The following is a 71,015-nucleotide window of genomic DNA, read 5'->3' as shown; positions in this document are numbered from 1 at the left end:
AGGATGCTCTGCATGAAAATTAAATAACTTACCAAGAGTCAAATAATGGAGGTTTACTGGTACCTACAAATATGTAGCAATGCTGAAAGAGGCAAGCCTGCTGTGTGTCACCAACTGGCACAAAATTGAGTAAAATGAGTTCATTTGTGACCAATGATTGTCTGAGATAGAAGTGGTGGAGAGTTAACTATTTGGCGATGGTGCCATTAAACTAGACCTGCTTCAAAACTTCCTGCAGAAAGTTTCATTTCCCTACCTGCTTTACTTCAGCTTCCACCACTGGATAAATATTTTCTCCCAAGTTAGTTACTTTCACACTCATAGACTTCCAGCTACCTACCTTTTCGTTCTTCATTTGCCATAATACCTCTGTTAGCATTGTCTTGCTTAATCGTTCCCTCCTCTGCATCGTACTCCGCAAAATGTTCCCATATCCCATCCAGGTTGTTTCCCCAAACAGCCTCAATCTTCACTCCCTCAAGTCCAAAAGATGCAGAGTTGAAGGCACCTGACTCAAAACTAGCTTAACCATCTATCGCCAAACCTGGCCAGGCGTCACATTCTTCTGCCAAGACTGCTTACTGTCTCGTCATCCTGCAAAGCCATGTTAACATGTTGCTCCATTTCTCCACTACCAATCACCTCCTTAAAGCTTTCATCCCTACCCCTCTCCCTCACCTCTAAAATCAAGTGTAAGGAGCTCATGAGCTTTCTCTTCACAAAGTTAAAAACCATTGGTTAATAGGATGGCCGCTGCCAGAGGCCACTAATACTGGACAGCATTGTGATGCGCAGAGGGTGAAGTCATTATGTACAGGGATGACATTATTGCGTACACTGTGTCATTATCACATTCGGAGATTCAGTGCGGCTCCAATGTGGGTGGGTGGTGGGAATAAAGTATGAAAAAACAGTTTTCTGCATCCCTGTCACTTTGAGACTGTGGCAGATGGGGAAAGGAACAAGCAAGGGCTCCTGCCGGTGCTTCACTGAGGTAGGTATACTAAGGCACACAATACTGGATATGAAGCCGTCTGATACTGGACAGTGGCCAGACCAGCTAAAAACTGACTGCCCAGTGCAAAACTGGACGTCTGGCCACCATATTGACAGTCAGCACAACCTTTCTATCTCTCCAGACAACAAAATAGCTTTTAACTTCTACATTTTCCTTCTCAGTCTGATGAAATCTTTGTCCTACAGCATTCTGTTTAAAATCTTGAATGTTTTGGCAGGCTTAGTTGGACCTGGCATGTTTCTCTACCTATTTGTCTTTACCTTCCTCTGTCCTGAACTAGAAGGAAAGGTCATCTTGCTGAGCACCTGGGACAAGAGATTTCACCATACAAAGGGCGTGGTGTTTGTTAATTGTCAGACAAGCCATTGAATTATTTATTGTTTACAGCTTTTGGAGAAAACAGACTCCATTAGTATATTTATCATTTTATCTAAGTAGCATCTTACTGTAAAGTTTGTGTGAATACACTTCTCTGCTTTGAAAACCGAACATTGAAAGTGTCTTTTCTTCCAAATATCAAAAAATCCTGAATATGCCATCCTTTTGTTCCCTCACCCCTTTCCACCACAGAGGAGTGCACTTCAGGTTATCTGTACCCACATCACTCTCCACCATTGTTGGGAGAGAGCTATTAGATTTTCTATTTGAAAAAAATTCCATTGAAGATTTGCTATTTTGGGAGGTAGTGTAACTGGAGGTTCCCTAGGCACCAAGAAGCACTTGAGTGACCAGGGCTTCTAAATGAGCCTGTGATTTCTTGCTTGCTAACTGTTGATGGCCTCTTTCCCTGCCTGAGTCAGTCAGAATGCCTGACCTAAACGTTTTTCTCCCCGCTGTCACACTGTGACCTCGGGAGTCCTTAATTCAACTGTCCCTGTTCTCTTCCTCATCTTCATGCTGCCTCTTTGTGGCATCATTTGCAGACATAGTTAGTGATCAACACTGTGTCCTTGGCTGAATTGTTGCTCCCGACTGCCATGTTTGGTTTCAAGCCATTTCACCAATAACCTTAAGTCTGTGTGCTCTGGCTACTGAACTTTCTAGTGCTTGTGAAAGGTCCGAGGAATACTCTGGTACAAAATTTCAACACTCGGAGTCCAGAATCAAGATTCAAGTGGTTCCTTTGTTACGCATGCAGGGAGCAAACGCTGGGCAATCCAGGTACTTCTCCCCTGAGGTTGAAATGAGCAGAGTTTATATATCGTTTACTATCAGTTACAACTTAATGGTATTTGTTAGACAAAGGTCACAGCACAATGCCCCCCCGCCCCCGGTGGGCTGATAATTGTGTACCTGTACAGTAATTACAGTGCAGAGACTGAGCATTGTCTTTTTTGAAGATAGCTATCAGACAGTGCGAAATGGCCTTTCCCATTTCTTGATTGAGTCATCTATCCCGTGTCCCCGCCCGTGTGTCTCCATTTCCTAATTGCAAATTTACAGCTGAGCCCTTTGTACAAGTTTGTAGCTTTCATGTAAGGCTGCGACTGTTTGTGTATGCTTTGATTGCTTTGATGCCTTAGCTGCTGGTCCTAGCTAGCACTTTAAAATAAATCCAAATTTTCTGCATCTTCACTTGAAACAAGTTTACCTTTATTTACTCTAACAAAACCATTCATGATTTTGAACACTTCCATCAAACCTCTACTTAACATTCTCAACAATCCCAGCTTCTCTGGTCTCTCTGTATGACTAACATCCCTCATCCCTGGTACCATTCTGGTAAATTGCTTCTGCATTCTTCCTAAAGTGCTGCTCAAAATTGAACATAATATTCCAGCTGAGTCCAAGCAAGTGTTTTGTTTCTAAAGGTTTAATAATAACATCCTTACTTTTGTTCTCTATGGGCCGTAACTTCTAAGCTCCAGGGCAGTGTAACTGGGGGGTACCCCAAAGAAGTTCCCAGGTAAGGTTTGTGCAGCAATTGCCTGGGAAGTGCAAACTTCCAGTGGCCAATTGCCCTGCATTGGGAACTATCGAAAAATGCGATTTAAATCGCAACTTCAGATGGTTCCAACTGTCCTACACCAATAGTTACCCAGAAAAAGTTAGAAGAATTAAAACCACTTCCAGCTTCTGGGTAACTATTGCACAAACCCACACTGACCCACCATGGGAATCCCCCCCACACTTCTGAACCCCCAGGGGACTCACCCCACACACCGACTAACCCACCTCCCCCAGGGATTTCCTCTCCCCAGACCGTCCACCGCCCGAATTATCTGGCTGTAAAAAAAGGGGTGTGACCCCCTTGCCCCTGACTCAGCAGCGCTTGAATGAAGGCCTCAGGAGCATGCTGCCCTGCATAGTTCTTGGCCAGCCTGAGTCGGAAGGCCGGGCAAGACAGAATCAAAAAGATTACAAAGTAAGAAAGTTGGGGCGAAGTGGCAATCCTACTCTGATTGCCACTCCATGGAAGGTCAGGCCCTGTACCTCTGGAAAGCAAGGCATCCAATATGTATATTTTTTAAAACACAATTCTCAACTTGCCCTGCCATTTTCAACGATACATTGTCAGGTCTCTTTGTTCCCACACCTGCTTTAAAATTGTAACCCTTTGCTCACATTGCCTGTCCTCATACTTCCTATCAAAATGCATCATTTCACACCTCTTTGAATTAAATTTCATATGTCATGTGTCTGTCCATTTCACCAGTCCTCTTGAAGCCTGTTACTATCCATTTACCGTTTAATACATTACCATTAGTTATTGTACGAGGTACAGTGTTTCTATACATTTATTTGGATCTAGTATCTTAACTGTTCATTCACACTACCCATTTTGTGCCAATCCCCCAACTAACACGGCCAAAAATGAGTTACTCGATTAAGCACCTTATTGGGATTTTGTTGTTACATGACTTTCAGCCAGGTGAAGAAGGAGACCAGAAGACAATATTTACTCAGTTTTAGATTTATTCACAAAGTGAGACATTACAAATGTCTTCTTGTTCATCCTTCGAGGCGAAGATGACCATGGTCATCATCTGGAATATTTGGTAGGGTTCCAGTGGGTACATAGGTGACTGCTAAGGCCAAACTGTGTCTGGAAGGTTCTGATGCAAATAGGACAGGATACCACAGACGATTAAGCTTTGGATGAGATGCTGGCTCGGAATTCCCTCTCCTTGTGTTTTCTTTCTGCCTCTGATATGTGTTTGCTTTTGAAGGAGGTCACACCATTTGGTTGCCCCAGATGCAACCGAAATGGGTGACCGCCTCCCAGGAGTCAAAATCAATATTAAAATTCCCGAGCAAAGCTTTCAAAGTGTCCTTGCAACACTTCCTTTAACCACCATGAGAGCGCACCCCAGACTGAAGTTCTCCAGGAAGATTCACTTCAATAGCACAAATCAGGCATCCTGGCTACGTGGCCAGCCCAACTCAGTTGTGACTGTCTCAATATGGTGTGGATGCTTGGCATACCAACTCAGGTGAACACCTCAGTATCTGGTATTTTTCCTGCCATCTGATCTTTAGAAACTCCTGAAGGCATCTCAAGTGGGTACAGTTGAGCTTCTTTGCATGACGCTGGCACACAGTCCAAGTCTCACTTATGTCGAGCAAAATGGGCAGGACTATTGCTAGATAGATTTTCTTTTTGGAAGGCAGACTTATTCCTCTGCGTTACCAGACTGATGTTCAAAATTTGCTGAAGGCTACACTTGCTTTGGAAATTCTTTGGAAACCACCACCTGCTAGTTCCTCTCCAAGCCACTGATCCTTCACTGTCACTGGGTCAAAACCCTGAAATTCCCTCCTTAACAGCACTTGTGGGTGTCCCTACACCACATGGACTGCAGCAGTTCAAGAAGGCGGCTCATCATCACCTTTCAAGGGCAACTAGGGATGGGCAATAAATGCTGGCCTAACCAATGACGCCCACACCCCATGAATGAATTAAAAAAAGAAGCCTTGTTGTCAATATAGACAGCTCGAGAGAGAGTGTGCTGCTGAGATAAGTGAATTTATCCATTGCTGACAGGCTCTGGTCATGGACTGAAATCTTGGGCTCAAAGATAGGGTTTTCCTGGAGCAGGCTGGTACATTACTTCATGTTTCCTTGTGCTGATCATAAGGCCAAAGTTGTTACATTGAAGAACAAGTCCATGCTACATATTGCATAGACGGGAAGCTGCTCAATCTGAGATGCCTCCAGGTGAACCAAGGTTTCCAAGAACATACTTTGCGATTTCCTGTTTGACAATGAATGTGCACTGGTTGCCAGTTCAGAGCTGGACATACAATGTAGCACAAATGTATAGCTTCTAACTTTACAACCCACCACCAGTGTCAATAAGTGTCTCTTTATACCTCTGTTGAACCCTTAACCAATTAAGTTGCCCATTTGAAAGGGCACTAATGCCCCAAATTAACAAAAGAACTTCAAACAAAACTTTTAAGCTTAAAATGTAATTTCCAGTGTTGATGATGCACCCCAGTGCCCACCGGTCACAGAAAGCAACACAAGTAATTATCCAATGAGTGCCTCTCCCACCCCGTAGACACTTAACCTTAATTTTCAACCTTAATCTATACAATTAACACTTGTTGCACACAGATTGGCTGCTGTATTTCCTGTGTAACACTTACTGTAATTCAAAAATATTTCATTTGTTGTGAAGAGCTTTGAGATGTCCTGAAGACCCAAAAAGGTGCTAAATAAATATAGGTTCTTTCTAAATATGAAGACTGATTTACAAAAGTACTACTACAACAACTTGCATTTATATGATGCCTTTAATGCAGTAAAACAGGAGTATTATCAAACAAATACTGAGCCATATAAGGAAATATCAGGATAGAAACATGATTGCACAGGTAGGTTTTAAGGCATGACTTTAAGAAAGGAAGATTTAGGGTAGGAATTAGAGAGCTTGGGGCCCAAGCAGCTGAAGGCACGGCCATTAAAATCAGTGATGCATGAGAGGCCAGAAGCGCAAATATCAGGAGAGCTACAAGGCAGGAGGAGGTTTCACAGATAAGGAGGGGTGAGGCCATGGAGGGATTTGAAAACAAGCCCAAAGATTTTAATATGGATGTTGCTGGACCGGGAGTCAATGCGGGTCAGTGAGCAACATGAGATGATAACCGAAGGGGACTTGGTGCAAGTTAGGATACAGGCATTACAATTCAGATAGCCAGCCAGCCACGATAGAACTGGGACCTAGGCTTACACACACACATACTTTTATTTATAGAGACACATATTACAAGCATGCACCTCCAAAACTAACAATCACACTTTCAGTCTGCTCCTTTATAAAAGAGAACAATTGAGTTCCCAGTTAATGCCCACCTTGTGAATACACTTAAACACTCACTCCATTTGCAACTAATGAAGGACAGCAGAGATTTGGATGAGTTCAAGTTTGGGGAAACTCTTTCGAGTTATCAACAGTCACAGATTGCAACTCATTCGAGTACAATCACAGTTCTTGGTTTCCGGGAGTGGGACATGAACCCACAACCCGCTGATTCAAAGGCGAGGGTGCTATGAACTGAGCCACAGCTGACACCTCTCAAGTTTGGGGAAGGTGGCTCATTATACTTACTAACTCAAGTGGGTTCTGCATCATCTTGTGTTCAAACAGTGAGTGCTGGCCACCAGAAGTGGTTCAAAGTAGCATTCCCTGATTGTAGGGTCACCCATGTGACAAGATAAAGCATGGTAAAACTAAACACACTGTCCTAAGTATTACCTTCTGGAGCTGGAGTGTCATTGTTCCATTTTTTTCCTTTGCCAATGACAGAATGAATGTGCAATCATGTGAATTCTGCATTTCTTCACCTGACATCCACTACACGCAGATGTATTACAATTTTCATAATTAGCCATTCAGAAACTCTTCATGCCACCAAACCAGAATTAGCCAGCGTTTTTGCAGATTTCAATGGCTGGACAGACTCCCAGTTCTTGATGTCCTTATCTGACCTATGATGCTTGTTATTTTTCTCTCTCAAAAGCTTGACAAATTACACCTTATAGAGAACAGGAAAACACACAAAAAGGTGAGACACCAGATGCTATATATGGTATCTGCTGTTGTTGCTTTTGCAACTATCTTGTTCCTCAGTTCAGTCTCATGTGTGCAACTTAGAGGGTGCGTCACAAGTCCATGTATGCCTCAGGTATCTACTTGAGTTCAGTGGTATTTAGTTGCTGCTTTCGGTGGGCTGATTGCCTGCTTTCTATAGTATTTGATTCCCAATGTCCTACCTGTTAACAATGTCACATTATCTGGGAGCATAACACTGAAACTTCTTTACAATTAAAGGGGACCTCCATATACAGACTCGAAACACTAACTCTGTTTCTCTCTCCACAGATGCTGCCAGACCTGAGCTTTTCCAGCATTTTTTGTTTTTATTTCAAATTTCCAGCATCCGCAGTATTTGGCTTTCATCTCCATGTTTTAAACATGTGTACTCCTTTAATCTGCCTGAAGGCAGACTGAGTTAATATTGTTTGGTTTGATTAATGAGCTACCTTATTCCACATTAGGAAACACACAGAACACTGGGTGTGTCACTTGACAGCCATCATATTCAGTTCATCTTCTGCTGTGTACTACTGCAAAGATTTAAAAAAACACACATACACTAACAAATAGACTAATACAAACTTCCTCTGTGGTCCCTAACATCACAGGTGCTAATCTTCAGCCAATTCAATTCACTCCACGTAAAATCAAAGAACAGCTGAGTACAGTGAATACTGCAAAGGCTATGGGCCCTGACAACATCCCAGCAGTAGTGCTGAAGACTTGTGCTCCAGAGCTAAGCACGACCCAGCCAAACTGTTCCAGTACGGCTACAACACTGGCACCTACCTAGCAATGTGGAAAATTGCCCAGTATGTCCTGCCCACAAAAAGCGGGATAAACTCAATTTAGACAGCTGCTTCCCCATCAGGCTACCCTCGACCATCAGCAAAGCAATGGAAAGCTTCATTAACAGTGCTGTCAAGTGGCACTCACCAATTGCCTGCTCATCAATGCTCAATTTAGGGTCTGTGATACCTCATTACAGCCTTCATGGGCACAAGAGTTGAATTCCAGAGGTGAAGTGAGAGTGAATGCCCTTGACATCAAAGCACTGTTAAACCGAGTGTGGCATCAAGGAGCCCTAGAAAAGTTGAAGTCAATGGAAATCATTGGTTGGAGACATTCCTAGCACAAAGGAAGATGGTTGTGGTTGTTGAAGGCCAATCATCTCAGCCCCAGGGGTCATTGCAGGAATACACAGGGCCAATCATCAGCTACTTCATCAATGTCCTTCCTTGTGTCATAAGGTCAGAAGTGGGGCTGTTTGCTGATAATTATACAATGTTCAGTACCAATCACAATTCCTCAGCTAATGAAGTAGCCTATCCACATGCTGTAAGACCTGGATAATAATCAAGCATTGGCTGATAGCGGCAAGAAACATTCATGCCAATCAAGTGCCAAACAGTGGCCACCTCTAACATGAGAGAGTTTAACCATCTCCCCTTGACATTCAACAGCATTACCATCATTGGATGCCACACCATCAACATTCAGGGGTCGCCATTTACCAGAAACATAATTGGATCGGCTATATAAATTCTGTAACTACAAGAGCAAGTCAGAGGCTGATAATTCTGCAGAGTGTAACTCACCTCCTGACTCCCAAAGCTTGTCCACCATCTACAAGGCACAAGTCAAGAGTGTGATGGAATATTTTCCACTTGCTTGGATTAGTGCAGCTTTATCAATACTCAAGAAGCTCGATGCCATTGAGCACAAAGCTGTCCACTTAAATGGCACCCCATCCACTAACTTAAATATTCATTCCTTCCACCACAAGTGCACAGTGGCTGCAGTGTGGACCATCTACAAGATACACTGCAGCATTGCGCCAGTGCTCCTTTGACAGCAGCATCAAAGCCTGCTCTGCCACCTAAAGGAAGAAGTGCAGTAAGCAGATGGGAACACCACCTGCAAGTTGCCCTCCATTCTGACTTGAAACTATATCGCCATTCCTTCACTGTTGCCGGATCAGAATCCTGGAATCTGCTCCCTAAAAGCACTGTGGGTGTACCGTGGACTGCAGCAGTTCAAGAAGATGGCTCACCATCAACTTTGAAGGACAATTAGGGATGGGCAATAAATGCTGCCCTTGCCAGCGATGCCCTTATCCCATGTACAAATAAAAGCAACAGATCCATTTGGAGAGACTATTGCTTAACCTAGACCATTGGATTTGTTTGACAATCTGTCCAGTCCACAGTGCAGTGTTTATTTCTTCCTCGCAGTTGATCTATACTCTTTCATACTTCTGTAGCCTTCCTACTCTTTTACTGACTGACCTAGGCCTCAGTTGGACTTCCAGGTCTTTGGCCATCAGATTTCCCACCCAGCAGCCAGGCAGGTTGTTAATTTGTCCAGCTACCATGCAGGAAAGGGAGGAACAAAATAAAATTAAATCCTGCAAAAATAAATTTGGCAGGACCTCCACTTCCCCAGCCTTGCTGAGTTCCTCATGAGGTTTCAGTACCTTCCCTGCTGTTGATGGTGGCCCAGTCTACTTGCATTATCTCCTGTCTCATTGTATTGTAGTGTTATTCACTCGTGACATTGTCTTTGTTACCTTTAACGCACTCGTTTAACCAATAATGAACAACATTCTAAAATGATATAACTAATGAAAGAGGCCATCTAGATAAAATAATAAATGATAAATTGAAATTACAGTTCAGATAATCTGATAAAAATCATATTAATAAAGTTTAATGCAGTTATGTGTAGAAATGTGAGATAGTAAAATATTAAATGAGTAATCATAATAGACCCGAAGAAAATGTTAGAGCAATTTATTTTTAAAATGAGTTAAAAATGAGCAGTATTCCGTATACATTGAAATTCAAATTAATATATACAGTTTTTATTTATATTTAAAGCAAATTGAAGCATTGAGAAATGGTTTAAAAATCATTTAAAATCAATTGAAAAGCCATAACAAATTGTATCAATGGGCGTCAGGCCAGTCCAGGAAAGCTGATCATAGCAAAATGATGGTGTGGTTAAAAAAATATTGTCATATATAAAAATGAAGTATGTAATAAATCTTTAAGCCTACTTCCATTATCCAGGCAGGAAGGCTGTAAGATTTGTTGCATTCTGGGTCTGTGAAATCTCTGAACCTGAGTAATTCTGGGTTAGCTTTGGGAAATTCAGTTCCGATGCTCCATCTAATGACAGAAGTGGAGTTACTGGCAGACTTGGGACCATGACAGCTAATAGCAGCTCACTTAAGAATAAGAAATCCCATTGAGGTCTATCTGGAAGCATCACTGGAAATGGTGATGCCCAAAAAGGAAGCATTTACATACCAATTTTATAGCACTCACAAACACGTATTAGTATTCATGCAGCTTCCTTCAGCTGGGCTTCACCTATTAGCTCCATTCCATCATACAGCCTTTTAACTGGATTATTCAGAAGCTAAAAGATCTTCCGTTGTTTCTTTAGGAAAAAGAACATCCACGGAACCTGATTCCAGAGCTCTGCAAGCAGTTCTATCATTTGGGCTGGGTAACCGGGACTGGTGGCGGCATCAGCCTGAAATATGGGTGAGTTTGAAGGAAGAGAGACTGTCCAGGGAAACTGTGGAAGTTTCTGTACAAATCATGCCATTGAGGGACAGTTTATGAAAAGCATTCCTCCTCAGGACAGATTCCATGAGATATAGGAATATAGTTCTTGAGTTTCATTAGCATGGCAGAAAAATGTTAATCTTTCTTCAAACTGTAACATTTCTGTATTATATATTTTCATATCAATTTTAGGCTCGATGCTATGAGTGCAGACTGGGTTTCTGTTAACACCCGTTTGGAAAGATGTATTTTCTTTGTGTGAAAGTGGAAAGTGAGACAAATATACAACTTATAACTTAAAAAATAAAAGGCAAAGTTTTTAATGATCCTAATTTATGCCAGTGCCAACTTGAACAGTCTGGTTTATTGACATGGCATCATTGATGGGGATCATAGACTGCCTTCCAAAGAAGCTATGTGGCTTGTATGCGCCCTGTGCCGCTTATGATTCAAAGACTGACTGAAAGGATTAGTGTATTTGTCGATTTCCCAGGAGTTCCTTATAGCGTGATGTTGTGACAGCCATGACACATAATGGGAGTGATTTGGATCATCACGTTTGGCTGTACTGAAGTTACAGTCTTTGAGCACCATCTAGTGTTTTTGTTGTTTGATACAAGAGATTTAAAAGTGAATCAAGTGTTCGGGGCTTCTAATATATGTTGAACTTTTAGTGAATATATCCTCTCACATCTCAACACATTAGTATATTAACTATCAAAATGTATTTTCAGCAAAAGCTCAGGGATAACAGTAAAAATCAATGCCAAATTTTTATTATATAATATTTTTTAATGTTCATTCATGGGATGTGGACATCAGCATTTATTGCCCATCCTTAGTTGCCCTTGAGAAGAAGGTGGTGAGCTGCCTTCTTGAACCACTGCAGTCCATGTAGTTCAGGTACACCCACAGTACTGTTAGGAAGGAAGTTCCAGGATTTTGACCCAGCCACAGTGAAGGAATGGTGATATAGCTCCAAGTCAGGATGCTGTGTGGCTTGGAGGGAAACTTGCAGGTGATGGTGTTTCCCTGCATCTGCTGCCCTTGTCCTTCTATCCATGCCAGTATGTTACCCTCTACACCATGCGCTTTTGTTTTCCGTAATAACCTTTGATATGGCACCTCATCAAGTGCCTTCTGGAAATCCAAGTACAGTGCGTCTACAGGCCTCCCTTTATCCACAGTGAGTGTTACTCTTTCAAAAAACTCCAATAAATTGGTTAAACATGATTTTCCTTTCATAAAACCATGCTGATTCTTCCCAATTGCCTTGAGCTCTTTTAAATGCCCAGCTATAACCTCCTTAATGATCAATTCTAACAACTTCCCCATGGCAGACGACAAGCTAACTGGCCTATAGTTTCCTGTTTTCTGCCTCCCTCCCTTCTTGAATAGAGGGGTTATATTTGCTACTTTCCAGTCTAATGGATCCTTTTCAGAATCTAGCGAATTTTGGAAAATTAACACCAACATCTCTCTTAAGATCCTAGAATGTAGTCCATCAGGACCCGGAGACTTGCCAGCATGCGGTTCCATCAGTTTGCTCAATTCCATTTCCCTAATGATTTTAATTTCACTAAGTTCCTCTCTCGATTTCACCTCCTGATTTGCATCTATTACTGGAATGTTTTTTGTATCCTCTATAGTGAACACAGAAGCAAAATATTTGTCCATTTCTTCTGCCATTTCCTTATTATCTACTGTTAACCCCCCACTGTCACTCTCTAGAGGATCAACACTCATTTTACTTAATCTTTTCCTTTTTAAATATCTGTAGAAATTCTTGCTATCCGTTTCTCCATTCCTAGCTACCTTCCTCTCATACTCTAATTTCTTTCTCCTGGTAACCTTTTAGTCATACTCTGTCGTTCTTTATATTCTGACCAATCATCTGTCTTGCCACTCATCTTTGCGGAGTTGTATGCTTTTTCCCTAAGTTTGATGTTTTCTTCAACTTCTTTAGTTAACCACGGATAGTGGGTCTTTCTCTTAGAATTTTTCTTTATAATAAGAATGTACTTATCCTGAATGCCCTGAAATATCCCCTTAAATGTCTGCCACTGCTTCTCTATTGATCTATCCTCTAGCCTAGTTTCCCAGTTCGCTTCAGCTAGCTCAGCTTTCATCCCCACATAGTTGCCCTTATTTAAATTTAAGATACTAATCTTAGACCCACTCTTCTCCCTTTCAAGCTGGGTATAAAATTCAATCATGTTGTGGCCGCTGCTACCTAAGGGTGCCTTTACTCTGAGGTCATTAATTAATGCTGTTACATTACACAATACTAAGTTTAATATAACCTGCTCTCTGCTTGGTTCCAGAATGTGCTGCTCTAAGAAACTATCTCAAAAGCATTCTAAGAACTCCTCACCCAGGCTACTACTGCCAATCTGATTTTTCCAATTTATATGTAGATTAAAATCACTCATGATTATTGTCGTCCCTTTATCACAAGCACACAATATTTTCTCTTGAATACTTTGTTCTACACTGTAGCTACTGTTAAGGGGGCCTGTAGACCATTCCCACTAGTGACTTTTTTCCCCTACTATTCCTCATCCCCACCCAAACCTCTTGAACCAAGGTCATCTCTAACTATTGCACCCATGCCCTCTTTGATTAACAATGCTACCCCTCTACCTTTATCAAGCTTCCTGTTCTTCTTGAATGTCATATATCCCTCAGGACCCAATCTTTGTCATCCTGCAGCCACATCTCTGTAATTGCTATCAGATCATATTTATTTACTTCAATGTTATGTGCATTCAGATACAGAGCCTTCAGTTTTGTCTTGACTATTGATGTATTCTTAGGTTTTTTCTCTCTGTCCCTTCCTGTCATTCTCTGCCCCTCATTTCTTATGTTACTATTTTATTCTCCTGTCTTGACTGTACACCTTGAATTGCTACTTCTATCCAAGCTTGATCCCTCACCCCTCTTGTTTAGTTTAAAGCCCTCTCTACTTCCCTAGTTATGCGATTTGCAAGAACATTCGTCCCAACACAGTTCAGGTGTAAACTGTCCCAACGGTACAGGCCCCACTTTCCCCAATACTGATGCCAGTGCCCCACTAACTGGAATACACTTGTCCCATACCAGTCTTTGAACCACACATTCGTCTCTCTAATCTTATTTGCCCTATACCAATTTGCACATGGCTCAGGTAATAATCCAGTTATTATTACCTTTGAGGTTCTGCTTCTTCATTTGGTACCTAGCTCCTCACACTGACTTTGAAGAACCTCTTTCCTAGTTCTACCTACATCATTGGAACCTCCATGGACCACGACAACTGGATCCTCTCTCTCCCACTGCAAGTTCCTCTCCAGCCCTGAGCAGATGTCCCAAACCCTGGCACTGGGCAGGCAACATAGCTGTCTGGGCTCTTGCTCTTCACTGCAGAGAACAGGGTCAATCCCCCTCGTTATACTATCCTCTACTGCCACTACATTCCTTTTTGCTCCCTCCGCTTGAACGGCTTCCTGTACCACAGGCCACGGCCAGTCAGCTCATCCACCTTACAGACCTCACTTTTGTCCGCACAGGTTGTGAGCACCTCAAATCTGTTTCACAACTACAAAGTCTGAAGCTCCTCCACTACTGTCTTCTTTGTCCCACTACCTGTCTCACTGACAGTCATATCCTCCTGTCCCTCACTGCTGACCAAAACAAATGACCCTATTATGTCTTCTGGAACAACTTGCCCAGGTATTTCTCCCCCTCCCTTATGTTGCACAGTGTCTGCAGTTCGGCTTCCAGATCAATAACCCTGAACCAGAATTCCTCAAGTTGCTTACGCCTCCTGCAGTCGTATTTGTCATGGATCGCCTTGGCGTCCAAAAGCTCTCACATCCCACAGTTGCAACATAACACCTGTCCCGCCATTCTAACTTATGTTATTTAGTTAATTTACTTTAATTACTTTCTTCCTATGTATGCTACAATTTACTGTGCTTGTTGAATGCTAATAACAACTAAAGGTTACATGCTTCTCAACTACACAGGTATGTGTTTTAGATGTTTTAATTATTTTATCTTTATTGCTTTTTTTATCTTTATTGTTTTAATTTTAAAGTTTTCAAATTTTGCTTTATTATTTTTAAGTTTTTGATTTATAGATCTACCTGAACTCGCCTGCAGTAAACTGGTTTCTCACACCCTGTTCCTTAGACTGACCACTTACCGGCCAATCAACTTACAAGCTTCCTATGATGTTATAGTTGATTTTTTTCTTTGCCCTTCCCCCCACTGCTGCTTCACAGCAGCTGAAAGTGTGAAACAGTGCGCTGCTCAGCTCCGCTCCGACTGCCAGCAAGGTAGGCCTTACTCAAATCCCAAGTCTGTATTTATAGGCGCTCCTCAGCTCCCGCCTGTCTACCACAGGTCCACTCCACTCCGACTCCCAGCAAGATAGCTGTGCAAAATATCACACTGGTCCTGCACGCACTCCAGGTATTGCCACGTGTGGCTCTCCATGAGATTGGCCACTGTCTCATGGGAGGAGCTCATGTGCTGGAATCCCCAAGACATGGTCGATCTCATCTGCATCTTGGACTCCTCCACTCACATCTCTCAATGCCTCAGGGAACTCAGATGGCCACACATCTGCTGCTGCTGCTGCACCAGGTACTGAGCCTTAAACTGTGACTCCTGAGACCCTTCTTCACTGTCCTATGGAGCATCACTGTGACTGTCTTCTCCCCTCCAGGGGGACAAATGATTCTGCCTCAGACACCTCCTCCTGCACACTAGTGCTGTGCTTTACACCCAGTGCCCTGATTCTAATACCAAACATGGACCCACTGAGACGCACGTAACTGCATTGGTGCCTGGTGTGATGCTGCTTTCTCAGACATCTTTCCCACCTCCTGATTTCCAAGGCTCCTGGGTCGTGGGCGTATACCACTGAGACCTGTTTGAAACTCAAGAGAAGGTCATGAGAGGTAGGCATGGAAACCCTCAAAGTTCATCAGTAACATTCCATGATGCGAATGCAAGTGTGGCATGCATTGATACTGTACAGCAAGGTTCTAGGATGTCAGAGCTCCTTGAGGAGTACACATGCCTTGGGATGAAGTCAGGCAATGAGTAGCCAGGGGATTACTCAGTGCTTGCCTTCCTCTGTTGAGGCTATAGGGATAGGCATGATGTGAGGGTCAGTAGATTTAAGGGCTGACTGCGGTGAGCAGCCCCTGAGCTGGGCTGCTGTGTATACTAGTAGCGCAGTGCTGGGACCCGCTACATGTTCAAATGAGTGTGTGCAGCTACCTGCAGGAGAGTGCGGAGACAGGTTGGGCGAGCAGCCCCTCAGAGCTGGGTTTCTCAGGCAGCAGGGCAACAAGTTAAAGGAACATGCAATGGGTTGTGACATTACTAAGGATCCCTTAATGCTGGGCCGACTTTCACAGGGACATCAAGCTATTAGCCAGCAATGACAATAACTACTCACAGTTCAACATTTTTCAGCACTTCCAGCGCTAATGCTTCTTTCAATGGAGACCTTAGATTTCTTGCAGCACAAAGATGGATGGCAGAGGCGGACATTTTATCGGCGCTGAAATGGGTTTGACCCATCTCCACTTGCACCTCCATTTGCACCTCTCGTGCTGGCATGTGATGTGGCAGGCCTGGCACCAGTCCATCCTTGCCTCCCACCCCCACGCCCAATGAAAATCACACCAGCCAGCACTGTTGGGGTGGAGATGGGATTGCAATGTCAGGAAATTTTTCGACTCGCAATTCCTGCCTCCAAAATGAAAATCCAGCCCTGTGTGTTCAGTCAGGATTCTTTAATCTGATTGGTTAAGGAACGCACCTTTCCTTGCCCTATTCATATGGGTTCCAGATCCCCTGTAGAGGGCACTGCTATGATTTGACTCTCTAATAACGGTAACTTGCAGTACAAAAGCCTACAGTAAGCCTATGGGAAAGTGTAGGTGTAATGAATGACTTATTAATATTTGTTTGCCACTTACCGGAGAATCCAGGCCATTATCTATTAGATTTGCTACATGTACACAATCCTCATTTTGAATCTTGTGACACAAAATTGTTTCTGTAGCTGCACATGTTTACCACTAGATAGAGCTTCTTTAATGCCAAAAGCTGCAGCTATTCGTATCTATACCAACTGGTTCATTTATACACTAAGGGAAAACAACTTTATCCTGAATTTCTGTGGACAACACCACAGGTAATCCAGTAGTTCTGTATGTAAACCAACTGAACCCATCTATTGGATTTCAGCCTGGAATTCACTCCTGGGAACCTTATAATGAAGGGTTATTATCAAGCATCACATCAGATTTAGTAAGAGTGATTATTTATACACATCCACAGTAACCTGAAGCTCTCAGTAAGAATCAAACCGATAACTCACTCCCAAATATCTATCTCTAAACCATTTGAACCCCTCAAATTGATTTCAGCCCTACTGCAAAGATTTAAGCACATAATCCAGTCTGACACTCCAGTACATTACTGAGGGAGTGCTGCACTACAAGAACTGTTATCTTTTAGATGAGATGTTAAACTGAGGCTCCATTTCTCCTCTCAGCTAATTGTAAAGGATTCCATGCCACAACTTCAATGAAGAGCAGGGTGTTCCCTGGCCAATATTTATTCCTTAACTAGCATCGTGAAAACATATTAGCTGGTCATTGTCACATCGCTGTGATCAAATTGGTTGCTGTGTTTCCTGCATTACAGCCATGATTTCACTTTAAAAATATTTAATTTACTGTAAAGTTCTTTGGGATGTCCTAGATCATAAAGAATGCTATATCAGTGCAGTCCTTTCCTTGTCTATTCTATTTAAGGAGAGCTGACAATGAGTTGATAAACCGTAATTTGTGGAAAACCTTTGCAGATCTTGAATATCAGCAGAATATAAAATTGAATTATTAATCTTTCTTATTGCTGGCTATTTATTAATATACACAATTAGAATAGTTTTAAGGGTTACGTTTAGGCAGAATCCCAAGAGTAGAGTTAAGGAATAGAAAAGGAAGTTGTACAATTTTCACTGTGCACAGCATGTCTACAAACAGTGGAAATGAGATAGAGGGACAGAGCAGTAGACAGTTTAGAAAGGCATGCAAGAACAAAGATGCAATAACACTAGGTGATTTTTAACTATCTCAAATTTGCCTGTGAACTGGCTAATACATTGTCCAAGACGAAGCAGCACCGACCTTAAACATTCAATTCTCCACCACTGATGTGCAGTGGCAGCGGTGTGTGTGTTCTATAAGATGCACTGCAGCAACTTGCCAAGGCTCCTTTAACAGTACCTTCCAAACCCTTGACCTCTACCATCTAGAAGGACCTGGGATGCATGGGAACACCAGCAAGTTCACCTCCAAGCCACATACCATCCTGACTTGGAACTATGTCGGTGTTCCTTCATTGTCACTGGGTCCAAATCCTGGAACTCCCTTCCTAACAGCATCGTGGGTGTTCCTACACCATATAGACTGCAGCAGTTTAAGAAAGTGGCTCACCACCACCTTCTCAAGGAGAATTAGGGATGGGCAATAACCGATGCCCTTGTCAGCAACGCTCAATCCCAAGAACAAATTAAGGAAGTGGTCAAATTGATCAACACTGCATCCACTGATTAACCATGACTAAAAATTCTTCTTGGTCCAACATATTTCCAGTACAACCAAAAGAAGGAGCATTGTTTAGATTTAGTTCTCAGAAATTAAGTGGAGTAAATAACTGATGTGAGAGTAGGAGAGCCACAACATAATTAAGTTGAATGTAAGATTGGAACGAAATTTAAAAAAAGTCAAAGATAATCGTGTTGGACTGGAAAAGGGTAAAATTCAGTGAGATAAAGAGGGTTCTGTCCCAAATCACCTGGGCAGAAAAGCTAGTGAAAAGGGCAATGCTTCTGTGGTTGAAATCTTCAAATATGAGGTGAATGTGTTTCTATAAGGCAAAAAGAGGGGTGCATCAGAGAATAGATTTTCTTGGATAACTGGAGAGATTACAACTAAACTGAACCTAAAAGAAGATAAATGCAAAAGAATACAAATAACATATTGAATGGATGCCTTAAAAGCCATATGATTCAGCTGAGACTAACAATCTACATATTAAAAAAAACACTGCAAGGTCAAAATATTCTAAAAGCACTGCTATAAATGTAAAGGCCTAGACTTTGCAGGCAGTGCCATAGGAACAGCATTCACTGTTTACTACACTGACAGCCAACCACAAAATCTTCCGGGGCTTTTGAGCATAGATTTGCTATCAGTTGTCATGGGTATCTTATCCAGTATGACACCCTTTACAAGGGAACTGTGGTGCCTGAGCAGGGCAAGCAACAGTGAGACTCTTCAACCAGTGAGATTGAAGAATCTTCTCTGAGGCACACAGAGTCTAAATCAGAAAATATAAACTAGAAAGTATACAGTGGATTTAAATCATGTATAGGAAGCAAAATAAAGAAAACAAAAGATAGGATTAAGAGAAAGAGATAAAAGAGACAGAAAGAAAAAGTAAACAAATGTTTATTTTGCATCTCCAACGCCAATTAAATTCTGAAGGAATGGGGTTCCACGCTTGTAGAAGTAAATGTTGAGTGCCAGAGAGGTTGTTTGTGAGTAATTCTGAATTATTACACCATTAAAACTGTGCATACACCTGAATGCACCAGCCCTAATTTTTTCTGCCATGTTTAACATATGACTAGTGGGTAAGTACCACAACTTCACACCCTTTTCAATGACTTCAATGTTGAGTCTATCAGTGAGGTTCGATATAACATAATGAATACCTAATAAATATAAATAATATAATGAATGGAGATCTCAAAGGCACCTGTGTAGATACATAAAAAGTAAGATAAGGTTAACTTCTGTTATCTTAACAAAGATTTCATGAATATCAGCAAAATATGTATAAATGGCCAAACCTAAGCTGTTAAAGCCAGCCATGAAAATTCATGCAGACTTACACAATTATGGAAGATAATAGCACTTTGGAAAAAGCTACCCAATTCATCCCACTCCCTTGTTCTTTGCCCATAGACCTGCATTTTTTCTCTCTCACACCAATCAATTATCCAGTTCCCTTTTGTAAGTTTATATTGAATCTGCTTCCACTGCCCCTTTAGTCCAGATCATAGTAACTCACTATATATTTTTAAAAATCTCCTTATCACCTCTGGTTCTTTTGCCAAGTGTTTCCTCTAGTTATCAGCCTTCCTGCCAGTGGAAACAGTTTCTTCTTCTTTATCCTAACAAAACCCCTAATAATTTTGAACACCGCTGTCAAATCTTCCCTTAGCCTTCTGTACTCTAGGAGAATAACCTCAGCTTTCCTAGTTTCTCCACATAACTGAAGTCCTTCATCTCTGATATTTAGTACATCTCCTCTGCACCCTCCGAGGCTTTAACATCTTTCCTAAAGTGTGGTGCTCAAAATTGGACTCAATACTTTAGCTAAGGCTTAAAAGGTGATTCGTAAAGGTTTACCATACTTCTTTGTTTTTGTATCCTAGGGCTGAGAAATTCAGGTTTGCCCATTCTCACTGTGCTATTCCAAATGGATCCTTTCGAGGACTAACAATACAGCCATGTTTCTGAAATGTTGTAGTGAATGGGCTATTGCATGGAGGTGCTACTTGTCAGACTGCTGGTCTCTATGCTTTAAATTATACTGGGTATTGAACCAGATATGAGCTTTCTATGCAGTCTGTCTAACAATATTACAGCCTGACTTAGAACCTTGCATTAATAATTCAGATTGGCAGCTTAGAATTTTCAGTCTCACAGAGTTTCATGTTCTGTGGTGCTAAACAGAAGCATAGAGCTTCAATTAAAGAGTTTAGGAATATCTGACAGTTTTTCTAATAAAATAAAATTGCACTGTGTGGACCATAGATTGAAAGGAGAAATGGTAATCAACCTGTTTCTCCCAACAGATACCAACCAGTTTGATGATGTATTCATCACAGTGCACTGTCAGAATTCAACAGCTGTTCTGACAGATTTCAGCCTGATTTAGATACTGAACTAGCCTGACTGAGATCTGCTGTTCCTCAGTAGTCTTTAGCCATAGCCTAAGGACTATTAAACTTTAGTGACAATTATCCCATGAAATAAGTAAGTACCCTGTAAAACCAGATAAAATTATAAATTGATTTCTTGGGACTAAGATGGTAAGAATCATTTATTCTTTCTCTTTCCCTGTTAAACACTGTTGCTGACACTTGTTTTTACCAGTTCTGTCTCTGTATTAAATACTTGCTTCATTGAAGTCTAAAACCAATTTAATGTTTCTCTTTTCAGTGATGAAATCTACATTGCTCCATCAGGTGTTCAGAAGGAAAGGATCCAGGTGTGTGGTGAATTTATTGTGGTAAAGAAAAAGAAAGATTTGTTTTTATGATTTCATGATTCCAGGATGTCCAAGCCTGCTTCACAGCTAATAAAGTACTTTTGAAGTGTTGTCACGGTTGTAATGTAGGAAACCCAGCAACTAATTTTCACAATGTAAGGGTCTCATAAACAGTAAGGTGATAATGCCCACATCGTGTTTTAGTAAAAGGAGTTCTAATGAAAGGTCACTGGCCTGAAACATTAGCTCTGTTTCTCGCTCCACGGCTACTGACAGACCTACTCAGTACTTCCAGCATTTTACATTTTTATTTGATGGTTTAGTGATATTGATTGAGGGATAAATATTGACCAGAACACCAGAGAGAACACTCCTGCCCTTCTTTGACTAGTGCTGTGGGATCTTTTACATCCATCCAACATTTCATCTGAAAGACAGCAAAGGAGCCAGAAGTTGTTCAACATCCTCAATCATGTTCTTTCGGACAACAACGTCCAAGGCCAGAGTGCAGTGTAAAGTGGGTTCACCTGTACGACACCATCTGCACTCACTGCATATGGGAAAAGAGAGCAGAGGAATGCTGACTGGTTTGAGGCTTATTAGACTGAAATGGAGTCAGTTACTGCAACCAAGACAAGAGCCCTCATGCAAGTCCCCAGCAAACAAAATCTAGATGTTCTCAGAGCTGCCAGAATCAAGTCTCAGCAGACTGCTCGGCACTGCATCAATCAATACTAGATGAAACACTGCAACAGCATGCAATCTGCTGAATACAGGGATGCTAGATGGATGTATGAAGGAATCAAGAAAGTAACAGGCCCAGCAATGGCCATATCAGCCCTCTTGAAGACAAAGACTGGGATGATCATCAGTGAACCTAGCAAGCAGATGGAAAGGCGGGTGGAGCACCATCTTGAACTCTACACAATGGAGAACATTGTCATTGAAGTAGCTCTCAGCGCTATTTCAAACTTTCCTGTCGTGGAGCAGCTGGACAGTGCATTCACCGTAGCAGAGCTCAACATGGCCATTAGCCATCTTGCCAGTGGTAAAACCCCAGAAAATGATGACATTCCACCTGAAATCATCAGAAGTGGAAAACCAGCATTGCTGAAGCACCTCCATAAACTTTTGTGTCCTGCTGGAAGGAAAGATTTGTGCCTTAAGACATGTATGATGCAAATGTAGTCACCTAGTATAAAAACAAAGGGGATCACAGTGACTGCTACAATTACCGAGGCATCCCCTTGTTAAATATTGTCAGGAAGGTCTTTGCTCACATTGCTTTGACCAGATTGCAGACCCTGGCATCATGCATCTACCCTGAGTCTCAGTGTGTTTTCAGAGCTGGCAGATCGACAGTTGACATCATTTTCTCACTTCGGAAGTTACAGGGGAAGTGTTGTGATCAGCACAGACCACTTTACATTGCCTTCATGGACCTCACCAAGGCTTTTGATCATGTCAGCAGAGATGGGCTCTCCAAACTGCTGCAGAAAATAGGCTGGACTCCTGGGCATCATTTCTTCTATCCACGAGAACATGCACAGTTCCAACAGTTACAATGCAGCAACATGGGATGCTTTCAAGACCAGCAGCGGCGTAAAGCAGGGCTGCATCCTGGCATCAACGCTTAGACGTATTTTTCTCCATGCTGCTATTGTACACTTTCAGCAACTCAAATAAGGTACCTACCTGCATGCCAGAGCTGATGGCAAGCTGTTCAACTTGGCAAGATTGTGTGTCAAGACCAAAGTGCATAATGGCTTAGCCCATGAATTGCTGTTTGCTGATGATTGCTGGCATCCCATACTGAAGTTCAACAACAGCCTTTAGATCAGTTCTCTCAGGCCTGCAAGGAGTTTGGACTGACAGTCAGCGCTAGGAAGACCAAAGTTATGGGCCACGATGTAGACACTCCACCTTCCATCAACATCAACAACCTCACTCTGGGAGTCGTCGACAGCTTCACATATGTTGGATCAATAATTACCAGTAACCTGTCCATTGATACCGAAATCGGCATCAGGTTTGCCAAGGCCACAACTGTTATGTCGAAGTTGAGTGTGGACCAACAGCAAACTAACCAAAAATACTGTCTTGACGATAGGAATTGTGACTGAGTGAAATCTACCTATAACTTCAGCTAACCAAAAACATATTAAACTGTTTAAAGTGGACCTTTTTTTAAGAAAAAACACAAAAGATCCTGACCAAAGATGGCTACCACCAGTCACCTGATGTCTGGTATTGTAAGTTGACCAGTTTTCTAGAGATTTCCTATATGCATTGCACTGCAGAACCGCCCTGACATGTTGCATAGAATTTCACACCCGGGGGGTGTCAAGACCCACTTCAAAAAGGGGACTTTTGAAAGGAAGGCATTAAAAATGCAAAGTGCTGAATTTTAATCAACAGTAAAGATAATGGGAACTGCTACCCAGCCAGATACACCCAACAGATCCTCAGAACCCCCTGAGGAGGACAAAATAATCTTATCTCCTCTTGGTTGCTACCATCTTGAAATGTGTCAAAAGTTTCTAAGATGAAAGCCCAAAAATGTGATTACTTGTTCTACAACAATGACTGCAAGACATGTTAATCAAATTCCTTTCTTGGAAAATTTCTTTCTCTCTTTCTCTCGCTCTCTCTCTCTCTTGCTCTCTCTCGCTCTCTCTTCCCCCCCCCTCCCCACAAAGAAGCAAAACCCTTTCTCTTAAATGTCTAAACATCATTCACACAGATAGTGACTGTCCATCGGACAGAACTCAGGAGAGATGGATCACCGAATTAAAAGGAAGGAAATTGTCTCCCGCAAAGTGCAGTTACCTGGACTTTAGCTCCAGGATTTTAAAGGGACCTGGCTATCTTCAAACAGTTGCAAAGGACTTAATCATATTATTACTATTCTTACTTGCTCTTTCTTTGACACAAGAAAACCTGGTCTGATTGGCTCCTTATTAAAAAGTATTTACATTTAGATGGAAAAGCCATTCACAGGGAAAAAACATTTTAAAAACCTTTTGTTGCGACCAACCAGGGGGGCTGAATAAAGGAGAGCCAGTTTGTCCCTCCTCACCAAGTCATAACAATACGAAGTTCCACGTGTACCAAACTTGCATTCTCAGCACCCTTCTTTACAATGGTGAAGCATGGACAACTGATGCAAGCTATGAAAATCGGCTTTACAGCTTCCACCTCCTATGCCTCAGATGAATATTGGGCATCTCCTGGCAAGACAGAGTGCTGAACATGGAAGTACACCAGTGTGCAGGGATCCCCAACATGTTTGCTCTCTTGAGTCATCGGTGAGTCTGTTGGCTGGGCCATGTGAAACAAATGGACAATGGCTGCATCCCCAAAGACATGCTGTATGGTGAGCTTGCTATCAGCACAAAACCAACAGGTTTCCCATGTCTGTGATACAAGGACATCTGTAAGCAAGACCTCAGGTTGTGTGGGATCGGAGTCGATGCATGGGATGTCCTTGCTGCTGACTGGAGTGCCTGGAGATAATCAGTCAGGAAGGGCATGGAAAAAGCAGAGGACAAAAAAAAATGACCAAATGGCAGAAAAGAGCCCAGCGGAAGGCAAAAAAAAACCCATTCGACCTTGGGCCAACTCTATTCATCTGTGCCAGCTGTAGAGGGACTGGCACTCACAAATCAACCTCTACAGCCAGAGCAGACGATGGTCAATACTGAAGTGACACATACCCTTGGAGCAGTCCATCATCTTCCGGGATGGGCGGATGCTATTGAAAGACAGCACCTCTGGGAGTGCAGCACTCTCTCAGAACTACAATAAAGTGTCAGCCCAGATTATTTGCTCAAGTCTCTGGGGTGGAACCTAGACCTTCTGAGTCAGAGGCAAGAGTGCAACCACCTGAGCTATGGCTGGTAACACCAACCATTTACATCCTCCTGCAGTATTTCATATTTTCCATTAGGAATTCTCTTAGGTGGGAGTTTGGCAGTGGCTTTTTAAGAAGGGCCTAGTACTGGAGAGAAATCTCATGAGAGATTAAAGAGCCTTCAATTGGCAATATTACTTGGGCTCCTGTTGCTTATAATCCTCACTAATAACCCAGATATCGAAAATTCTGATGACACTAACATAGAAAGATCAGCAGAGTCAGACTTTGCAGTAAAAGGATTTAGATCACCATATAACTATGCAGAGAATATCCAAATTGGATTTAAGTGAAGCTCAGAAAGCATCTTAGGAATAATGTTTTAACCTATCACTTTCAGTGCTGGACAATATTGCACTAAAATTTTTGCAAACCGTTAAGGGTTTTGGGATGCAGTGCGAAACAAGAGTACAGACCTATAGACATTGTATCAAGACTTTCCACTAGGATTACTGTGTTCAGTTCTGGTTTCTACTGTATAACCAGTTGTGTTGATGTGAGACATGATCAGGAAAGTCTTTAATTAGGGAGGAATTTGATGATGAAAGAGAAGCAGGTGAATGCGAAAGGAGTAACAGCCAACAGCCAAGGAGGCACATCAGGTGGAGGAGACAGTGAGTAGGGGTCAGAGGCAATCTATTAAACTGGCAGAAGATAACAGTATGGTGGGTAGGAAAACTGATATACTCTAATCATCTTGGTTGGGGGAGGGGGTTGCTGGTTGGAATGTGTCATCAAATAAACTCTGTAGGATGAGGAAAAGCAACATTGTAAATTAGTAAAATATCCCTCTTACTCAATAAACTTTTACGTCAGAGGGGAGGCAGGGAACAGTGAGCCACAAAAATATTTCAGCTCAAGAGCAGCAGTAGATTTACAACAACATCCCTTGACTCAGTGGTAGCACGCTTGCTTCTGCAGGAAAGATATAACTTTGGCCTGGACATTGCAGTCAATGGCAAACGAAAAACGCCAACCATTCCTTTCTCTTAGACTTGCCCACAGACTTTCTGTAGGATTTTACATTGGAACTTCAATAACTAGAGAGCTATTTCAACACAGCACCATCTGCAGGGGATTTTGCACCTATGTGAACAAGCCAAGCAACTGTGTATCTCCTTAACCAATCGGATTGAAGAATCCTTCCTAAGTAGCAACAAACCTGAACCAAGAGGTGTCAGAATAGTGAATTCAAGTCCAATCAGATACGGAAAGTGAAATATAGAGAGAAAGAAAGATTGAATGAAGAGAGATAAAAGAGAGAGAAAGATTTTTTTTAAATGCACTTAAATATTTTTATCTTTTTAAGCCTCCAACAATAATTAAAATCTAAAGAAATGAGACTCTGCGCTAAAAGTTAATTTTCACTGCCAGAGAAGTTTTTTGGCAGTAATTAAGATTTATCATCTCATTAAAATTTGACCTTTGCTAGAATGGACAAGCCCTGACTTTTCATAGCCAGCATAGTGTGTATTTTACCATGTAAGTACTGCATCACAACTTCACACCATTCCATATATTTCAGTGTCAGATCTCTTGGCAAGATACTGTTACAGCAAAGCTTCTGGAGAAGCAGGGTAGCTCATCCAGCATCGTCCTGATTTTCACATTTAACTGCATTTGTGCGGTTGGCAGAAGTTACCATCCAATTTATACTTTAATGAATGGGGTTAGCCTCACTGTTATTTCTACTGCAAAATCCGAGCCAATGTATATCTAACCAGTGTTGTTAACAAGGTCCTTTTCTACATGAGTGTTGACATCTACAATAATCAAATGTTGAAATGTGTTTTAAAATCATTTTCTTTTTCCACTTGACATAACAGCATCTGTTAATAGCGGAATGAAAAGCTGATACTTTGAGACTGCCTGGTTAATTACATTATACTCTCATGCTGTTGACATTGTGTGGAATAAACGAGCCCCAGCTTCAAGAGCGGGTACACTTAGTCCAATCTGCCGCTGCTACAATGATTAGCCTGGATCAGCTTCGATAACTTGAAAGGCTGTCAGTTCATATCAAAATGGTATACAAAACCAGAAAATGCTGGAAATACTCAGAAGGTCTGTTGGAGAAAAAAAGCAGAGTTAACATTTCAGGCCTATGACCTTTCATCAGACTGAGAAAAGTTAGAAACCTAATAGGTTTTGAGCAATTGAAGGGGAAGCGAGGTGGTGGAAGAAGAACAAAAGAAAAGATCGGTGATTGGGTGGAAGGGAAAATGCATTTGGTGGTGCTTCCTCCGCAGAACCATAATAGGCTTCCCCTTGTTGTAACTTTCTATCCCACCAGCCTCAGCATTCACCCTCCATTTCTGCCACCTCCAACGTGATGCCATCACCAAATGTTTCTTACACTCCCCCTTCACTTCATCATTCTAAAGGGACCATTCCTTCTGCAACACCCTGGACCACTCCTCAGTCACCGCAACACCTGCTCCCTTTCCTATGGCAGTTTTCCATGCTAGCGCAGGAGAGACAGCACCTGTCCTTCTACTGCCTCCCTACTCACCATTGTAGGCCCCAAGCATTCCTTCCAAGTGAAAGCGTGACTTGCTTGCACTTCTTTCAATTTAGTATACTGTATTCGCTGCTCACGATGTGCCCTCCTCTACATTGTGGAGACCAAATGCAAACTGGGTGACCAATTTGCAGAACACCTCCGTTCAGTCACAAGCATCACCCTGATCTTTCTATCCCTTGCCATTTCAGTTCTCCCTTTCTGTCCTTGGCCTGCTACAGTGTTCCAGTGAAGCTCACACAAGCTCAAGGAACAATGCCTTATCTTTCGACAGGGGCTTACAGCTTTCTGGACTCAACATTGAGTTTAACAAAACAAAAACAGAATTACCTGGAAAAACTCAGCAGGTCTGGCAGCATCGGCGGAGAAGAAAAGAGTTGACGTTTCGAGTCCTCATGACCCTTCAGCAGAACTGAGTATAGTTAGGAGAGGGATGAAATATAAGCTGATTTAAGGTGGTTGGGGGGGGGGAGGTGGTGGAGAAGTTGAGGGGGGTGGTGGTTGTAGGGACAAGCAAGCAGTGATAGGAGCAGATAGGACCCCTCTCCTAATTATATTCAGTTCTGCTGAAGGGTCATGAGGACTCGAAACGTCAACTCTTTTCTTCTCCGCCGATGCTGCCAGACCTGCTGAGTCTTTCCAGGTAATTCTGTTTTTGTTTTGGATTTCCAGCATCCGCAGTAGTTTTTTGTTTTTATCATTGAGTTTAACAATTTGAGGCCATGATCTCAAGCTGCCCTCGTTTTGTGTTTTTTCTCTGCTGATTTGGTTTTTCGCTTGTTACTTTCTTAATCCCATTACTTTGCATTCTGGTGGTTGCTATCCTGCCATTCACACTTCATCTGGACACATCTTTTGTTTCTTTACTAAACCCATTACCGCTCTCTTTGTCTTTTGTACCATGAAACCATTTCTCATTTAATCTCTTCCGCCCTCCAACCTATCACAGACCTTCCCTTTTGTTGTGCTTTCCCCCACCACCTGCTGCCTTTCACTTGCTCAAAACCTATTAAGTTTTTAACTTTTCTAAGTTCTGATGAAACGTCATAGACCTGAAATGTTAACTTTGTTTTTCTCTCCACAGATGCTGATTATTTTCGAGCATTTTCTGATTTTATTTCAGATTTCCATCGTCTACAGTATTTTGCTTTGGTCTAAATGGTTTATGTTTGATAGCAATTCTGCACTGGGGATTGGAAATCAAAAATCCAAATTAATGGAGATTGAGTTTTTGTCTGTCTGTTATATACCCCTAAGAGTATGTTCCATTTAAAGTTCCTGGGTTCTGTAATTGAATGAACTTATAGCCTCTGACTTGCTGATACCATTTGTTGAAAAATCTAAAACTGTGGCAAGAATCAGTAACCGTAAAACACAGAATATGTATTATTGACAAGAGTTCAGCTTCTACCACGCTGATACACCAACACAGCAGGCAAGCTAGCAGTTAACACTAGATCAGAAATAATTTTCACTGTCCATCCTAAGTGATGGTGCTTTACAGTCTCTGTCCAATTCAGTGTTCCTAAATTCTGCTGACTGTCTTGCAGCCGGATGATTTATTTGTCTGTGACATAAAAGGATGTGACATCTCTGGTCCTCCATTCTCGAAGAAGCTAAAGAAAAGTCAATGCACACCTCTCTTTATGAATGCTTACACCATGCGAGGTAAGGAGTCCATGCACAGCATCTTTTAGAATACTTGCACTGTTTCTAATAGGAATGTAAGCACTACACTCTCAGTGAGAGGACATACTTTCTTTCATTTGTTACGCATGTGCCATGAGAAAGTACACGCTTGCTCTGAATTGGAGCGTACACGCTCTGAAGTGGAGTGCGCGCACTCTGAATTGGAGACCGTACACTGAATTGGAGCATACGCTCTCCGAATTTGAGTGTGCCCGCTCTGAATTGGAGCGTACATGCTCTGAATTGGAGCACGCACGCTCTGAATTGGAGCGCACACACTCTGAATTGGAGAGCACACGCTCTGAATTGGAGTGTACACCCTCTGAATTGGAGTGTACACCCTCTGAATTGGAGTGTACACCCTCTGAATTGGAGTGTACACCCTCTGAATTGGAGTGTACACCCTCTGAATTGGAGTGTACACCCTCTGAATTGGAGTGTACACCCTCTGAATTGGAGTGTACACCCTCTGAATTGGAGTGTACACCCTCTGAATTGGAGTGTACACCCTCTGAATTGGAGTGTACACCCTCTGAATTGGAGTGTACACCCTCTGAATTGGAGTGTACACCCTCTGAATTGGAGTGTACACCCTCTGAATTGGCGTGTACACCCTCTGAATTGGAGTGTACACCCTCTGAATTGGAGTGTACACCCTCTGAATTGGAGTGTACACCCTCTGAATTGGAGTGTACACCCTCTGAATTGGAGTGTACACCCTCTGAATTGGAGTGTACACCCTCTGAATTGGAGTGTACACCCTCTGAATTGGAGTGTACACCCTCTGAATTGGAGTGTACACCCTCTGAATTGGAGTGTACACCCTCTGAATTGGAGTGTACACCCTCTGAATTGGAGTGTACACCCTCTGAATTGGAGTGTACACCCTCTGAATTGGAGTGTACACCCTCTGAATTGGAGTGTACACCCTCTGAATTGGAGTGTACACCCTCTGAATTGGAGTGTACACCCTCTGAATTGGAGTGTACACCCTCTGAATTGGAGTGTACACCCTCTGAATTGGAGTGTACACCCTCTGAATTGGAGTGTACACCCTCTGAATTGGAGTGTACACCCTCTGAATTGGAGTGTACACCCTCTGAATTGGAGTGTACACCCTCTGAATTGGAGTGTACACCCTCTGAATTGGAGTGTACACCCTCTGAATTGGCGTGTACACCCTCTGAATTGGCGTGTACACCCTCTGAATTGGCGTGTACACCCTCTGAATTGGCGTGTACACCCTCTGAATTGGCGTGTACACCCTCTGAATTGGCGTGTACACCCTCTGAATTGGCGTGTACACCCTCTGAATTGGCGTGTACACCCTCTGAATTGGCGTGTACACCCTCTGAATTGGCGTGTACACCCTCTGAATTGGCGTGTACACCCTCTGAATTGGCGTGTACACCCTCTGAATTGGCGTGTACACCCTCTGAATTGGAGTGTACACGCTCTCCAATTCCGGGAGTGTACGTGCTCTGAATTTGAGTGTACACTCTCGGAATTGGAGAGCACATGTTCTGAATTGAAGTGTACACGCTCAGAATTGGAATTTACACGCTCTGAATTGGGGAGCACGCACTCTGAATTGAAGGTTACGCGCTCTGAATTGGAGAGCACATGCTCTGAAGTGGAGTGTATACTGTCTGAATTGGAACATTACCCACTCTGAATTGGACTGTACATTCTATCCTCATGTCCAATCCCATGGAGATGGAATGCCCTGGTGTAATAGCCTAAATAATTCGGTTTCTCCATCTTTTGGTGTAATTCTCCATCTTTTTTCATTCATTCATAGGATGTGGGCATCGTTGCCTAGGCCAGAATCTATTGCCCATCTCTAATTGCCCTTGAGAAGGTGGTGGTGAGCTTCCTTCTTGAGCAGCTGCAGTCCCATTTGGCGTAGGTCCATCCACAATGCCGTTAGGGATAGAGTTCCAGGGTTTTGACCCAGCGACAGTGAAGGAATGGTGATATATTTCTAAGTCAGGATGGTAAGTGGCTTGGAGGGGAACTTCCAGGTGGTGGTGTTCCCATTTGCCTACTGCTCTTGTCCTTCTAGATGGTAGTGGTCGTGGGTTTGGAAGGTGCTTTCTAAGGAACCTTGGAGAATTCCTGCAGTGCATCTTGTAGATGGTACACACTGTGCCACTGTGCATCGCTGGTGGAGGGAGTGAATGTTTGTGGATGGGGTGCCCATCAAGCGTGCTGCTTTATCCTGGATGGTGGCAAGCTCCTTGAGTGTTGTTGGAGCTACACTCATCCAGGCAAGTGGAGAGTATTCCATCACACTCCTGATTTGTGCCTTGTAGATGGTGGACAGCTTTGGGGTGTCAGAAGGTGAGTTACTCATCACAGGATTCCTAGCCTCTGACCTGCTCTTGTAGCCACAGTATTTATATGGCTAGTCCAGTTCAGATTCAAGTCAATGGTAACCCCCAGGATGTTGATAGTGGGGCATTCAGTGATGGTAATGCCATTGAATGTCAAGAGGTGATGGTTAGGTTCTCTCTTGATGGAGATAGTCATTGCCTGACACTTGTGTGGTGCAAATTTTACTTGCCACTTGTCAGCTCAAGCCTGGATATTGTCCAGGTTTGCTGCATTTGGATATGGACTGCACCAGTATCTGAGGAGTTTCAAATGATGCTGAACATTGTGCAATCGTCAGCGAGCATCCCGACTTCTGACCTTATGATGGAAGAAAGGTCATTGATGAAGCAGGTTAGGCTTAGGACACTACCCTGAGGAACTCCTGCGGTGATGTCCTGGACCTGAGATAACTGACCTCCAACAACCACAACCATCTTCCAGGGCAAGTTATGACTTCAACCAGCGGAGAGTTTTCACCCTGATTCCCATTGACTCTAGTTTTGCTAGGGATCCCTGATGCCACATTCGGTCAGATGTGGCTTTGATGTCAAGGGCAGTCACTCTCACCTCACCACAGGAGTTCAGCTCTTTTGTCCATGTTTGAACCAAGGCTGTAATGATGTCAGGAGCTGAGTGGCCCTGATGGAACCCAAACTGCATCAGTGATCAGGTTATTGCTAAGCAAGTGTCACTTGAAAGCACTGTTGATGATCCCTTTTATCACTTTACTGATGATCAAGAGTAGATTGATGGGGCGGTAACTGGCCAGATTTGATTGGTCCTGCTTTTTGTGTACAAGACATAATTGGGCAATTTTCCACATTGCTGGGTAGATGCCAGTGTTGTAGCTGTACTGGAACAGCTTGGCTAGGGAGACAGCAAGTTCTGGAGCACAAGTCTTCAGTACTATCGCTGGAATATTGTCAGGGCCCATAGCCTTTGCAGGTTCCAGTGCGTTCAGCCATTTCTTGATATCACGTGCAGTGAATCAAATTGGCTGAAGACTGGCATCTGTGATGCTGGGGACCTCCAGAGGAGGCCAAGATGGATCATCCACTTGGCACTTCTGGCTGAAGATTGTTGCAAATGCTTCAGCCTTATCTGTTGCACTGATGTGCTGGGCTCCTCCATTTGTGGAGCCTCCTCCTCCAGTGGGTTGTTTAATTGTCCACCATCATTCACGACTGGATGTGGCAGGACTGCAGAGCTTAAATCTGATCCGCTGGTTGTGGAATCGCTTGGCTCAGTCTATCACTTGCTGCTTATGCTGTTTGGCATGCAAGTAGTCCTGTGTTATAGCTTCATCAGGTTGACACCTCATTTTTATGTATGGCTGGTGCTGCTTCTTCCATGCCCTCCTGCACTCTTCATTGAACCAGGGTTGATCCCCTGGCTTGGTGGTTATGGTAGAGTGAGGGATATGCCAGGCCATATGGTTACAGATTGTGTTCGAGTACAATTCTGCTGCTGCTGATGGCCCACAGTGCCTCATGGTTGCCCAGTCTTGAGTTGCTAGATCTGTTTGAAATCTATTCCACTTAGCACGGTTGTAGTGCCACACAACACGATGGAGGGTATCCTCAATATGAAGACGGGACTTCGTCTCCACAAGGACTGCGTCGTGGTCACTGCTACCGATGTTGTCATAGACAGATGCATCTGCGACAGGCAGGTTGTTGATGATGAGGTCAAGTATATTCTTCCCTCTTTTAGGTTCCTTTGCCACTTGCCGCAGATCCAGTCTAGCAGCTATGTTCTTTAGGACTCAGCCAGCTCCATCTGCATTGGTGCTCCTACTCACTCTTGGTGACGTACATTGAAGTCCCCCACCCAGAGTACACTCTGCATCCTTGCCACCCTCAGTGCTTCCTCCAAATGGTGTTGAATATGGAGGAGCACTGATTCATCAGCTGAGCGGGAGGGTGGTGGTGGGGCAGTATGTGGCCATCAGCAGGATGTTCCCATGCCATGAGACTTCATGGGGTCCGGAGTTGATGTTGAGGACTCCCAGGGCAACTCCCATTGTGCCGCCTCCTCTGCTGGGTATGTCCCGTCCCACAGGGTAGGCCAAAGGGATGTCCAAGGTATGGTGATGGTGATGTCTAGGACATTATCTGTAAGGTATGATTACGTCAGGCTGTTGCTTAACTAATCTGTGAGACAGCTCTCCAAATGTTGGCACAAGTCTCCAGATGTTAGTAAGGAGGACTTTACAGGGTCAACAGAGCAGAGTTTGCCGTTGTAATTTCCATGCCTAGGCCAATGCTGGGTGGTCTGCCTGGTTTCATTCCTTTTAGGCTGTTTTTTTTAAGAGTCAACCACATTACTGTGTGTCTGGAGTCACATGTAGGCTAGACCAGGTAAGGATGGCAGATTTCCTTCTCTAAAGAGGCATTAGTGAACCAGATGGGTTTTTACAACAATCGACAATGGTTTCATCGTCATCATTGGACTTTTAATTCCAGATTTTTATTGGATTCAAATTCCACCATCTGCCGTGGCAGGATATGAACCCAGATTCCTAGAGCATTACCCTGGGTCTCTGGATTACTAATCCAGTGACAATAGCACTACGCCACCGCCTCCCCTTGTCTCTGACTATTTGGTGGGGTTGAAGGTAGTTTAACCTGTAATGAATATATTTTGAGTATGGTTATGTTTGATAATATGCAAATCCCAACAGCAGTACTTTTCACACACCATTAAGGTAGCAAATGCAAACTCTCCTTCAAAGTTTAAACAGTTCTGCCACCTGAGATATACAAACCAGACTATACAGTCCAGGCAGCAAATTCAAAATCAGGTTCAGCTTTTGCTGGTGGAAGACTGTGAAAATGAATGTGTCCATAAAACCTATGAAAACCAAGTTCCAATTTCTCTAATCAGCTACCACCCTCTCTTCCATTCCTATCTCTAACAACCCATGGATTTTTGTGGTAAGGAGCTCCACAATTCTTCCTTCCTTTGTATGAAGAAGCGTTTCTTAAATTCTTTTCTGAGTGGCCTGTCTTTCAAATTAAGGTTATGCCCATTTACCCTAGACTCTCCACACTAGGGGAAATGCTTTCACTTTATCTACCTTATCAATTCCTTACAAAATCTTAAAACCCTTAACTTTCTTATTCCAGGGACGTATATTTTATATACTCTCCTCATAATCTGACTGCTGGATCTGTGTGCATGGACCCTAACTCTCTTTGCAGTTCTAAGCTTTTCACCATTTAAATAATAGTCGGGTCAATCCTATTTTGGTCCAAAATGGATGACGACCCATTCCATGCCGGCCCACCCCGCAGCCATAAAGCACTGCGGGACGAGCTAAACAGAGCCAGTATGGGACTTCCGGCCCTCACTGGGGAGGAGGTCCTACTCTTTGGAGCTGCCAACGAATCCGGTTGGCTGACAGCTCCATCAGTCCTGGCAGTGCCAGGAGCGTGTTAGTGGGCGCTGTCGGGACTACAAGAGGAGGAGGAAGCAGGCCCATGGATCCCTGGAAACAAATAAGTCCAGGGTCTTAGGCAGGGAGGGTTTGGGAAGGTCAGGGAGGGGAGCTTGGGGTGGGGTGGGTTTAAGGCTATAGGCTGGTGGGAAGAAACAGGGGGGGCTCCCCATCCCCACCGATCCACAAAGGGTAACCCCAAAAATAGAACCCCCCCCTTCCTTCCCACCCTTTTAAGAAATTATTTTAAAAAACTGGGCCACCCACTCCTGCCCAACTGCCCACTCCAAATATTTTATGGAGGGGTAGCGTATTATTAGGTTCAGTTGGCTTGGTAACAAGCCAAACTGACCCTTGATTACCTATTTAAATATGATGGGTGGACTGCCAATTTCAGCATGCCCACCCCTCCATATTATGGAGGTGAGCTCGGGGGTGGGTGAGAAGGTGATGGGGTAGTCACCCGCCCTATTTTTCGTGCCCCCCCCCCTCCCCCCCCCACTGAAAACACGCCCCACAGGGGCATATGAAATGCCGCCCCCTAGACTGTTGAAATCTATCTGCCACAGTTTTGCCTGTTCACTTAATATATCAGTGTCATTTTTCAAGTTTATGTTTCTCTCTAAAATACTTTGTATTAAGTAAACTTGGATATATGTGGCTTTCTATTGTGTTATCCAAGTCATTAATAAATATAATGAATAGTTGAGGCTCCAGCACAGATTCTTGAGGGACAGCACTAGTCCCTTCCAATTTGAGTACATATCTATTAACCCTATTCTCTGTCATCTACATTATAACCAATCTCCGAACCTGGTCAATATTTTGCTTCAATTCACGAGCTTTGATTTTATCATTAACATTTTAACATTACCCAAGACAACCCCCTTTCTCTTACTTTAGTTACTTGCTATTCACCTCAAATCCACCTCTCCAGTCTAGCTTTCTTAAGCTTTTCGTTCCTGGCTTGATTCTGTTTTCCATATGTCTATTTGTGAAACAACTTTAGACATTTACAGTCTTACGTTAAAAGTGCTATATAAATACAAGTTCTTTCTTTCATAAAGGAGGATTATTAATGTAAAGCAATTCCTGCATCAAGATGGTAAAAAGCAAAAAGGCAAGGAACTGTGACTACTGCAGCTTTAGATGACACTTGGATATTGCAGAATGGGGAAGCCAGGACAATAAAGCTGTGCAGCCCATGTCAATCTCTTTAAAAATGCAGCGGTTATCATGGGAAGGAAACAGCCACTTGGATTTATAAAGTGCCTTTAATATAAGACACCCCAAGGCCTTTCAAAGGAATGTAATCAGACAAAATTTGACACCATTGACAATAATGAGCTATTAGGACTGGTAACCAAAAGCTGGGCCAAAGAGATAGGTTTTAAGGGGCCCCGTAAAAGAGGAGAGGGATGGCGAGAGAGGAGAGCTTTAGAGAGGGAGTTCCAGGGCCTAGGTAGCTGAAGACACAGCCTCCAATGGTGGGATGAAGAAAATTCAGGATCAGAATTAAAGGTACCGTGGAGTTGTAGAGCTGGAAAATATTAGAAACAGGGAGGGATAAGGTCATGAAGGGATTTGAACACAAGGATGAGAATTTTAAATTTGAGGTATTGCTAGACATTCTAACCATAGCGATTGAATTCCCCCTGATCTGCACCAGCTCTGTGTATTTCTCTAAGTGCGATATTGTGCTAATGGTTCAGCTCCATGTATTTGGGATTGTGTATGAAGTGCTGATTATAATTCTACAGGATCTGGAGCAGTCATACACACACACTCCAAAGCTGCTGTCATGGCAACCCTCCTCTTCCCAGGAAAGGAGTTTCAAATTACACACCAAGAAATGATTAAAGGAATCAGAAAATGTCAATCCGGAGGCTATTACAGGTATTGTACTCCTCAATGAGTGTCATACTGAACACAAATCCAGCACTGTATCAGTTTTATTTCCTTTTAAACTAGCAGCAGTAATTTGTGGATGATATAGTGGATAGGAGGGTTGCTTTGCATCCAAGCCAGCCCGATTCCCAAATCATGGGTGAAGTGATGGAGCGAGCAGAGCTTTCTCCCTTTTCTGGCAATAATGTAGTGACCAGCTATTGGTAAAGGATTGGCAAATAGTCATATTGCAGCAGTTAAAGTTGAGTGTTTTTATTGCAGGCTAAATGCAAACAGTTTCTTTTTAAAAGTAAAGTGTGAGTAACAACAATACAAGGAAGGTTTAGAAAGGTGCGTTTCTACAATGTGAGGGGAGCTGTTTTTTGAGGACATATTAGTTATTTAAACAATGCCTTTCACATAGTGAGGCACCTTAAGCCAATAACTATTGTGCGGTCAGGAGTTACATAGAAACTAGGAGCAGGAGTAGGCCATTCGGCCCTTCGAGCCTGCTCCGCCATTCATTATGATCATGGCTGATCATCCAACTCACTAGCCTGCTCCTGCTTTCTCCCCATACCCTTTGACCCCTTTCGCCCCAAGAGCTATATCCAACTCCTTCTTGAAAACATACAATGTTTTGGTCTCTACTTTCTGTGGTAGCGAATTTCACAGGCTCACCATTCTCTGGGTGAAGAAATTTCTCCTCATCTCAGTCCTAAATGGTCTTCCCCATATCCTCAGACTGTGACCCCTGAATCTGGACTCCCCCACCATCGGGAACATCCTTCCTGCATCTACCCTGTCTAGTGCTGTTAGAATTTTATAGGTTTCTATGAGATCCCCCCTCATTCTTCTGAACTCCAGCGAATATAATCCTAACTGACTCGATCTCTCCTCATACGTCAGTCCCGCCATCCCAGGAATCAGTTGGGTAAACCTTCGCTGTACTCCCTCTATAGCAAGTACATCCTTCCTCAGATAAGGAGTCCAAAACTGCACACAATATTCCAGTTAGTTAGAAGAGGTGAGACACAGTGGTGCGGATAACTCCTGGGAGTAAAAGAAAGTTGAGGAAACACTGGCTGCAAAGCAATGACAATGTCTGAAGACAACAGGACCTACTGGAAACTTAATAAAAGACTATGGGCGGAATTTTCCAAGCCCGCTGGCAGCGTGTGTGAATGGTGGTGTGCGCAGAAAATATGACGTAACCTGTTTCACAACTGCATGAAGGCAGGCCGCGACCGTCCGCCCAGCCCACCAATGGCGGTGTGCGTTTCCCGCCATCGGTTGGCGGGGAGCTAATTGTAATACATTAGCATATAATTAAAAGGCCATCCCGCCAGGCTCTTGGAACCCTGCCGTATCGTCCATCCACGTCACAACAGCACGTAGGCGACATGCACTTGGCCTTCACTTTGGGGAAACTGAGGTGAGTGAGCAGCAGCGTTCTCCACAGCTCATCTGTTGTTTACAGGCCTCAGGGGTGCCGAGGAGTGGGGGCAACTGATGCCTGGCTCCGGAGGCAACTGCTGAGGGGGGGATGGTGTCCGGGGGCAAGTGCTGGCCAGCCTCAGAGGCTGAGGGCGGTTGGGGGGTCAAGTGCTGCCCTGGCGCTGCCTTTGCGCTGCATCCCGCGCACAGGCAATCAAGGTGCGGGGCAGGGTAAGCGAGGGAAGTGGCCATGCATTAGCGACACCTGTATAAGCTGACCATGCCTCTGCAGCTAAGACAGATCAGGCGCAGCTGCAGTGATATGATTGAGGTCAGGCTCCTAGCCTGCCCGCCCATGCAAACAACGTGGAGACACCAAAGGGCCACCAAGCACTCCATACTTTACCACACCACCCCCACCGTCCCACCGGCACAGACTCCGAGTCCGCCAAAACGTTATTGGACCAGGGAGCAGTTGGACTGCACACATTGTACGATCTCGCCAATGCTGGCCATGTAGCAGTCACTGCTGGAGGTGCTTACTACCCAATGCAATCTCAGCATCCTGGTTTGGACCAGTGTCACCAATGTCGTGGGTTGACAGGGCAGCCATGCAGCGCATTCATTTCTGGCCATCCGAGGGGTGACCAGCACTCTCCAGGAAGCATTAAGAGGCAGTCACACAGGGGCAGGAAAGGTGCTATGTACAGCCATGGTAACCAGGTCACTTTCTCTTTCATGCTACAGGAGGACCACGTCAGGATCATGGATCCTGGTGACCTAGCTGTGTGCCTGATGGTCTACAGAGACCGTAGAAGATGGAAGAGAGGGTGACTGAGGCACCTGGCTGTGCAAAGGCAGGAGGAGCAACCTCATGAAGAAGAGGCAGCAGGGGCTCCCGTGATTGGTCGGTGCCTCGCGACACCCAGGGCCTATAGACGCCGCCTGCAATTCCTGCAGATGACTGAGAACCAGTGTCGCCAACGACTGTGCATGCTTAGAGACCTGGTGACTCACATCTGCCACTTACTGCAGGACTTGGCACCAAGGGGGCATGGAAGGCATCCACTGCCAATGGCTGTGAAAGTGACCGCAGCGCTCAATTTCTACGCCAGTGGCTCCTTTCAGGGCTCCACAGGTGACCTCTGTGGGATTTCACAATCTGCCACCCACAAATGCATTCATGAGGTCACAGATACCATTTTCTCCATGGAACACAACTTTGTGCATTTTGCCCGGGACCGGGACAGCCAGGATGCAAGGACCATTGGGTTCGCCCTGATCTCAGGGTTCCCACAGATGCAGGTTGCAATTGACTGCACTCGTGGTGCTCAGGTCTCCATCGCTACACTCAGTGGACTTCATCAACCACAAGGGCTTCCACTCACTGAACGTGCAGCTGGTATGCGACCACCAGAAATGCGCCCTGCAGGTATGCGCACGGTTTCCAGGGAGTGTGCACGATGCCTACATCCTGAGTCGCTCGCAGATCCCTGCAGTCTTCCAGGGTCCACAGAGGCTGAAGGGTTGGCTCCTTGGGAACAAGGGCTACCCACAGAGGCCTTGGCTGATGACACCCGTGCGGTGGCCTCAGACTGCAGCAGAGCGACGCTATAATGAGGCTCATGCAGCAGCTCACAACTTGGTGGTGCAGACCATCGGAATGCTGAAGATGCGGTTCTGGTGCCTGGACCGGTCTGGTGGAGCCCTGCGATACAGTCGGCAGAGGGTGTCACGCATCGTCGTTGTCTGCTGCACCCTTTACAACCTGGCACTGCAACAGGGAGAGCAGCTGACTGAGGAGGAGATGGAGGAGCTGCACGTATCCTCTGATGAGGAGGACGCCAACAGGGATGAGGGTGAGGGGGTCCTTGGTGGTGACGACGATGGGAATGAGGCTCTCGCACTGGCTAGACAAGGCAGGCGCACTTGGGAGGCCCTCTGTGGCACCTGCCCACTACATTCTTGCATCAATGATCAGCCAAGGTGCAGGCATCAGTAATGTGCCCAGTGAGTGTGAGGCTTGACCATCACTTGGGTCTGAAGGCTGCACAGAGCACAGGGAAGAGGACCTGGACTGAGACACATGCCTTTATCTTGTGCAGAAAGGTTTCACATCTGAGTAACAAGAACACTGCTCATCAGAACAAGGAGCCACAGGCAGAGCAACATTCTTAGGAGTTTTTTGACAATAGTGAACAGTATGTACAAGTGATCAATGCCAGATTTGTGGAGAATGATGACGACATGTAGTGAGGCGTCCTTGTAGATCCTCACATCGCAGTTTGTGAAAGTTTGACTCCAGTCTGGCTTATCACAGCGCCAATACCCTCTGTGAGAATGCCCCTGTCATGAAGATGCAGTGGAGGCCCTAATAGTCGCTCGATCGCAGGAGGATGATGACAACATGTAGTGAGGTCACTCCATAGGTCTTCACATAGCCTCTGAGAATGTCTGACTCCTGTCTGGCCGCGGGCAGCTCGCTTGCGCTCTGTGATCAAGGTCATATCAGAGACGCAAACATGAAATTTTAGATGCATCTGATGCTGTGTCCACCTTCAGCACCTCAGCCCTTCAGGAGCTGGTGCAGAGCATCACTGGTCGCAGATGTAGGTGTGATGAGAGCCAACCCCACCTTAAAGGTGCTGAGACCACACAGAGAGTGTGAGAGAACTCTGTGCCGCCTGCCCACTACATTCTGGCAGCAATGACCAGCACCACCAAGGTGCAGGCATCAGTAATATGTCCAGTGAGTGTGAGGCTGGACCATCACTCTGGTCTGAAGGCTGCACAAAGCACAGGGAAGAGGACCTGGACTGAGACACCTGCCTTTACCTTGTGCAGAAAGGTTTCACATCTGAGTAACAAGAACACTGCTCATCAGAACAAGGAGCCAAAAGCAGGGTGACATTCTTTGGAGTTTATTGACAATAGTGAATATTATGTACAAGTGATCAATACCCCTGGCCAGGCTGTGCAACTACTTTTACCTAACTTTCCTAACCCTGCCGCTACGTCTTGGTGCTCCCTGAAAATCCACAGCAGAGGTAGAGGCAGCCTGCTGACTGTGATGCCCTGTCTGTGATGACTTTGGCGGGCGTCCTCTGGAGGGCAGAGACTTGGAGGGTACCGACGTGCTTTCGGGGTCCTGCTGTGCCACAGTGGTACCCTCCTCAGCCTGTGAAACTTGGTCTGCTGAGGTCAAAGGAAGATAGGATTCGGTTGGGCCAGTCACTCCCAGAGTCACCTGGGTGGATGGCCCCGGAGCGTGCACCTGCTGATTATCCTCCCTATGGGTGCCCAAGGGCCCCTGGCCGACTCTGTGAACGGAGGGGATAGCTGGAGTGAGATCGAGCTGCCCAGCATCCCTCTCATGTACACACTGTTGGAGGCTAACTATGGCATCAGCAATGGAGTTAAGCCCGCACAGTAGTGCTGGAGTGACGTGCTGGACCAAGGTCTCCTTGGCAGCCACCATCCTACCAGCGTTGAAACTCGGTGCATCGCAATGCTGCTGCTATCACCTCAGTCTGAAGATGAACTGACTCCTCCATCGTGCCTTGCAATCTGAGGAGTACAGCGGACATCTCTTCCTGATGTTCTTGAGCTTGCCTTTGCAGCTGCAGCAACTGTGACACAACCAACTCCAGAGGCTCGTCATCTGACTCTGACTCAGCAATGCTCTGGCCTCCAGCATTCCTCCGAGTGCCGGGGACCTGGGAAGTCCCTGCCTCCGTCTGCTGTGGATCAGAAAGTGCAATGTGCTCACCAGATTGTGACCCCGAGGTTATTCTAAAGCTAGGTCCCACTGAGGTGTGTGTCTCTGCGCTGGTGGAGGGTGTGGGTGAGCACTGTGACGGGACTTCAGGGAGGGTGCCTTCAGATTCCTCTTCGGAGCTAGATTGGAGGCCCTGGGTCATGGGCTCCGTCAGCTGTTTGGCAGATGTGACTGTGGAAGCAAGGGGAGATAATTAGTGCATGGCAGTGGCCTGTGAAAGAGGACACATCACTCATGGCATGATTATCTGATGGATGTTGCGCTGCTGGATCCTCACTTGGTAGAGCAGCGCCGACCTCGCTGTCAGCACAGGACCGGTCTCAGTCATCGCCGGCCAGCTGGATGGCTCTGTTTTCGAATTCTGTCAGAATGTTGAATTCCGGCATCTCTCCACCTGTCTGCGACCTTTCCCTCCTGTTGTGAGCCAGTTTGTCCTGCATGGATAGAGATGGGGAGAGTGTATCAGGATCCTGCCGGGCCAGATGATAAGTATGCCTGGCCTGTGTGGGTGGTGAGTGGTCCAATGGACGGGATGAGGACAATGACGGTATGTGTGGAGAGTGAATGGTGATGTCTCTTGCACTGGCAGTGAGTGAGGGCCCTGTGAATGTGTGATGGGTTTGTGAGTGTGAGAGTGGGGAGTGATGAAAAGAGTGACTTATCCTGCCAGAATGGAGGAGATCATTCATCCTTTTGCAGCACTGGGTGGCTGTTCTCTTCTGCAGGGCGTTTGTGCTGACCACCGATGCCACTCCCTCTCAAGCCGGGTTGGTGACATTGCTACCCATCCGGCGGCCAGAGCGGGGGTAAAGCACATCCCAGTGGGCCTCCAAGGCATCCAGCAGTCGCTTGAGGGACCTGTCGTTGAAGCGGGGGGCTGCAGTCTTTTTGCCTTTGCTGGACATGTCTCCCGGACAACGGTGGTGAGCTGGTAGCGATGAGTGCTGTGCTGACGGCTGCCTTTTAAAGATGGCAGCCAGCGTGATGCAACAGCGGGGTGATGGCGAGCGGGCAAATGAGAGCCCACCCGCTATGGAAACAATGTGTTTCCCAGGAATGCATTAATAATGAGGCGACTCGGGAAGATACGGCGTGAAAACCTACCATTTTTGTCGGCGGGCATGATTCCATTTTACCCACCCGCTCCCGCACTTAGTGCAATTCTGGGAAAATTCCATTGTTGACAGAAAAACTTGCCACAACTGATTAGTGACATTTCAGCTTTCACTTGCCCTCACTTGCTGGTCCAAAGTACCTTAACTACCCTGTGCAGTGGGAATGTGGACCTGGACTTGAAGATCACAGGCTCCAGTGTGAGAACAATGTTAATTTTATCCTAGTCACACCCACACAGGTAAACGAGTGCTAAAGTTAATAAATATAAAGACAATCATTAGAGCTACACTTCAGCAATAAGAACTGGATGCTCAGTTCTTTATGCTTGTTTTGGGATATCCTTTGAAAGTAAAAGAAACGGTGGGTCATTTCTATTTAAAATGGGAATAATCTGATCACTTTTAGATCTTTGTTAGTATTTAGGAAACCATTCTTGGAATGTGGGCTTCATTGGCAAGGCCAACATCTCTAGGTGTCCTGGAGAAATAGGTGGGGAGCCAGCTCCTTCAACGCTCCCCATGTGGTGAAGGTACTTCCACGTAAGAAATCTAGCTCGCTAAGTCTGTAAATTTCCTATATCTTGTCGAAGGATGAAATCATTGCACAAATTCAAACACAAGAGAAATGGTTTTCTTGTTTTACAATAAAAAGTCTTTTTAAATGTTTTGTATTTGCCAGGTATGATGATCTGCTGGTGGTCCCTATTATAGAAAATACACCAGAAGAGAAGGACCTGAAGGAACGAATGGCTCGTGCCATGGAGGAGTACCCAGACTCCTGTGCTGTCCTAGTTCGGCGCCATGGCATCTATGTGTGGGGGAAGACATGGCAAAATGCTAAAACAATGTGAGTGCAGTCTGTGCCGGTTACCCTATTCACTGTCCCCAAGCAATGCATGTTAAGTCTCTTCATTTCTGTGTCTCCCTTCTCCCTCTGCAGGTGTGAATGCTATGATTATCTGTTTGATATCGCTATACAAATGAGACAATGCGGCCTCGACCCATCTCACCATCCAATAGAAGAAAAGGGCATTGTCTAAGACTCTGTGGGCAGGAAATAACTTTGGCCCGTAGCAAAGCTCTTCTGTAAACCTAAAATCCTCTGTACGCGATGGAAGTATCTTTAATCATTGACTGCTGCATGAACTTCAGAATCTGGCTGACCGTGTGAGCAGAGCTGAACTACAGTGTGGGTGAACATTCACACTGGATGGCAAATATTTCATGTGTGGATTGTTTTATGCATTCATATGCAATGGTCTCTTAATCACTAACATCAGGCTCAACAAAATTGGTTGAGTGTTTTATAGTTAATCAAAATCATCTTTGCAAGGACTGTGCTCTGTTGTAAGTGGCAACCAAACTCCCTTTAGGCACATCAACCCCAAGGTTTCAGCTTGCAATCATCATGCTGGTCACTTGTGAGACAAAATGATCAGAGGGCTATTGAATCCTACAAGTCCTTTCCTACAGCTTATTTTAAATGAACATGTATCCTGCTGTCATAAGTTATCATCATCGGGAGATGGTAGCATATTTTAGTGGTAATGCTACTGCACTAGTAAACCAGGAGCCCAGGCTAATTCTTGGAAACACAAGTTCAAATCTCAGAGCAGATGGTGGAATTTAAATTCAATTAATTAACAACTCTGATGATGACCATGAAACTACTGGTTTGCCATAAAAAGCCATCTGGTTCTTTGCCGTCCTGAAATCTGCCATCCTTAACTGGTCTGGCCTACATTTGACTACAGACCCACAGCAGTATGGTTGACTCTTAACTACGTTCTGTAAGTTACTCAGTTTATCAAACCGCGACAAAAAAGCCAAAAAGGGATGAAAGTGGATGGACCACTTGGCATCGACATAGGCACTGGAAAGACTAAAGGCACACCACATTGGGAGAGCTGTCCCACAACTAGTCAGTAACAGCCTGACATAGTTACAGCCAATGTCCTAGACTCCTCTATCCCCATCCATGGGTAGGTCCTGTCCCAGTGACAGGAAGACCACTAGAGTTGGTGTCATAGTGGTATACAGTCAGAAGCGGAGTCCTCAATATTGACTCCAGACCCCATAATGTCTCATGAATCAGTACTCCTCCATGTTGATAGCAGCAGAATTGTATTCATGCACAATCTGTTACCTTGTGGCTCAGCATATTCCTCACTCAATCGTTACCATCAAGCCAGGGGATCAACCCTGGTTCAAAGAGGAATGTGGGTGAGCAAACCAGGAGCAGCTGCAGGTACACATAAAAATGAGGAGCCAACATGGTGAAGCTACAACATGACTACATGCCAAATGGCGGAAACAGCATGTGATAGACAGAGCTAAGCAACCCAACAACCAATGATTTTGATCAAAGCTCTGCAGTCCTGCCACATCCAGTCGCTAATGGCAGTGGGCAATTAAACAACTAACCAGAGGAAGAGGCTCCACAAACACCCCCATCTTAAATGATGGGGGAGCCCAACACGTTAGTGCAACCATCTTCAGCCAGATATGTCGAGTGATCTTAGCTTCCTCCTGAGCTCCCCAGCATCACAGATACCAGTCTTCAGCCAATTCTATTCACTCCAATTGATATCAAGAAATTACTAAAAGCACTGGATACTGCAAAGGCTATGGGCCTTAACAATATCCCGACAGTAGCTCTAAAAGCTTTTTCTTCAGATTAACCGCACCTCTAACCAAGTTCCAATACCACTAAAACACTGGCATTTTCTGACAATGTGGAAAATTGCCCAGGTATGTCCATCCACAAAGGCAGGACTATTCCGCCAGTCTACTCTCAATCATCAGCAAAGTGATGGAAGGTATCGTCGACAGTGCTATCAAGTGCCCTACTCAGCAATAACCTGCTCACTGATGTTCAGTTTGGATTCTGCCAGGGGCCCTTGGCTCCAGACCTCAGTGCAGCCTTGGTCCAAACATGGACAAAAAAGTTGAATTCAGGAGTTGATGTGAGGTGAGGGCGACTGCCCTTGACATGAAGACAGCATTTGGCCGAGTGTGGCATCAAGGCGCCCTAGCAAAACTGAAGCCAATGGGAATCATTGGGAAAAAGCTCCCCATTGGTTGGAGTCATACCTAGCACAAAGGCAAGATGGTTGTGGTTGTTGGAGGTCAATAAACTCAGTTCCAGGACATCACTGCAGGAGTTCCTCAGGGTAGTGTCCCAGGCCCTACCATCTTCAGCTGCTTCATCAATGACCTTCCTTCCATCATACAGTCAGAAATGGGGTTGTTCGCTCATGATTGCAGAATGATTGGTACCATATGCGACTCCTCAGATAATGAAGCAGTCTGTGCCTGCATGCAGCAAGTCCTGGGCAACATTCAGACTTGGTCTGATAAATGGCAAGTAAAGTTCATACCACACAAGTGTCAGGCAATGACCATCTCCAACAAGAGAGAATCTAACCATCCTCTCTTGGCATTACAATGCCTGAGTCCCCCACCATCAACACCCTGGAATTACCATTGACCAGAAACTGAACTGGACTATCCATGTAAATACTGTAGCTACAAGAGTAGATCAGAGGCTGAGAATTCTGCAGTAAGTAATTCACCTCCTGACTGCCCAAAGCCTGTCCACCATCTACAAATCAGGATTGTAATTTTAATATCATTTGAAATAAATTTGCGGTAATTAAATGTCCTGGATTTTATAAAATGGTTGTCATATTACTGAGTTACCTGCCAATGTTGCCAATGTTCTGTCACTTCTGCCAGGAGTTCTCCTAAAACTAGGAGAAGGCTATTCAGCCCCACGAGCCTGTTCCAGGATTCTCCTAGAAACTTCTGCCCTCAATCCATTTGTATTGTACACATGGTTCTTAGTATTTTGCAGAACCTCAAAGTCAGTGTTTTCAACAATCCGGCCCAAATTCTGCAACAGGAGAATGTAAATTCTGTTAAACACGTGTACACCACTTGACACTGTGTATGTTCTCAGAAAGAAAGACCTTGCATTTATATAATACATTTCACAACCTCCGAATTGCCAAAAATTACACACAGCTAATTAAACACTTTTGAAGTTTTGTCACTGTTGTAATGTAGGAAACAGAGGAACAGAAGACCATTCGCCTCTTGAGCCTGCTCCGCCATTCAATACGATCATGGCTAATCGAACACTTCAATGCCTTTTACCCACACTATCCCCATAACCCTTTATGTTATTGTTAATCAGAAATCTATCAACCTCTACCTTAAGCATACTCAATGATTGGGCTTCCACGGTCCTCTGGGGTAGAGAATTCCAAAGATTCACAACCCTCTGAGTAATGAAATTTCTCCTCATCTCAGTCCTAAGTGGCTTCCTGCTTATTCTGAAATTGTGACCCATGGTTCTAGATTCCCCACCCAGGGGAAGCATCTTACCTGCATCTACCCTGTCTATTCCTTTAAGTATTTTGTAGGTTTCAATGAGATCACCTCTCATTCTTCGAAACTCTAGAGGATACAGGCCCAGTTTGCCCATTCTCCTTTCATAAGACAGCCCCGGAACAAGTCTGGTGAACCTTCGTTGCACTCCCTCTATGGCAATAATATCCTTTCTGAGGTAAGGGGACCAAAATGGCGCATAGTACTCCAGGTGCAGTCTAACCAAGCTTTTATACAATTGAAGCAAGACTTCACTACTCCTGTACTCAAATCCTCTTGCGATAAAGGCTAACATTCCATTAGCCTTCCTAATAGCTTGCTGCACCTGCATGTTAGCCTTCAGTGACTTATGGACAAGGACACCCAGGTCCCTTTGTACATCTACACTTTCAAATCTCTTTCCATTTAGGAAATACTCTGCACATTTGTTCCTTCTACCAAAGTGGATAACCTCACTTTTCCACATTATATTCCATCTGCCATGTTCTTGCCCACTCACTAAGTCTGTCCAAATCCTTCTGTAACCACTTTACATCTTCCTCACAACACACATTCCCACCTAGCTTTGTATCAAATGCAAACATGAAAATAATACATTTGGTCCCCACATCCAAATCATTGATATATGTTGTGAACAGCTGGGGCCCAAGTACTGATCCTTGCAGTACCCCACTAGTCACAGCCTGCCAACATGAGAATGACCCATTTATTCCTACTCTCTGTTTTCTGCCTGGTAGCCAATCCTTAATCTATGCCAGTATATTGCTTCCTACCCCATGTGCTTTTATTTTGCTAATCAACCTCCTGTGGGGAACTTTATCTAAAGCCTTCTGAAAATCTAAGTATACTACATTCATCGACTCTTTATCAATTCTGTTAGTAACATCCTCAAAAAATTCCAACAAATTCATAAAACATGATTTGCCATTTGCAAATCCATGTTGACTATGCCCAATCAGATCATGATTATCCAAGTATCCATTTATCACATCCTTTATAATAGATTTTATCATTTTCCATACTACTGATGTAAGGCTAACAGATATGTAGTTCCCTTATTTCTCTTTCCCTCCCTTCTTAAATAGTGGGGTGACATTTGCTACCTTCCAATCTTCTGGAGCCATTCCAGAATCTATAGAATTTTGGAAAATTATCACCAATGGATCCACTATCTCTATAGCAATCTCTTTCAACACTTTGGGATGCAGAATATCAGGTCCCGGGGACTTATAAACTTTCAGTCCCATTAATTTCTTCAATACAACCTTCTTACTTGTGCTAATTTCCTTCAACTCCCCATTTTCCCTAGTCCCTTGGATCTCCAAATCTGGGAGATTTCCTGTATCTTCTTCAGTGAAAACAGACACAAAGTAATCATTAAGCTTCTCTGCCATTTCTCTATTTCCCATTATGAATTCTCCTGAGTCTGCTTGCAATTGACCCACATTTGTCTTAGCCAAATGCTTCCTTTTTACATACCTATAGAAGCTTTTACAGGTCCATTTTTATATTTTTTTGCTTCATATTCTATTTTCCCTTTACCAGCTTCTTGATCTTCCGTTGCTGTATTCTAAAAACCTCCCAATCCTCAGGTTTACAACTACTTCTGGCAACTTTATAAGCCTTTTTTTAAAAATCTTATACGATCCTTAACTTCCTTTGTCAGCACAGTTGGCTGACTTTTTTTGGGCTTTTGCACCTTGAAGGAATGTATAGGTGCTGTAAGCTATGTAATAATTCTTTGAAGACTATCCATTGCCTGTGTACAGTCAATGGATAGTCCCAATTCACCTCAGCTAATTTGTCCCTCATGTCTTCATAATTTCCTTTATTCAACTTTAACACCCTTGCTTCAGAGTGAACTACCTCACTTTGAAACATAATGTAAAATCCTATCATATTGTGGTCACTCATCCCTAAAGGTTCTTTTACAAGATTATTAATTAGCCCTTTTTCATTACATAATACTAGATCTAAAATAGCCTGTCCTCTAGTCAGCTTCTCAACATACTGCACTAGAAAACCATCTCTAACAAGTTCCAGAAACTCATCTTCCACAGCATTAGTGCTCAATTGGTTTACCCAGTCTATATGCAGATTGAAGTCACCCATGATTACTGTATTGTCAATGCTGCAATGCTTCTCTTATCTGATTAATACCATGCCCCACAGTACCATCACTATTTGGTGGCCTATAAACAACTCCAACCAATGTCTGCTGCCCTTTGCTGTTTCTTAGCTCTACCAAACAGATTTCACACATTGTTCTTCTGATCTGAGATTCTCCCTTACTGATGCACTGATCGCATCCCTTATTATTAGTGCAACTCCACCTCCTTTCCTTTCTTGCCTGTCCTTCCTAAATGTCGAATGTCCTTGAATATTCAGTTCCCAGTCTTGGTCACTACGCAGCCATGTTTCCGTAATGGCAATTATATCATACCCATTTACCTCTATTAGTGCTTTTTAGATAATCTACCTTATTGTGAATGCAGCACGCATTCAGGTACAGCATCTATAGCTTTGCCTTTTTGACATCATTCCGCATTTGAAGCATATTCAGTGCTCTGCTTTGTTTCTCCTACCTCCTGGTCTCACTACTACTTCCTTTTACCAACATTACTTCCTTCCAATTTGGGCCACCCGTCAGGTTCCCACCCCCCCACTGACAAGCTAGTTTAAACCCACGCCAACAGCACTAACAAATCTCCCTGCGAGTATATTAGTCCCAGCCCTGTTAAGATATAACCCGCTTGTACAGGTCCTACCTGCCCCAGATCTGGTCCCAATGCCTCAGAAATCTGGTGCCATCCCTCCTACACCAATTCTCCAGCCAGGTATTTAATCGATCAATCCTCCTATTCCTATGCTTACTAGCACTTGGCACTGGGAGTAATCCTGACATTGCTGCTCTTGAGGTCCTGCTTTTTAATTTCCTTCCTATCTCCCTGAAATTTGCTTTCAGGACCTCATCCCTCTTCCTACCTATGTCGTTGGTACCAATGTGGACCACGAATTCTGGCTAATCCCCCTCACCACCACCACCACCCCCCCCCCCCCCCCCCCCCCCCGCCCCTGCTCCCCACCACCACCCCCCAACCCCAAAGGATGTCCTGCAGGTACTCCGTGACACCCTTGACCCAAACTGAGCGTCAGTGAGCAGGTTATTACTAAGCAAGTGACGCTTGATAGCACTGTTGATGACACCTTCCATCACTTTACTGATGATGGAGAGGAAACTGATGGGGCAGAAATTGGCCAGGTTGGATTTTGTGCTTTTTGTGTACAGAACATACCTGAGCAATTTTCCACATTGCTGGGCAGATGCCAGTGTTGTAGCTGTACTGGAACAGCTTGGCTAGGGGAGCGGCAAGTTCTGGAGTGCAAGTCTTCAGTACTGTTGCCCGAATATTGTCAGGGCCCATAGCCTTTGCAGTATCCAGTGCCTTCAGTCGTTTCTTGATACCACGTGGAATGAATCGAATTGGCTGAAGACTGGCATCTGTGATGCTGAGGACCTTGGGAGGAGACTGAGATGGATCATCCACTCAGCACTTAAGGCTGAAGATTGTTGCGAATGTTTCAGCCTTATCTTATCTGCAAGTTCCCCTCCAAGTCACACACCATCCTAACTTAGAACTATATCGCAGTCTCTTTATTGTTGCTCGATCAAAATTTTTGAGCTTTGTATCTTACAGCAGTGTGGGAGCACCTTCACCAGACTTACTGCAACAGTGCAAGAAAGTGACATCCCCACAACCTTCTAAAGGGCAGTTAGGGGTGGGTAATGCTGGCCTTGCCAAGCATTCCCACATCCCATGAATGAATAAAATAGAAGGTCCAGAAGCATGATCCTGAGCTTTGGGATGTATGTGATTTTAATTCTCTGCTCCACTCCCACTGTGTCCTCAATCTCCTGCAGATCAATGTAAGCTTGAGGACCAGCATTCCATCTTTTGTATAGGCACTTTACAGCCTTCTGGACCCAACATTGAGTTCAGCAATTTCAGACCGTAACCTCTGCCCCCAACTTTTTGGATGGCAGGTGTTGGTAATGATTCTGCTATTGCTATTGCTATAGGTGTACTCCTATAGACCCACCTTTTGTTTCTTTACTTGCCCCATTACCTTTCCCTGTTATTTCGCATCGCCATCCCTTTTGTCATTTAATCTCTCCTTCACGGACCTTCCCTTTTGTTCATCACCTTCAACCCCCATTTTCCCGTCTCCATACCTGTTTAAAACCTGCTCGCCTCAAATTGTTTTCTGTTTTCGACAAAGATTCATTGATCTGAAATATTAACCCTGTTTCTCCACAGATGCTGCTTGACCTGATGAGTATTTCCAGCATTTTCTGTTTTTGTTGCATAGTTCCAGCAACCACAGTAATTTGCTGTTGTAATGAAGCTATTACCTCCCGATAGCGATGACATGAGCACAAATTCTATGTAGACTACACAGAAAGGAATGACTTGGATACCGACAGAAACCGCCGTCTGTGTTCATCAGCTAGATAATCTCAATATGTGCAGGATTGGAATCTCATAACTGCATTCGTTTCAGAGTTTATTCATGGGTGGCTGAACCTCAATCTGCTCAACTGGGTTAGGCAATGACTGACACACCCAGTAAGCACCTAATAGAAAAAGGGCCAACAATTCCTCATTACTTCAACAGGGCTTTCACTGAGTCAAGGAGCCCTTCCATTCCTTTCAGCTCTTAGGTGTCTTACAGAAAGCGTGTCGTTTGGACAGATTAAAAAGAAAGATTTGCATCTATATAGTGCCTTTCACAGTCACTGGACATCCCAAAGCCCTTTACAGCTACTTTTAGGGGTAAAATAACATGCTGGTTACATTGCCGAACTAGTAATCCAGAGACCTGGGCAAATAATCCGGAGACATGAATTCATATCCAGATTCAGTTCATTAAATAGATCTGAAATAAAAGGTTAGTATCAGTAATGGTGACCATGAAAGTACTGGATTGTCATAAAAACATTTGGTTCACTAATATCCTTCAGGGAAGGAACTCTGTCGTCCTTGTCCAGCCTGGGTGACTCTGTGATTGACTCTTAACTGCCATCTGACATGGCTGAGCAAGCCACTCAGTTGTATTTGAGAAAGCAGCTCACCACCACCTTTTCAAGGGCAGTTTGGGATAAGAAATGACTACTGGCCTTGCTGGTGCTGCCCACACCCTGTGAATGAATAACTTTTTGAACTGTTGTAGAAATCGTGGCAGCCAATTTACACACAGCCAGATCCCACAAACAGCAATGTGATAATGACCAGATAATTTGCTCTAGTGATGTTGGTTGAAGATTAGACATTGGCCAGGACACTCGGCAGGGGGCAGCGGGGGTAGGGAGGGCTGGGGGGTGGGGGGGTGGGGTAGCGGTGGTGGTGGGAGGGCTCCTGTTGTGTTCTTCAAAATCATGGCATGGAATAGAATCTTTTACATCCACCTGAGAGGCTTTTGGTCTATGAGTAGAAGGAGATGGATGAAATCAGATGGTCCAGCATTTGCATTGTAATTACATAGACTGTTTTCAAATCAATACTGGTGTAGGATCTGGGAGCAGGTCACCTGGCTTCAAGCCTGCATATCATTGAGCCAGTTGAAAGGAGGAAGCCAAGGGGGATATAGAAGAGAAGCATTAGAAGGAGCCATAATTTCTCTCAAAAACAAGGATACACTTTGTGCAAGAACCCCCCCAAGAGGGGAAGGTACTATGTACAGACAGTCCTCATTCTCTCATGTGCTCACAGTGCATTCTTTAACAGCCACCTACACCGGAAGATTTATGTTAGTGAAACAAACTGCCAAGTTATGTATGGCTGTTTGTATTGAAATATCACATGGGAAAATTCCAATGAGGTTTATTTTAATATACAAGTGTTTATTAAAAAAGCATAGAATCTTACCAATTAAAACAGAAAATGCTGGAAATACTTACCAGGTCAGGCAGCATCTATGGAAAGAGAAACAGAGTTAACATTTTTTGCTGATGAACTTTTATCAGGTCTGGTCAATGTCGTTCTCCTTTGCAACAGTGGTAGATCTTGTTCTGTGGATGTAGAAAGTATTCAGAAATCTACTTTTTCCAGCCTGTCTTTATGCTACAAAAGATTCTAAACATTAGACCATGTTAGGAAGGATGTCAAAGCTGTGGAGAGGGTGCAGAGGAGATTTTCCACAATGGTGTCAGGGATAAGAGACTTCAGTTGTGTGGAGCGACTGGAGAAGCTTAATTGTTCTCCTTACAGCAGAGAAGATTAACGAGATTTGATAGAGTTCAGAATTGCAAAGGGTTTTGATAGACTAGCTGAGAAGAAGCTCTTTGCTCTGGCAAGAGGATCGGTAACCAGAGGCAGAATTTAGCCTTCGGCATGTGGGATCAGTGGGGGCTGCTGGGAAGCTGACCACCACCCGCAATTGGCAGTGCTCTGCGATTTTATAAAGGGCGGGCCAATTAAGACCCGCCCAGCGTGATACAAGGCTTGGGAATGAGCGTGAAGAGATGGGGGCATGATGTCAGTGGGGTCTAATGGCAACCCGGTGGCCGATTCAAATGTGGCTTCGGCAGCCCCTGGAAGGCTGCCACTGAAGGACGCGGAAGTCTTGTCAGTGGAAACCGTATCAGCTGGACATGGCAGGTAAGAGGGCAGGCTGACGGGGCAGGTGGCCCCATGTTTCTCAGATGAGTGCCTCACTGCCCTCCTGAAGGAGGTGGCAACAAGGAGAGAAACCCTTGTCCCCAGGGACAGGAGAAGGATGTCCCCCCGCCTCACCAAAAAAGCCTGGGAGGAGGTGGCATCCAGGGCCAGCAGCCACGACATGGTGAGGTGCACATGGGTCCAATACTGGAAGCACTCCAATGATCTGCTGCAATCAGGAAGGGTGAGTAATGTGTTGGCATGGGTCACTTTGCAGAACAGTTAAGAGCTGCCCATCCTCCCATGGACCTCAGAGGTGTTACAGTGTGAGTGGCAAATGTCAGTGAGGCAGGAGCTGGCCAAGGGGGTGAGCCCTGACTGCTTGGACTGAGTGCCTTGCGGCCCCAGAGTCACGAATCGGCTGAGCCCTGAGAGGTCTTCCTCAGGTGGGGTTTGGCCAGGCTGCAATGGCACTGCAGGTACAGGGTGGACTAATCAATGCTCCTCTGCCCTTTCAGGAGAAAACATCCCCTAACAATGTTGAGAGGTCGCGGAATGGTGGGGGACCCCCATGCCTCCTCATCCTCATACGATACAAGCAGGAGGTCCTGAAGCTGGAGAGGCACCATGCACTTTGGCCAAGCGTCCACGGTGAGGTTGGGTTGCCAGAAGAAGGTAAGAATGCAGTGCACTGAGGCGAGAATGTCGATTATTGCAACCATTCTAGTGTAGTCTCTATATTGATGTGAGCCTTGAACCTGGAAACCCCATTGATAATCGAAAGACAAGGGCATCATGATGCATATCCCTGTCTCATCAGGATGCCAGGCATGCACAGCGACAGTGTCATGACTTAAACTAATGACATACCCTTCTTCTCCCTTTTAGGCTCACCAACAGCTGTTCGCTATGAGGAACCTGAGGGCCCACCCCTGACCCCTGAGGACCACCATGCTCAACACACACCTTCATCACACCCTCTCTGTCAAGCAGGCGCCAGCACAGATACCAGCACCTTGGTGTGCATAACATCCCCATGTAGTCAATCAGTGCACATTGGTGAAGGCACTTCACACTCGCTTGAGGTGCAGGCAGAGGCAGACAGTGCCCAGGGTACCGGCAGTTGGAGGACTGCTGGGGACCAGGAACATGCTCAGTCGGTTGCTGATGATGAGCCTCTGGAGTCGTCCATTAGGCAGCAGATGCTGGATGTTCAGCAGGGTGTGCGGGAGGATCTGGCAGAGATACATGAGGGAATGTGTACCATGGTCTCCAGGGTGGAGGACTCCCTGCGGAGCATGACCACTGCGTTGACCCTCATGGCCGAGTGCAATGCCTCCTCCATGGAGAGAGTGCGACTCTCATAGAGAGGCTCCTCCAGGGTCTCAATCAGGGGTTCCTGGGGATGCGTACAGACCTGCAAGCCCCCACACCGGCAATGACCTCGTGGTCACTGTCAGTGTGGGAGATGGATTGGGCACCCAGTATCCCAGCTAGATGCCCGTCCATCAGTGATGAGCAGGGAAGTTCAATGCGATCTGACGTTGGCACATGAGCTGCCTGTCGTCTCTTCGGGCTCCTCTCAGGGCACTCCGGATGACGGCAGCAACTCCTCCATTCCTCTGCCAGTGACTGTGGCATCCGATGAGGCTGCGGCGACTGGGGAGATGCCAGCCGTGCCACTGGCCACTCCCTCCCAGGCGGGGCTAGCACAGGATCCACTGGCCAGAAGACGTCTGCCAAGGTCATCAAGGCCAACAAGACAGCAGAGTGAGCAGGCTGTCTCCAATGCCGGTGCCAGTGAGGGGGGAGTACCTAGATGTAGCACCCGCAAGTGAAAACTTAAAGCACCTTAAGCACAACACGGCCTTATCACGGGTGATATTTGGTTCCCCAATTTTTCTTTTCGTTTTTTTAATGGTGTGATGGAAAACACTGGTTCATGTTAATTCCTGCAATGTTTCACATTCATAAGTAAATGAGATGTTATTTTCTGCAACTGTCCTCTGTCTGCTTTATTTGTTCTGTAGGTGCAGGGTAGGCCATGATGTTATGATTGATGTGTGTCTCTTGAAACTTCATTGCAAAGGCACATGGTGTATGTTGTTGACCAAGGAACTGGTCCTGTCAAGGGTCGAGTATGGAGTCTGCAGCCCTGGCATGTGGTAGTGGTTCTTATTTGGTAATCTAGCTGAAGGAGCGTTGGATCAAAGCACCCTGGGTGTCCCTGCCTCCCTGGTGGCTGCCCAGGTCAGCATCTATGCCCTCAGTGTTCTCCTCACAGTGCTCGTCCTCGGACTCACTACTGGACTCATCATCTGTTGCCTGTGCAGCTGCGTCAACATCTTCTTCCTCCGCTGTGTCCCCCTTTTCCAGCGCCAGATTGTGGAGAGTGCAGCACGCAACCACTATCAGTGACACATGATCTGGGGGGTATTGGAATGCGCCTCCTGAATGGTCCAGGCATCGGAAGCGCATCTTGAGAAGACCGATGACTCTCTCTACCACTGCCCTTGTGGAGGCGTGGCTCCTGTTGTACCACTGCTCGGCCTGTGTTCATGGATGGCAGAGAGGCGTCATGAGCCACCTTTTGTGGGGATAGCCCTTGTCACCCAGAAGCCATCCATCCAGCCGGGCTGGAGCACTGAAGAGCCCCGGCACCTGGGAGTGCCTCAGAATGTAAGTGTCTTTGGGAGCTGCCAGGGTACCTTGCACAGACTTGCAAAATCTGCATCCTGTGGTCACGCTCTATCTTGACATTCATGGAGTGGAACCCCTTCCTGTTGACAAAGGCACCGGGCTCATCCGCTGGTGTCTTGATAGCCACATGTGTGCAGTCGATTGCACCCTGGATGCGGGGGAACACAGCAATCACTGCGAAGCCTCTGGCTCACTCTGTCTGGCTGGTCTCGTCCATATCGCATTGAATGAAAGTCAATGCACACCTGAACAGAGCATCTGTCACCAGTTTGACGCAACTGTGGACAGCTGATTGGGACACTCCACACAGATCCCCCACTGACCCCTAAAAAGAGCCGGAGGCATAAAAGTTGAGGGCCACTGTGACCTTCAGCGCCACTGGCATGGGGTGTCCACCCACACAGTTGGAGCTGAACTCAGGGCCAATCATCTGACAGATGGAGGTCACTGTCTCCCTTGAGAGACGGAGACCCCTTCGGCACTGAACCTCAGACATATTGAGGTAGCTGCATTGCCGTTTGTAAACCCTGGCAGCAGGATAGTAGCGTCTTCTGCGGCCCCTTCCGCCTTGCACTTCCTGTCGGCCCTGCGTGCCTTGGTTCTGTGCCTCTCCTCCCACAGGTCACTCCCCTGGAAGCTGCATAAGTACACCTGGCCTCCTCTCCCATCTGGCCCATTACCAGGGTAAGGGAAGGCTGTCTGATACCTGGAAGGCCCCGCACGGTGTGAATCCTCTGGGGGCCTGGAAAACAACTGAGTCCTGAACTGAAGCCTCTAAATTCTCTGAATGTAGCTGTGAAGTGAGATGAAGCTGTTCTGTTCACAGAAGCAACCAGCAGCAAATGATATCCCAAAATCTTCACTAATTGCATTGACAAGGCCCTGACCCCTCTTATCCCGCTCGTGGATGAGGTTGTGCAAATTGGGGTCTGCCCACCTGCCCATTTTGCCCATGCGGCGGCCTAAAAATCGCACGGGCTACGTAAAGTCGGTGACAATTGGTGCCTCAAGGGCCTTAACTGGCCATTTAATTAATGGTAGGCACGACTCCGGCTCCAAGCGCGCCCGCCGAGAGAAAAATTGCGAGAGTGTGTGCTAACGTCAGCAAGCTTGGCATCAATGTGCTTTAGTTAATGCTCGAGCAGGTTGGGTGCGAGCCTGCCCGCCAAGCTAAAACTTCTGCCTCAGAAGATGCAGGTTTAAGATAATTGGCAATAATTCAGGGCGTAAAAGACGGAGAATATTTTTATGCAGAGTTGTTATGAGCTGGAATGTGCTGCCTGAAAGTAAATTGAAAGCAGATTCAACCATTGCTTTCAAAAAGGCATTACATACATATTTGCAAAGGAATAACATGCAGAACTATGGGAAAAGAGCACAGGAGTGGGAAGGTACTGTTTAATTCTATTTCATGGATCCACATTGGCAGTTTCATCCCATTAAATTGCTGATCTCGACCAGTGGCAAGTAAGAAAAACCATCAGGTGAATCAGACATATCCAACTTAATGAATCAGACATATCCAGCAGAGTGAATCGGACATATCCAGCAGAGTGAATCGGACATATCCAGCAGGGTGAATTAGACTTATCCAGCAGGGCGAATCAGACATATCCAGCAGAGTGAATCAGACATATCCAGCAGAGTGAATCGGACGTATCCAGCAGAGTGAATCGGACATATCCAGCAGGGTGAATTAGACTTATCCAGCAGGGCGAATCAGACATATCCAGCAGAGTGAATCAGACATATCCAGCAGGGCGAATCAGACATATCCAGCAGAGTGAATCAGACATATCCAGCAGGGTGAATCAGACTTATCCAGCAGAGTGAATGGGACATATCCAGCAGAGTGAATCAGACCAATCCAGCAGGCTAAATCAGACATATCCAGCAGAGTGAATGAGACATATCGAGCAGGGTGAATCAGACATATGCAGCAGAGTGAATCAGACATATCCAGCAGAGTGAATCAGACATATCCAGCAGACTGAATCAGACATATCCAGCAGGGTGAATCAGACATATCCAGCAGAGTGAATCAGACATATCCAGCAGAGTGAATCAGACATATCCGGCAGAGTGAATGAGACATATCGAGCAGGGTGAATCAGACATATCCAGCAGAGTGAATCAGCCATATCCAGCAGAGTGAATCAGACATATCCAGCAGGTAGAATCGGACATATCCAGCAGGTAGAATCGGACATATCCAGCAGGGTGAATCAAACTTATCCAGCAGAGTGAATCAGACATATCCAGCAGAGTGAATCAGGTATATCCAGCAGAGTGAATCAGACATATCCAGCAGGGTGAATCAGACCTATCCAGCAGGGTGAATCAGACATATCCAGCAGAGTGAATGAGACATATCCAGCAGAGTGAATCAGATATATCCAGCAGGTAGACTCGGACATATCCAGCAGAGTGAATCAGACATATTCAGCAGAGTGAATCGGACATATCCAGCAGAGTGAATCAGACATATCCAGCAGGGTGAATCAGACTTATCCAGCAGAGTGAATCAGACATTTCCAGCAGAGTGAATCGGACATATCCAGCAGGGTGAATTAGACTTATCCAGCAGGGCGAATCAGACATATCCAGCAGAGTGAATCAGAAATATCCAGCAGAGTGAATCGGACATATCCAGTAGGGCGAATCAGACATATCCAGCAGGGTGAATCAGACTTATCCAGCAGAGTGAATGGGACATATCCAGCAGAGTGAATCAGACCTATCCAGCAGGCTAAATCAGACATATCCAGAAGAGTGAATGAGGCATATCGAGCAGGGTGAATCAGACATATGCAGCAGAGTGAATCAGACATATGCAGCAGAGTGAATCAGACATATCCGGCAGAGTGAATCAGACATATCCAGCAGAGTGAATCAGACATATCCAGCAGAGTGAATCAGACCTATCCAGCAGAGTGAATCAGACATATCCAGCAGGGTGAATCAGACATATCCAGCGGAGTGAATCAGACATATCCAGCAGAGTGAATCAGACATATCCAGCAGAGTGAATCAGACATATCCAGCAGAGTGAATCAGACATATCCAGCAGAGTGAATCAGACATATCTAGCAGAGTGAATCAGACCTATCCAGCAGAGTGAATCAGACATATCCGGCAGAGTGAATGTGACATATCCAGCAGGGTGAATCAGACATATCCAGCAGGGTGAATCAGACATATCCAGCAGAGTGAATCAGACATATCCAGCAGAGTGAATCAGACATATCCGGCAGAGTGAATCAGACATATCCAGCAGAGTGAATCGGACATATCCAGCAGAGTGAATCAGTCATATCCAGCAGGTAGAATCGGACATATCCAGCAGGGTGAATCAGACATATCCAGCAGAGTGAATCAGACATATCCAGCAGAGTGAATCAGACATATCCAGCAGAGTGAATCAGGTATATCCAGCAGGGTGAATCAGGCTTATCCAGCAGAGTGAATCAGACATATCCAGCAGGTAGAATCGGACATATCCAGCAGAGTGAATCAAACTTATCCAGCAGAGTGAATCAGGTATATCCAGCAGGGTGAATCAGACTTATCCAGCAGAGTGAATCAGACATATCCAGCAGGGTGAATCAGATATATCCAGCAGGGTGAATCAAACTTATCCAGCAGAGTGAATCAGATATATGCAGCAGAGTGAATCAGGTATATCCAGCAGGGTGAATCAGACATATCCAGCAGAGTGAATCAGACATATCCAGCAGAGTGAATCAAACATATCCAGCAGGGTGAATCAAACATATCCAGCAGGGTGAATCAGACTTATCCAGCAGAGTGAATCAGACATATCCAGCAGGGAGAATCAGACATATCCAGCAGAATGAATCAGACATATCCAGCAGAGTGAATCAGACATATCCAGCAGGTAGAATCGGACATATCCAGCAGGGTGAATCATACATATCCAGCAGGGTGAATGAGACTTATCCAGCAGAGTGAATCAGACATATCCAGCAGGTAGAATCGGACATATCCAGCAGGGTGAATCAAACTTATCCAGCAGAGTGAATCAGACATATCCAGCAGGGTGAATCAGACCTATCCAGCAGAGTGAATCAGACATATCCAGCAGAGTGAATGAGACATATCCAGCAGAGTGAATCAGATATATCCAGCAGGTAGACTCGGACATATCCAGCAGAGTAAATCAGACATATTCAGCAGAGTGAATCGGACATATCCAGCAGAGTGAATCGGACATATCCAGCAGGGTGAATCAGACTTATCCAGCAGAGTGAATCAGACATTTCCAGCAGAGTGAATCGGACATATCCAGCAGCGTGAATTAGACTTATCCAGCAGGGCGAATCAGACATATCCAGCAGAGTGAATCAGACATATCCAGCAGAGTGAATCGGACATATCCAGCAGGGCGAATCAGACATATCCAGCAGGGTGAATCAGACTTATCCAGCAGAGTGAATGGGACATATCCAGCAGAGTGAATCAGACCTATCCAGCAGGCTAAATCAGACATATCCAGAAGAGTGAATGAGACATATCGAGCAGGGTGAATCAGACATATGAAGCAGAGTGAATCAGACATATGCAGCAGAGTGAATCAGACATATGCGGCAGAGTGAATCAGACATATCCAGCAGAGTGAATCAGACATATCCAGCAGAATGAATCAGACCTATCCAGCAGAGTGAATCAGACATATCCAGCAGGGTGAATCAGACATATCCAGCGGAGTGAATCAGACATATCCAGCAGAGTGAATCAGACATATCCAGCAGAGTGAATCAGACATATCCGGCAGAGTGAATCAGACATATCCGGCAGAGTGAATCAGACATATCCAGCAGAATGAATCAGACCTATCCAGCAGAGTGAATCAGACATATCCAGCAGGGTGAATCAGACATATCCAGCGGAGTGAATCAGACATATCCAGCAGAGTGAATCAGACATATCCAGCAGAGTGAATCAGACATATCCGGCAGAGTGAATCAGACATATCCAGCAGAGTGAATCAGACATATCCAGCAGAGTGAATCAGACATATCCGGCAGAGTGAATCGGACATATCCAGCAGAGTGAATCGGACATATCCAGCAGAGTGAATCAGTCATATCCAGTAGGTAGAATCGGACATATCCAGCAGGGTGAATCAGACATATCCAGCAGAGTGAATCAGACATATCCAGCAGAGTGAATCAGACATATCCAGCAGAGTGAATCAGGTATATCCAGCAGGGTGAATCAGGCTTATCCAGCAGAGTGAATCAGACATATCCCGCAGGTAGAATCGGACATATCCAGCAGAGTGAATCAAACTTATCCAGCAGAGTGAATCAGGTATATCCAGCAGGGTGAATCAGACTTATCCAGCAGAGTGAATCAGACATATCCAGCAGGGTGAATCAGATATATCCAGCAGGGTGAATCAAACTTATCCAGCAGAGTGAATCAGATATATGCAGCAGAGTGAATCAGGTATATCCAGCAGGGTGAATCAGACATATCCAGAAGAGTGAATCAGACATATCCAGCAGAGTGAATCAAACATATCCAGCAGGGTGAATCAAACATATCCAGCAGGGTGAATCAGACTTATCCAGCAGAGTGAATCAGACATATCCAGCAGGGAGAATCAGACATATCCAGCAGAATGAATCAGACATATCCAGCAGAGTGAATCAGACATATCCAGCAGGTAGAATCGGACATATCCAGCAGGGTGAATCATACATATCCAGCAGGGTGAATGAGACTTATCCAGCAGAGTGAATCAGACATATCCAGCAGGTAGAATCGGACATATCCAGCAGGGTGAATCAAACTTATCCAGCAGAGTGAATCAGACATATCCAGCAGGGTGAATCAGACCTATCCAGCAGAGTGAATCAGACATATCCAGCAGAGTGAATGAGACATATCCAGCAGAGTGAATCAGATATATCCAGCAGGTAGACTCGGACATATCCAGCAGAGTAAATCAGACATATTCAGCAGAGTGAATCGGACATATCCAGCAGAGTGAATCAGACATATCCAGCAGGGTGAATCAGACTTATCCAGCAGAGTGAATCAGACATTTCCAGCAGAGTGAATCGGACATATCCAGCAGCGTGAATTAGACTTATCCAGCAGGGCGAATCAGACATATCCAGCAGAGTGAATCAGACATATCCAGCAGAGTGAATCGGACATATCCAGCAGGGCGAATCAGACATATCCAGCAGGGTGAATCAGACTTATCCAGCAGAGTGAATGGGACATATCCAGCAGAGTGAATCAGACCTATCCAGCAGGCTAAATCAGACATATCCAGAAGAGTGAATGAGACATATCGAGCAGGGTGAATCAGACATATGAAGCAGAGTGAATCAGACATATGCAGCAGAGTGAATCAGACATATGCGGCAGAGTGAATCAGACATATCCAGCAGAGTGAATCAGACATATCCAGCAGAATGAATCAGACCTATCCAGCAGAGTGAATCAGACATATCCAGCAGGGTGAATCAGACATATCCAGCGGAGTGAATCAGACATATCCAGCAGAGTGAATCAGACATATCCAGCAGAGTGAACCAGACATATCCGGCAGAGTGAATCAGACATATCCGGCAGAGTGAATCAGACATATCCAGCAGAGTGAATCAGACCTATCCAGCAGAGTGAATCAGACATATCCGGCAGAGTGAATGTGACATATCCAGCAGGGTGAATCAGACATATCCAGCAGGGTGAATCAGACATATCCAGCAGAGTGAATCAGACATATCCAGCAGAGTGAATCAGACATATCCGGCAGAGTGAATCAGACATATCCAGCAGAGTGAATCGGACATATCCAGCAGAGTGAATCAGTCATATCCAGCAGGTAGAATCGGACATATCCAGCAGGGTGAATCAGACATATCCAGCAGAGTGAATCAGACATATCCAGCAGAGTGAATCAGACATATCCAGCAGAGTGAATCAGGTATATCCAGCAGAGTGAATCAGGCTTATCCAGCTGAGTGAATCAGACATATCCAGCAGGTAGAATCGGACATATCCAGCAGAGTGAATCAAACTTATCCAGCAGAGTGAATCAGGTATATCCAGCAGGGTGAATCAGACTTATCCAGCAGAGTGAATCAGACATATCCAGCAGGGTGAATCAGACATATCCAGCAGAGTGAATCAAACTTATCCAGCAGAGTGAATCAGATATATGCAGCAGAGTGAATCAGGTATATCCAGCAGGGTGAATCAGACATAATCAGCAGAGTGAATCAGACATATCCAGCAGAGTGAATCAAACATATCCAGCAGGGTGAATCAAACATATCCAGCAGGGTGAATCAGACTTATCCAGCAGAGTGAATCAGACATATCCAGCAGGGAGAATCAGACATATCCAGCAGAATGAATCAGACATATCCAGCAGAGTGAATCAGACATATCCAGCAGGGAGAATCAGACTTATCCAGCAGAGTGAATCAGACATATCCAGCAGGGCAAATCAGACATATCCAGCAGAGTGAATCAGACATATGCAGCAGAGTGAATCAGACATATCCAGCAGGGTGAATCAGACTTATCCAGCAGAGTGAATGTGACATATCCAGCAGGGCAAATCAGATATATCCAGCAGAGTGAATCAGACATATACAGCAGAGTGAATCAGACATATACAGCAGAGTGAATCAGACATATGCAGCAGAGTGAATCAGACATATCCAGCAGGGTGAATCAGACTTATCCAGCAGAGTGAATGTGACATATCCAGCAGGGCAAATCAGACATATCCAGCAGAGTGAATGTGACATATCCAGCAGGGCAAATCATACATATCCAGCAGAGTGAATCGGACATATCCAGTAGAGTGAATCAGATATATCCAGCAGGGCAAATCAGACATATCCAGCAGAGTGAATGTGACATATCCAGCAGGGCAAATCAGACATATCCAGCAGGGCAAATCAGACATTTCCAGCAGAGTGAATTGGATATATCCAGCAGGGCGAATTAGACATATCCAGCAGAGTGAATGAGACATATCCAGCAGGGTGAATCAGACATATCCAGCAGGTAGAATCAGACATATCCAGCAGTGTGAATCAGCCATATCCAGCAGTGTGAATCAGACATATCCAGCAGTGTGAATCAAACATATCCAGCAGAGTGAATCAGACATATCCAGCAGGGTGAATCAGACATATCCAGCAGTGTGAATCAGACATATCCAGCAGAGTGAATCAGACATATCCAGCAGAGTGAATCAGACATATCCAGCAGAATGAATCAGACATATACAGCAGTGTGAATCAGACATATCCAGCAGAGTGAATCAGACATATCCAGCAGTGTGAATCAGACATATCCAGCAGAGTGAATCAGACATATCCAGCAGAGTGAATCAGACCTATCCAGCAGAGTGAATCAGACATATCCAGCAGAGTGAATCAGACATATCCAGCAGAGTGAATCAGACATATCCAGCAGAGTGAATCAGACATATCCAGCAGAGTGAATCAGACATATCCAGCAGAGTGAATCAGACCTATCCAGCAGAGTGAATCAGACATATCCAGCAGAGTGAATCAGACCTATCCAGCAGGGTGAATCAGACATATCCAGCAGGGTGAATCAGACATATCCAGCAGAGCGAATCAGACATATCCAGCAGAGCGAATCAGACATATCCAGCAGAGTGAATCAGACATATCCAGCAGGGTGAATCAGACATATCCAGCAGGGTGAATCAGACCTATCCAGCAGAGTGAATCAGACATATCCAGCAGGGTGAATCAGACATATCCAGCAGTGTGAATCAGACATATCCAGCAGAGTGAATCAGACATATCCAGCAGTGTGAATCAGACATATCCAGCAGTGTGAATCAAACATATCCAGCAGGGTGAATCAGACATATCCAGCAGTGTGAATCAGACATATCCAGCAGAGTGAATCAGACATATCCAGCAGTGTGAATCAGACATATCCAGCAGTGTGAATCAAACATATCCAGCAGAGTGAATCAGACATATCCAGCAGGGTCAATCAGACATATCCAGCAGTGTGAATCAGACATATCCAGCAGAGTGAATGAGACATATCCAGCAGTGTGAATCAGACATATCCAGCCGAGTGAATCAGACATACCCAGCAGTGTGAATCAGACATATCCAGCAGAGTGAATCAGACATATCCAGCAGAGTGAATCAGACCTATCCAGCAGGGTGAATCAGACATATCCAGCAGGGTGAATCAGACATATCCAGCAGAGTGAATCAGACATATCCAGCAGAGTGAATCAGACATATCCAGCAGGGTGAATCAGACATATCCAGCAGGGTGAATCAGACCTATCCAGCAGAGTGAATCAGACATATCCAGCAGGGTCAATCAGACATATCCAGCAGTGTGAATCAGACATATCCAGCAGAGTGAATGAGACATATCCAGCAGTGTGAATCAGACATATCCAGCAGTGTGAATCAAACATATCCAGCAGGGTGAATCAGACATATCCAGCAGTGTGAATCAGACATATCCAGCAGAGTGAATCAGACATATCCAGCAGTGTGAATCAGACATATCCAGCAGTGTGAATCAAACATATCCAGCAGAGTGAATCAGACATATCCAGCAGGGTCAATCAGACATATCCAGCAGTGTGAATCAGACATATCCAGCAGTGTGAATCAGACATATCCAGCAGAGTGAATGAGACATATCCAGCAGTGTGAATCAGACATATCCAGCCGAGTGAATCAGACATACCCAGCAGTGTGAATCAGACATATCCAGCAGAGTGAATCAGACATATCCAGCAGAGTGAATCAGACCTATCCAGCAGGGTGAATCAGACATATCCAGCAGGGTGAATCAGACATATCCAGCAGAGTGAATCAGACATATCCAGCAGAGTGAATCAGACATATCCAGCAGGGTGAATCAGACATATCCAGCAGGGTGAATCAGACCTATCCAGCAGAGTGAATCAGACATATCCAGCAGGGTGAATCAGACATATCCAGCAGTGTGAATCAGACATATCCAGCAGAGTGAATCAGACATATCCAGCAGAGTGAATCAGACATATCCAGCAGGGTGAATCAGACATATCCAGCAGTGTGAATCAGACATATCCAGCAGAGTGAATCAGACATATCCAGCAGTGTGAATCAGACATATCCAGCAGTGTGAATCAAACATATCCAGCAGAGTGAATCAGACATATCCAGCAGGGTCAATCAGACATATCCAGCAGTGTGATTCAGACATATCCAGCAGAGTGAATGAGACATATCCAGCAGTGTGAATCAGACATATCCAGCAGAGTGAATCAGACATATCCAGCAGTGTGAATCAGACATATCCAGCAGAGTGAATCAGACATATCCAGCAGTGTGAATCAGACATATCCAGCAGTGTGAATCAGACATATCCAGCAGAGTGAATCAGACATATCCAGCAGAGTGAATCAGACATATCCAGCAGGGTGAATCAGACATATCCAGCAGTGTGAATCAGACATATCCAGCAGAGTGAATCAGACATATCCAGCAGTGTGAATCAGACATATCCAGCAGTGTGAATCAAACATATCCAGCAGAGTGAATCAGACATATCCAGCAGGGTCAATCAGACATATCCAGCAGTGTGATTCAGACATATCCAGCAGAGTGAATGAGACATATCCAGCAGTGTGAATCAGACATATCCAGCAGAGTGAATCAGACATATCCAGCAGTGTGAATCAGACATATCCAGCAGAGTGAATCAGACATATCCAGCAGTGTGAATCAGACATATCCAGCAGGGTGAATCAGACATATCCAGCAGAGTGAATCAGACATATCCAGCAGAGTGGATCAGACTTATCCAGCAGAGTGAATCAGACATATCCAGCAGAGTGAATCAGACATATCCAGCAGAGTGAATCAGACATATCTAGCAGAGTGAATTGGATATATCCAGCAGGGCGAATTAGACATATCCAGCAGAGTGATTGAGACATATCCAGCAGGGTGAATCAGACAAATCCAGCAGGTAGAATCGGACATATCCAGCAGAGTGAATCAGCCATATCCAGCAGGGTGAATCAGACATATCCAGCAGAGTGAATCAGACATATCCAGCAGAGTGAATCAGACATATCCAGCAGAGTGAATCAGACCTATCCAGCAGAGTGAATCAGACATATCCAGCAGAGTGAATCAGACCTATCCAGCAGAGTGAATCAGACATATCAAGCAGAGTGAATCAGACATATCCAGCAGAGTGAATCAGACCTATCCAGCAGAGTGAATCAGAGATATCAAGCAGAGTGAATCAGACATATCCAGCAGAGTGAATCAGACATATCCAGCAGAGTGAATCAGACATATCCAGCAGGGTGAATCAGACATATCCAGCAGGGTGAATCAGACATATCCAGCAGTGTGAATCAGACATATCCAGCAGGGTGAATCAGACATATCCAGCAGAGTGAATCAGACATATCCAGCAGAGTGTATCAGACATATCCAGCAGAGTGAATCAGACATATCCAGCAGAGTGAATCAAACATATCCAGCAGGGTGAATCAAACATATCCAGCAGGGTGAATCAGACTTATCCAGCAGAGTGAATCAGACATATCCAGCAGGGAGAATCAGACATATCCAGCAGAATGAATCAGACATATCCAGCAGAGTGAATCAGACATATCCAGCAGGGAGAATCAGACTTATCCAGCAGAGTGAATCAGACATATCCAGCAGGGCAAATCAGACATATCCAGCAGAGTGAATCAGACATATGCAGCAGAGTGAATCCGACATATCCAGCAGGGAGAATCAGACTTATCCAGCAGAGTGAATGTGACATATCCAGCAGGGCAAATCAGACATAACCAGCAGAGTGAATCAGGCATATGCAGCAGAGTGAATCAGACATATCCAGCAGAGTGAATGTGACATATCCAGCAGGGCAAATCATACATATCCTGCAGAGTGAATCGGACATATCCAGTAGAGTGAATCAGATATATCCAGCAGGGTGAATCAGACATATCCAGCAGTGTGAATCAGACATATCCAGCAGAGTGAATCAGACATATCCAGCAGGGTGAATCAGACATATCCAGCAGAGTGAATCAGACATATCCAGCAGTGTGAATCAGACATATCCAGCAGAGTGAATCAGACATATCCAGCAGAGTGAATCAGACATATCCAGCAGTGTGAATCAGACATATCCAGCAGAGTGAATCAGACATATCCAGCAGAGTGAATCAGACATATCCAGCAGAGTGAATCAGACCTATCCAGCAGAGTGAATCAGACCTATCCAGCAGAGTGAATCAGACATATCCAGCAGAGTGAATCAGACATATCCAGCAGAGTGAATCAGACATATCCAGCAGAGTGAATCAGACATATCCAGCAGAGTGAATCAGACCTATCCAGCAGAGTGAATCAGACATATCCAGCAGAGTGAATCAGACCTATCCAGCAGGGTGAATCAGACATATCCAGCAGAGTGAATCAGACATATCCAGCAGAGTGAATCAGACATATCCAGCAGAGTTAATCAGACATATCCAGCAGAGTGAATCAAACATATCCAGCAGGGAGAATCAAACATATCCAGCAGGGTGAATCAGACTTATCCAGCAGAGTGAATCAGACATATCCAGCAGGGAGAATCAGACATATCCAGCAGAATGAATCAGACATATCCAGCAGAGTGAATCAGACATATCCAGCAGGGAGAATCAGACTTATCCAGCAGAGTGAATCAGACATATCCAGAAGAGTGAATGAGACATATCGAGCAGGGTGAATCAGACATATGAAGCAGAGTGAATCAGACATATGCAGCAGAGTGAATCAGACATATGCGGCAGAGTGAATCAGACATATCCAGCAGAGTGAATCAGACATATCCAGCAGAATGAATCAGACCTATCCAGCAGAGTGAATCAGACATATCCAGCAGGGTGAATCAGACATATCCAGCGGAGTGAATCAGACATATCCAGCAGAGTGAATCAGACATATCCAGCAGAGTGAATCAGACATATCCGGCAGAGTGAATCAGACATATCCGGCAGAGTGAATCAGACATATCCGGCAGAGTGAATCAGACCTATCCAGCAGAGTGAATCAGACATATCCGGCAGAGTGAATGTGACATATCCAGCAGGGTGAATCAGACATATCCAGCAGGGTGAATCAGACATATCCAGCAGAGTGAATCAGACATATCCAGCAGAGTGAATCAGACATATCCGGTAGAGTGAATCAGACATATCCAGCAGAGTGAATCGGACATATCCAGCAGAGTGAATCAGTCATATCCAGCAGGTAGAATCGGACATATCCAGCAGGGTGAATCAGACATATCCAGCAGAGTGAATCAGACATATCCAGCAGAGTGAATCAGACATATCCAGCTGGGTGAATCAGGTATATCCAGCAGAGTGAATCAGGCTTATCCAGCAGAGTGAATCAGACATATCCAGCAGGTAGAATCGGACATATCCAGCAGAGTGAATCAAACTTATCCAGCAGAGTGAATCAGGTATATCCAGCAGGGTGAATCAGACTTATCCAGCAGAGTGAATCAGACATATCCAGCAGGGTGAATCAGACATATCCAGCAGAGTGAATCAAACTTATCCAGCAGAGTGAATCAGACATATCCAGCAGAGTGAATCAGACATATCCAGCAGGGTGAATCAGACATATCCAGCAGAGTGAATCAGACATATCCAGCAGAGTGAATCAGACATATCCAGCAGTGTGAATCAGACATATCCAGCAGAGTGAATCAGACATATCCAGCAGTGTGAATCAGACATATCCAGCAGTGTGAATCAAACATATCCAGCAGGGTGAATCAGTCATATCCAGCAGGGTGAATCAGACATATCCAGCAGTGTGAATCAGACATATCCAGCAGAGTGAATCAGACATATCCAGCAGTGTGAATCAGAGATATCCAGCAGTGTGAATCAAACATATCCAGCAGGGTGAATCAGACATATCCAGCAGTGTGAATCAGACATATCCAGCAGAGTGAATCAGACATATCCAGCAGTGTGAATCAGACATATCCAGCAGTGTGAATCAAACATATCCAGCAGAGTGAATCA

General features: G+C 44.9%; 1 protein-coding gene across 3 annotated transcripts; it reads left to right on the top strand.

Annotated features, from left to right (window-relative positions):
- The first annotated feature begins 10,483 nt into the window (after window positions 1–10,483).
- Window positions 10,484–46,824, top strand: apip (APAF1 interacting protein). Of its 3 annotated transcripts, XM_078548837.1 has the most exons (6): window positions 10,484–10,613; window positions 20,942–20,990; window positions 28,975–29,092; window positions 36,689–36,824; window positions 43,825–43,992; window positions 44,086–46,824. In XM_078548837.1, the coding sequence occupies exons 3-6, from the start codon at window positions 29,071–29,073 to the stop codon at window positions 44,183–44,185; spliced, it is 426 nt and encodes a 141-aa protein (XP_078404963.1). In that variant the 5' UTR covers window positions 10,484–10,613; window positions 20,942–20,990; window positions 28,975–29,070; the 3' UTR covers window positions 44,186–46,824. The 3 variants fall into 3 exon arrangements, with proteins under 3 accessions (XP_078404963.1, XP_078404964.1, XP_078404965.1); XM_078548838.1 differs by lacking the exon at window positions 28,975–29,092; XM_078548839.1 differs by lacking the exons at window positions 28,975–29,092; window positions 36,689–36,824.
- Window positions 46,825–71,015: the final 24,191 nt, after the last annotated feature.

The sequence above is a fragment of the Cetorhinus maximus genome, chromosome 9 (genome assembly GCF_964194155.1).
Source record: "Cetorhinus maximus chromosome 9, sCetMax3.hap1.1, whole genome shotgun sequence".
In the NCBI taxonomy this organism is placed as follows: Eukaryota; Metazoa; Chordata; class Chondrichthyes; order Lamniformes; family Cetorhinidae; genus Cetorhinus; species Cetorhinus maximus.
The sequence above is the reverse complement of the archived record's forward strand: the minus strand, read 5'-3'. Positions and strand labels throughout refer to the sequence as shown.

What these genes read in the sequence shown, in the direction of transcription:
- apip (XM_078548837.1), top strand. Translation starts at nt 29,071, where the DNA reads ATGAATGCTTACACCATGCGAG. An exon ending in CAATCCGGAGGCTATTACAG is followed by an intron (nt 36,825 to 43,824) that starts GTATTGTACTCC and finishes TGTATTTGCCAG; the next exon opens with GTATGATGATCTGCTGGTGG. An exon ending in TGGCAAAATGCTAAAACAAT is followed by an intron (nt 43,993 to 44,085) that starts GTGAGTGCAGTC and finishes CTCCCTCTGCAG; the next exon opens with GTGTGAATGCTATGATTATC.